The following is a 72,089-nucleotide window of genomic DNA, read 5'->3' as shown; positions in this document are numbered from 1 at the left end:
TAGTGGTAAACCCCCCCCCCCGAGGTAGGTAGGTCCACAATGAAGTCCATGGAGACTTCTGCCCATGGCCGTTCCGGAATGGATAAGGGTTTGAGTAGACCCCAGGATTTGGTGTTTAGGCCCTTATTGCACTGGCAAAGGGAGCAAGAAGAGACATAGTCCTTACAATCCTGTCTCCAACCCGGCCACCAGAAGGATTGAGAGATTAGTTCAGCAGTTTTTTGAGTCCCAAAGTGACCTGCCAATTTGTGGTCATGAAAAGTCTTAAGAGCTAGAGGCCTTACTTCCAGTGGGACAAAAATTTTTCCCCGGGCCCAGAGCAGGTCATCATGTTTTTCCAAAGAATGTGCTTCTGGATCGGTGCAGTGACTGGATGTTGTTTTAATGGAAGTTATTAGGTCAGATTGAGTGACCAAAAAAGAAATTTTGCGGAGGTAGGATAGTACTAGGTTCTGCTACTTGAGGGGTTTCAAGGAACATCCGGGAGAGTGCATCTGCTTTTCCGTTCTTAGAGCCAGGTCTGTAGGATATATGGAAATTGAATCTAGGGAAAAAGAGAGCCCGGTGGGCTTGTCTGGGTTTTAACCGTTTAGCCGTCCTGAGGTATTCTAGATTCTTATGATCAGTGAAGATCATAACAGGGTGAGATGCACCCTCCAGTAGGTACCTCCACTCCTCCAGGGCGAACTTAATGGCCAACAGCTCCCTGTCACCTACATCGTAGTTTCTTTCTGGCAGACTTTCCAGGATGCGAAGGCTACGGGGTGTAGGAGGTCCTCGGGCCCCTGTCTCTGGGAGAGGATGGCCCCAGTGGCGGTTTCCGAAGCATCTACTTCCAGTACAAATCGTAGGGCGGGATCAGGGTGCCGTAAGATTGGTGCAGAGGTAAACAAGGCCTTTAACTTAGTGAAAGCTTCCTGGGCTTCCTGGGACCATTGAAAACAGTTGTGTTGGCGTGTTAGTTGAGTGATGGGTGCCACAATAGATGAGAAGCCAACGATAAATCTCCTATAGAAGTTAGCAAACCCTATAAATCGTTGTACTCCTTTTTTGTCTATCGGAGCCGGCCATTCTTGGATTGCCTTGACCTTTTGTGGGTACATTGCAACCCCGTTGGTGGAGATAATGAATCCTAGGAACTGCACAACAGTTTTTTCAAAGTCGCACTTCTCTGCTTTGAGGTACAACTTATGACTTCTGAGTATTGCAAGAACCTTTTTGACATGAACTTGGTGTAATTCAATGGTGGCAGAGAAAATGAGGATGTTGTCTAGGTAAACAACTAGGAAGTCATCAAGATATTCATGAAAAATGTCATTTACCAGATGTTGGAAAGTGGCCGGGGCATTGCATAGCCCAAACGGCATCACCAGGTACTCGTAATGTCCAAACCTGGACCTGAAGGCGGTCTTCCATTCGTCCCCAGCCCGAATTCTGATGAGGTTGTAGGCACCTTGAAGATCCAGTTTGGAGAAGATTTGGGCGGATCGGAATCGTTGAAACAGCTCCGGGATAAGTGGTAACGGATATCGGTTCTTAATAGTTATTTTATTTAGCTCCCTATAATCGATGCACAGCCTTAGGGACCTGTCCTTTTTTTCCACAAAAAAGATACCGGCTCCAGCCGGTGGGGAGGAAGGACGGATAAAACCCTTCTTCAGATTTTCGTCAATGTAAATCTTCAAAGCTCTTAGCTCAGTTTCTGATAGTGGAAAGATGCGGCCAAAAGGGACTTCAGAGCCGGGCAGGTTAATAAGGCAGTCGTAAAACCGATGAGGTGGTAAGCGGTAAGCCTTTTGTTTGTCAAACACGTCTTGGAACTAGAAATACACTGAGGGAACATGTTGGAGGTTGTCAGGTACAGGTGTGACAGCTGAGCAAGCGATTGGAGCCGGGATGAGGCAGTGTGGGAGCAGTATTGGGAAGAGAAAGAAACTTCTTTAGTGTTCCAATTTATTTGGAGTTCATGTGCCTGCAGCCAGGGGAGCCCTAAGATAATAGGAAATATAGGAGAAGAAATGAGATCGAAGCGCAGGAACTCTTGATGGCCTGAGTCCGTGGTGTGAATGGGTCTGGTTTCCTGAGTGATGAGTCCAGAGCGAGGAAGAGACCCATCAGCCAGATGTACCTGAAGACTTTGTGCTTTGGTCTGATAAGGGATATGCAGTCTTTGAGCCAGGGAGACATCCAAAAAACAGCTACAAGCTCCAGAATCAATTATAGCTGGCAGGCGGGTTTCCTTTCCGCTAGCTGTAGGGAGATAAAGAGAGTGACTGTGACTTGATAGTTCATAACAAATTGCGGATAAGACTTATTAGGTCCCACCGGGCAGTTACGAAGAAAATGACCGGTAGCCCCACAGTATAGGCACAGATTAGCTTGACACCAGCGTTGCCTCTCCTTGGGGGTAAGAGGAGCACGGACCAGTCCGAGTTTCATAGGCTCGACTTCAGGAGCAGAGGTGGTGGAAGGAGCCGGAAAGGACGGATGGATGGGAATTGGCTTGGGAAGCATCCAGCTAGGTCGAGGAACCTGGAAGAGCTCTGAGCGCCGCTCGCGCATGCATCTGTCTAATTTGGTGGTTGATTGGATCAGCTCCTCTAGAGTAGCAGGGGTCTCCACCCTGGCTAGTTCAGACAATCCCTGCCGATATTGATATCTCAAGGCAGGCTCATTCCAGCCAGTATCAGCCGCCCATTTCCGGAACTCCACTGTATAGTCCTCTATTAGCCTTTGCCCTTGAGACAGGTTATGCAAAATTGTTTCAGCCATGGCCGTGCGCTGTGGATCGTCATAAAGTTGTGCCATACTTTCAAAAAAGGAATCTACTGAGTTTAACACAGGGCTCCTCTGTTCCATTAGACTGTGGGCCCAGGCTTGTGGTTCTTCAGCTAGAAGGGAGATAATGAATCCCACCTACCACTTCAGAAGAGAAAGTCCTGGGCTGAAGAGCTAGGTAAAGGGAGCAGGCATTCTTGAAGGCCTTGTATTTCTTGCGATCGCCTGAAAATCGCTCCAGAATAGGAACCCTGGGCTCAGGGAGCGCCATTACCACAGTTGGATTTGAAGAAGCCTGAGAGCAGGATCCACACTGGCGGGTGCAGTAGCTGCGGCTGTGGGTATAGGTGGTCCGGAGAGTTGCTGGAGGCGGCTATCAATTTGGGTATAGCCTTCTTGCAGTTTCTGGACTGCATCAGTGAGTGCTGAAACCTGCTGGCACAGGATCTCAAGAGGTCAGAGCTTCTGACATCGGCTGGTTTGTACTGTCAGGTAAGTACTTACCGAGGCCGAGATGCAGAGAGCGGTTCACCCTTGTGACTAGGCGCACCCCGCCCCCTGGAGGTGATACAGGGAGTGGGTGGCACGAAGAGGCACAGGCCACCAGCAGGCAGGATAGGACTTGTGTAGAGCTCCTTTAGGAGGTGGCAGCTGAGCTGAGATTGATTAAGCAGGAAGTCCAGAACTGGCTGAGGGTCAAACACTGGAGATTCAAGGCAAATCCGGGTCACAGGCAGAGAGTCAAACACTGGAGAAGTCAGGCAAATCCGGGTCACAGGCAGAGGGTCAAACACTGGAGGCAAGGCAGAGTCCGTTAAGCAGGCCGAGGGTCAGGTCCAGGAGAAGAGCAGAGTAGTCAGCAACGGTTCGGGTCACAACGAGTAATCAAATGCAGGAAACAGGAAGCAGACTCAAACGGGAAGCTGAAGACCAACCAGCAACCAGTCTGAGCGCCTGAGCAACTTTAAATAGACCCGCCAGAGCGTCACGTTTGGCATACGCTGATGCGCAGGCACGCGCACCATTCCATCGGGCACGAACATGCGTGCGCCGGAGCGCCATTCCGCCGCGCATGCGTGCAGGGATACGGCTGAACATTTCTCTGACATAATGCAGATTGGTTATCTCTCTCAGATTTTCTTAATCAAGAGAAAGGTCTAAAACAGGGTATTAGTTATCCAAATTCTGGATAAACAGACAAGACTCAGCTGAAAAAGTCCCCAAAGCAATTAAATGACAATTAGAAATGACAGATACATAATATCAATGCACACAGTAATCGACAATAAATGAATGGATTTCTAAGAAGGCTATTAGTTGCTGTCTATAATACTACTGCTAAAGGGGGACCCCAGGCAGGCCTATTATACCTTTCATCCTAATGAAAGATATAGTAATATAAGTACTAGTGGTGTGTCCACTTTAACCACTTCCCACCCAGCCACTGCACATAAACGGCCGGGTGGGTGCTTCCTCCTTCTGAGTGGACGTTCCTGAATGTCCTTCAGAAGGAGCAGGATCGCGCTGCGTGGTCCTGATGCACTCATGTCCCCCCGACACGCCTCATCTCGGATCGGCAGGAGGGCTCTGTGATTTGCCCTACTGTTCACATGATGGTTGTGTCCAATCACAGCCATCATGTGATGTACACACAGGCCAGGGGGACGTCTCAAGAAGCGGGACCGCACAGCCATGTGCCTGCGCAGCCATGTGCCCGTGCAGGGAGGCGATCCCGATGTGCCCGTGTCCCCCAGAGACAGGGCAACATCGCTTGGCAGGAGGGCTCTGTGTTTGGCCCTCATGATCACATGACGGCTGTGTCCAATCACAGCCGTCATGTAATGTAAACAGAGAGCCATTGCCAGGTGATCGGCTCTACTTCTCCTCACACAGAGTAAGTGAGGACTCTGAGGAGAAGGAGAGCGGATCTGCGTGCTGGGGATCAGTGTGTATGAGCTGTTTTTTACAGCTTTTACACACTGATCACCCAGCTAGTGTCCCTAAACAGTGTAAAACACCAACACCTGTCACACATCTGTCCCACTGAACATCTGTCACACTGAACATTTGTCCGTGATCATCTGGCACATCTGTCACATCTGTCCATGATCACCTTGCGCACATCTGTCCAGGATCATCTGCCTCATCTGTTTGTGATCATCTGTGCACATCTGTCTGTGATCATCTGGCGTACATCTGTCCGTGATCATCTGTGCACATCTGTCCCTGATCATCTGTGCACATCTGGAGCATATCTGTCTGTGATCATTTGCCACATCTGTCGCTGAATGTGTAATTTATTCCTTTAGAACGCCTGATGGTGCTACTTGGATGTTGAGCCTCTGTATGTGGCCAGGCTGTGTAAAAGTCTCACACATGTGGTATCGCTAATACTAATGTATTTTGGGGTGTAATTTTTGCTATGTACATGCTATGTGTTAGAAAAATCTTATACTGTAAATTGACAACCTTGTGTAAAAAAAAAATAAGTTCTCACTTTCTTTCCACATTTTCCAAAAACTTGTGGGAAAAAAATGACATGTTCAAAAGACTCATTATGCCTCGTAGAATATACATTGGGGTGTTTTCTTTCCAAAATGGGGTCATTTTGTGGGAAATTCCATTGTTTTGGTGCTCCAGGGCCTTCAAAAATGTGATAGGTAATCAGGAAACTAAATTCATGCTCCTAGAACAACTGAAGGTGCTCCCTGCATGTTGGGCCTCTGTATGTTACCAGGCAGTGGAAAAGTCTCACACATGTGGTATTGCCATACTGTGGAGCAGTAGCAGAATATATTTTGGGGTGTAATTGCAAGTTTATCTATGCCATGTGTGAGAATGAAATTGTTAATATGACAATTTTGTGGAAAAAAACTGACCTGACATTTTAGGGCCTCAAGAAATGAGACAGGCAGTCAGTACATCAGGACTGATCAGTTTTCAATGATACGTAGCATAGCTTGTAGACTCTAACTTTCACTCAAACCTAATATCGTACACTTATCTGGAATTTTTTTTACCAAAGACATGTAGCAGAATACATTCTGGCCTAAATTTATGATGAAATTACTGAGTTTCAGCATTTCTCCTCATCAGCCTACAACTTTTGCATAGTAATATATATATATATATGTATATATATATAAATATATATATATATATATATATATATATATATATATATATATATATATATATATATATTAACATGGGGGATCGTTAGCTCTCGTGGTAAATGCACTTTTCAGTGATTCAAGCCAGTCAGGAACTATATTTTAGGGCATTGCAGCCCATTTCTATTAAAAGGCAAAGAAAAGGTCTTCAACGTAGGGGTTTCCCACGCAGGGGTTCTTCTTTAGCAAATACACGTAAACAAAAAAAATGCTAGCCCACCTGGCTCTATCTCTTTCTAGCAGTACCTCTGCTCTTTCCATGAGTCACATAGACCGCTGGTTCTTCAGTACTGATGTGTACACTCTAATGCACACAGCTCATCAGGCCTTAACCCTCAGGCCATTTACTGCCTCTTGCTGTTACACACGTTCCGGCTACCTCCTGTAGCCCCTCTGACTCCTGGAGAGGAATGGGGTTCTCCTGACTCCCCATGTACAGACCTCCTGTCTGTTGGGTGGAGATGTCTCCAACTGGGAGCCATGAGGTATTCCCATACCTTCATTATAAAGGCTGACCCTGCTGGTCATCTACAAGACCTGGACACAGAGTTGGAGATCCCGTCCCAGCCAAGACACTATGGAAGCTCCAAACTATTACCAAAACCTGGAGAAAGCTGTGAAAGCAGTTGTTTTCTCCAGTCCACATCTATGCTCTGCAGTCTTGCATATTATATATTATATATTTTTTGTGCATCGTTCTTGACAGTTTAGACTTTGTAAAGGCAGCTTAAAGCTGAATAATTCCTCTTTCCAGCATTTACATACGCATTCACTGACTGTGATAAGATCTCACTAATCTTTGTTTCCAGATAACGAAACTATTTAATTTTAAAGAAGAACATTCAAGACGCATATGTAATAAATGATGACATTAATGAAAACATTGTAAGCTAGCAAGAGACACTGTGTCTGGATTTTATGTGATTCTATCCATTATACAAATTGTTAACATGAGTGAATTATCAAACAGTACTGTGTAAATAGGAAGTGAAAAGCAGCAGAAGAAACAGTTATCTTTATTAATGTAGAGGCGCTCAGAAAATTTTCCATCCACCCAGCAGCTTAACCACACCCAAATCGTTATTTCAATTAAAACTGAAAACAAAAGAAAAAACTGCCCTTGCACTTGAACATTCTCCACACTGCAAATATCAAATGTTAATTTTTTTCTAGGGTATCATTAAAAAGCAAATTTACTGAAAGAAGGATTCCAGGTATGACATTTTTTATACAGTTACATTGGTCTAGGTTGGACCAATGTAACTATGAACAGTATCTCCCAAAAGTCAGTACACCCCTCACATTTTTGTAAATATTTTATTATATTTTTTTATGTGACAACACTGAAGAAATAACACTTTGCTACAATGTAAAGTAGTGAGTGTACAGCTTGTATAACAGTGTAAATTTGCTGTCCACTCAAAATAACCCAACACACAGCCATTAATGTCTAAACCACTGGCAACAAAAGTGAGAATACTCCTGCTGCATGACAAAGCAATTGGCAGTTAGCCTGGTCATGAAGGGGGTAAAGTCTTCTGGAAGTCAATTGGTTAAAAATCAATCAAATGTTGATTGAGAGAGTGAAGGTCTGCTTTATTTCCAGCTTGGAAGCAAGATCTGCTTTGTTATCATGGAGTGTTCAGATTGCTGCAGGAAACAGAGAAAGTTCCAAGGCTCTCTTACCAAGAAGATTTGTATATGAAGTGCCTACTTGTAAGTACATGCTACATCTGTTAGCTGCTTTGTTCATAACTAGTATAAGGAGGCGATTTCAGTGCACAGAGGATGTCTTCAATCCTCAAATTGCCAACAGAGCTAGTAAGCATGAACAAATGAAAATGATAAGAGCCACATTTTAAGTGCAATATGAGACAGCAAATATTTAAACATGCATGCTCCAACAAGAAACAGTAGATAAAGTGGCAGAGAGTGCAATATGGAACAGCATTCAATAAATTTCAGATAAACATCCAACACCTAACTGTACATAAGGCTACTTTCACACTGGGGCGTTGGAGGCATCGGCAGTAAAGCGCCAATATTTTTAGCGGTGCTTTACCGTTGTTTTTTCGGCCGCTAGCAGGGTGCTTTTAACCCCCGCTAATGGCCGAAAAAGGGTTAAATGTGCCCGCAAAGTGCCGCAAAGCGACGCTTTTCCGGCACTTTGGCAGCGCTGCCCATTGATTTCAATGGGCAGGGGTGCTTATACACTACTCCTACAGCACCTCAAAGATGCGGCTTGCAAGACTTTTTTTGGCGTCCTGCCAACGCACAGCTCATGTGTGAAAGCCCTTGAGCTTTCACACTGGAGTGAGAGGAGAGGCTCTTTAGAAGCGCTAGGCAAGTGCTATTTTTAGCGCTATAGCACCTGTAAAGCACCTCAGTGTGAAAGCGGCCTAAAAGTAACACTAAATGTGCAAACAAACACGATGCATATATAAATGTCCTTATGACATAAATAAAAAAAGAAATTGTGAAGTGCATAGTGAGAACAAAGACCATTAGCATGTGTTCTTCCAACTCCGGTATAAAGAGATCCACCATCAGCTAGGAATAATCATCACGCCTCTTACCAGAAAAGATGGGCTAAAGGTTATAGTGGCCAGAAGCGCATAAGATGTTAACACAGGTTGGGCGGTCAGCAAGGAACATGATGGTCATCACTCCACAGTCAATCCCAATGGAACACTAGGAAAGAAATACAAATCTCCATCGTGACGTCCATAATAAACATCAAAGTTTATTGAAAGCTTACAGGGTTCAATAAAGGCTGATAGTTTAGAACAGGGAGCACTAGATGGTGCTCGATGGCTAATGCAGACGGATGGCAAGAGTAGCCACGCTCCTACATGTTTCGTCAGCAGGGATGTCTTCTGGGGGGATGGGCCACACAACCAGAAGACGTAATTGCTGACGAAACATGTAGAAGCCTGGCTACTCTTGCCATCCGTCTGCATTAGCCATCGAGCACCATCTAGTGCTCCCTGCTCTACACTACACTCATCCTTCTGAATGTGTATCAATTAAGTAAGCTGAGGATAGGACAGTCCTCTGTGGAACTGATTTACATTGGCAGAGAGCTAAAAATCTGCTATGAGCAAACCCAGGCCACTTGTTATGGGTTCACCCCACATTATCACAGACCTTAGTGGCCACACATTTTATCTCAAACAACACAATCAAATGTATTACACCTGTATACAAAATGTAATTTTCGAAGCTTTTTGTTTCTGAAGGCTTACATAGAATTCATAAACAAAATTCGATAAGACCCCCGCCCTTCCTAAAATATTGCCACTCCATTTCTGGGCCTGCCTTTCCTTTTCTTGCATTGGCTGCAATAACTAACTGATCCCACGATTCACATAGGTAGGGTACTGTCACTGGAAGGATTTGGAAACTGTTGCTGGCATAAACTGTGGAAGATGGTACTTTCTCAGGACACAGATTGTTAAGAAATTGAACACAAACAAGCAACTCAATTGATGTTCAGCAAAGAGCACCAGAAGTGAAAGGGTAAAGTGAATATTTGCAGGACAGAGAAACAGGTTAACAATAATGGAAATTCAACCTGTTAAGCAAGGATCATCCGAATTTCGATCAGTGTGAAGTGGAAGTTTCTCCATTCAACTAATTTGTGTGCATAGAGGAATCTGTTTTTTGTTTTTTGTTTCTTATTCAGCCCACTTGACTGAGGGAAAAAAAATCTAACAGTGAATTTTCAACTTAATGCAGACCTCTACAGACCCATATACTGACCATACAATACATTTCTAACAGTGAATGAGCTTTTTGTTGAGGAAAAACCATTCATTCTAACACTGAAAGTGGTAGTAAATCATATTGATGAAAAAATCCCCTGCAAGGCAATGTCATAATATAGTTACATAGTAGGTGAGGTTTAAAAAAGACACATTGCATACTAGCACATTATGTGAGACGTACCTTAGAATGAAGCCCTTCAGCACTACACTGTCACCGCTCAGAGGGCTGACATCTTCCCCCCGGTCTTCCTTCAGGGTTTGCATCCTCTGGCTACATGAGTGGCCGGGGGTGCTATGACATCACTCCCGCACGTGCAGGCACTGTATGCCAGACCTTCGGCGCACATGTGCCAGTAACGTCCCGGCTGCATGCAATCCTGAATATCTCTTAAACTGTGCAAGTTTAGGTGATATTCTTTTTTTTTTTTTTGTTAAGTTTGTATTGATTATACTGATACCTTTTATTGTAAAACATTCAATTCAACTTCTGCTTACAGAACACAAAGTCCGGCTTGTTCAGTAAGGGAAAGTGCAGTAACCAATGCCGAACAACCAATTAAAATTTCATATTTCATGGATTTGACCAAATTAAATCTGAAATCTACTGGTTGCTACTGCCCTTCAGACATTATATTTGCTCTTTCCACTGCTTTAGTATATAGGCGCAAATAAGCTGGCAGTTGAGGTTTAGGTGATATTCATAGTACCTAAAGGTACAGTAAACCTTACTATAGGCTTGCCTGTAGGTACAAGCAGTGGAACAGACTTTACTACGACTTGAATGTTAAGGAGGAAGTAAACTTCCTCACCTGACTTTTACCTATAGGTAAGCCTATAATAAGGTTTACCTATAGGTAGTGTAAATATCTCCAAAACTGTGTATGTTTAGGAGATATTTACATTACATGCGGCCAGTGACACTTGTGCCATTCCATCCGAGCCCTGTGCCGTGAGCGGCGGCTCTCACGCGCATGTGTGGGAGTGACGTCATCTAGGCTCCGGTCAGTCACAGAGCCGAAGCCCATGACTTGGAAGCAAGATGAGTGAAGATGGAAGTGACTGCAACGCTGACATCACGGCACTGGAACAGCTTCGTTTTAAGGTAAGTTTTACATATTGTGCTAGTATGCGATGCATATTAGCATAATATGACTTTACCTTGCAGGGAAGAAAAAAAACATGCCAGCAGTATACAACCACTTTAAAAGCAAAGACATTTTTTATGGCATTATGTCACTAAAAGTCCTGAGAGTTTTCCTATGAATGTTCGTACAAATATTTGTTCAAAAATACACTAGTACATGGCCAGTTTTACTTTCCGTTTGCCTCTCCGGTGATTCTAAAGGTTCATTTTTTTTTTTTTTACTAACAAACATGTTATACTTTCCTGCTCTGTGCAATGGTTTTGATCCTCCTCTTCTGAGTTCGCCCGCCAGTGATCCTGGTTCCTTCCCCTTGACCAGTGCTCCCAATAGCAATAGCAAGCCACATGGTATGGGGGCAGTGGTGCGTGCTCGCTCCCAATTTCAGTCCTGCCCCTGCGCTCTCCTCATTGGTTTACTGGCTGTGATTGACAGCATTGAGAGCCAATAGCTCCCACTGCTGTGTCTCAGCCAATGAGGAGAGAGAGACCCAGGACAGTCAAGGCTTTAATGCACATTGTTGCATCGAGAGGGGGTTCGGGTGAGTAAAAGGGAGGGGCTGTGGGGGGAGCAGCACATAGAATGCATGAAGGTAAAAAAACTTCAGCCTTTACAACCGCTTTAAAGTGGTTGTAAACCCTTACATATACTCACTGAAGTGACTTGCCTCAGGTGATACACAGAAAAAAAGAAATCCTCCTACATAAGTTGTACCTGTCTATCTGCAGCTCTCTCTTCTCTACATCAAAGGGCCCAGTTTACACATCATTTATAACCTGAATGATGGAAATGGAGACACCCCTCCCCCCTACCCAGTAGCTAGATATACTTTGTTCACTTTTCATTTCAGAGAGTTACAACCACCTTAAAACAATGGGGTTGATATACTAAAACTGCAGAATCTACTGCAGCTGTGCATGGTAGCCAATCAGCTTCTAACTTCTGCTTGTTCAATTAAGCTTTGACAAAAAGCATGGAAGGTGATTGGTTTCTATGCAGAGCTGCGCTAGATCTTGTACTATCCAGTACTGTCCAGTTTTAGTAAATCAATCCCAGTGTGTGTTAATGTACAAAAGTCCGCTAAAGCACTGCAGAGTGAAAATGTGAAAGGGCTCTGAGGCTGGCTTTAGACCAATGCAGTTTATGTAGGAGTGTTACCACATGTGCGTTAACCTATTTTGCAAGATGGGGTAACTTAAAAGGTCTCAGCTAAATTTGCTCCATCCATGGCCAACCTGTTTATGGCCAAATGGGAGGAGGATGTCGTCTATCAGAATCCCAGACCTGAGTTAGTTCTGTGGAGACGATATATAGATGACATCCTCCTCCTATGGGAGGGCGACTTAGAGTCGCTTGATTCCTATATGACCGAACTTAACTGTAATGATAGAGGTATAGTCCTGAAACACGAGACCAGTTAGTCTGAGATTCACTTTTTGGATCTGAATATTAAAATCATGGATAGAAATATCATTATATCCACTTTATTTAAGGAGATTGCAATTCATTCATTAATATCAACGGTTATCACCATGCTGCTTGGCTGAAATCAGTACCTAAAAGTAAATTTTTGAGACTTAAGAGAAACTGTACCAATTGGTAGGACTTTCTCCAGGAGGCTTCAATGCTTAAGATGAAGTTTCTGGAGAAAGGCTATCAACCATTGGAGTTAGAGGATACTATAAGAGCTGCCGATGAGAGAATCCGGGATGACCTTTTGGTTCCTAAGTTAACCACCTACTCCAACCAACATTATTCAGTGAAGCAAATCATGAAAAAACATTGGGGTGTACTTGATAATGACAGGGTGTTAGGACCTCACCTACCAGAGCAGCCTACAAATAGCACCTAATGCTATTGAACCTCCTAAAAAACGATCCTTTTTTCAAAACATGGGAGGTTTTTTCTCTTGTAGGAAGTGCTCTATATGCAAAATTAATGCTAACAAATGTAGAAAGACTGAGTCTTTTGAGTCTGGCTCTACTGGTGAGCAGTTCCCTATAAAGCCCTTTATTACATGCACATCAAAGAATGTTGTATACATTGTTCGGTGTCCATGTGGGCTCCAATATATTGGCTGCACGATTCGCATGCTTCATATAAGGCTGAGAAGAAAGGATTTCCAAAACATAGTTTGTCCAAACATTATGATTTGTGCCACAATCGAGACCCTTAAGGTACTGTGTTCTTTGGGATCGATAAATTTAACAATAATTAGAGAGGTAGTAATACGATCAGAGGAATATCACGCTTAGAGACCAAGTGGATATATCAGGTCAGGTGCTATGCTCCATATGGAATTAATATTGAGTGGGACATTAACTCCTTCATCAATAACAGTCGATTGATGTTGTGAGGTTATTGAGCCCTAGTTCTGTCTCCTCCAAGTTTTTAATTAGGTTTTAATGTTTCTTTTTTATTCTTATAAAAAAATATATATATATATATTTTTAAATGGTTCATTTAATCATGATGTTGTTGTTTATTCAAACAATGTTATTTGATGTGCTAACCATAAGATGGGGCTGTTTCCTGGTGTGGTTGCTATTTTATTTAAATACCTTAGTTTTATACTGCCGTAGCTTGGACTATCACTTAGCGGTTTGTTACCTATGTGTAATGTCCTGGTCTGCGATAGTGTTTATCCTCTTATGTATATTTTGATCTATTCCTAAAATGTTTCCAGTATCCGGAACATTTATACTCCGTTCTGTTCCTTCTGGATCAGTTTCGGTTTATTCCTATGACTGTATATGGTCGTTGGAGCGCCATGGAATTTCATGCTTCCTGTGTTTGGATTGCAGAGACTGATCCGCCCATTGTTAAGCTGTCCCCTATATAAATCAAGCATAACACACGTATGGCCACGCCCCTGACTACGTCAGGGATGACGAAACGCATAGGGAGGAGCCTGCAATGTGTGATGCGACTTGTATGCTGGGACGCAGCGGCCATTTTCTTGGTTTGAAACGCTGGACGTTTCTTCCGTTCGTTTGCCTATTATCAACTACTTAAGTGAGTGTAACAACTTTTAACTTTTCTATAACACAAGATGTTTGGGATGTCTGCACTATGAAGTGTTTTCTTCTCTCTACTGGGTTATTACATTGGTGGATGAGCTGGTATATTCAAACCCATACTGGTGAGGATCTGTCATTGAGGGGCATCTAGGCTTGCTGGCATCTGCGTGAAGAAGCTGCAGTCTTTTATCCCCCATACTGCTGAGGAGCGGTTGTTGGAAAAATACCTATACCTGTGTTATCTACCTGAGGGTAAGGTGTTGGTGGCGGTGTCCTTATAAGTGGATTTCACCGGACTTTTTACTGTTATTCCAGATCTTTGTGGACTTTTAAAATGATGTAATCCAATTTATTCTAAGCATTGAAAGTTCATTACTCAGTTTTACTTTAGCGCTACACTATCTACTATATTAATTACTGTGCAAACCTCGCATATTGTGTTAGCTGCTTTTACATTTCATAATTCATTAATTCATTAATTACATGCTGATTTAAATAATTGTGTCTTTTCTAGTTAAACTAGATATCATAAGAAAAAGGATGTGGTAAATAGCAACTGTACCACAAATGTTAAAGCCTTAGTTTAGTCAAAATAAATAATAATAAAAAAAATAAATTAGCACAAGGGACATTACATATCATTAATCTAATGTGTCCCTTGTGCTGCTGGCTCCTGATTTCCTTAAAAACCTTCCTCCTCTGACACCCACCAACCCTCACCCCACATCAATAACAGGGGTTAATAGAACTTAAGGAGCAGTGACAGGTACACATCAAGAGTGCCCAACTATGCGCACCCTTTCCTTTTTAACTCCTTCAGTCGTAGAAGCTGTACTACAACTTCTATAAATGAAACACAATCTATGAATTGAGGATGGGCATATGATTGAAAGTTCTACCTTCTCCATTCACAGATAATGTTTTAGCCAAAGGAACTGTAGTATGGCTTGTTTGAATGGAGGTGGTAAAGGGATGGGGTGGGCATAGTTGAGCACTCTTGATGAGTTGTCGCTCCTGTTTTCTCAGTTTTATTAAACCCAGTTTCACCAGAAGATTACAGTGAAGAGGGTCAACAGTGCCAGAAATGGCTCTAGGCTTTGTGAGGCCTTAGGTAAAACTTAGATATGAGGGCCCACCCACACTCATAATGGGAGAAATAATTCAAGCAATAAAAATGAACTGTATGAATTGCATATACAGGGGGTCCCCTAGTTACAAACATCCGACTTACAAACAACTCCTACTTACAACAGCAAGTTAGAGGAAATCTACCCCTAGGAAGGGAAATTCACTCCTGTAAGAGCTATTATGGGGAAAAGGTACCTCCACTGATGCTTTTTCACCAAGGCTTGTTTTCACAACAACCCAAAATTTTCAAAATCCAATTGTCATTGGGACAGAAAGTGAGGTGAAATCTTCTGAACAGGGACACACAGCAAAACAAATGTTACAGGGGTGATGATAACCCTTCCCTATGTTATCCAAAAAGCTTAAAAATAGCTTTTTTGGCTGGAGCTACACTTAAAAAATGTACCTGTTCCGACTTACAAACAGATTCAACTTAAGAACAAACCTACAGTCCCTATCTTGTTTGTAACCCGGGGACCCCCTGTATTAAAGGGGTAGTAAAGCCGCTAGGTGATTTTTACCTACAGGTATGCCTATAATAAGGCTTACCTGTAGGTTAAATGAATATATTCTAAACCTGCACTGTTTAGGAGATATTCACCCTGGATGCAGCCAGTTACGTCACTGGCCCATGTGCTCTGAAGGTCCAGCATACCTTGTCGGAGCTTTGTGACGGAACAGAGATCTCCCACCAACCTGGAAGAAAGAAAGAGGGAAGATGTCAGCCCTCTCAGCAGTGTCAGTGCACCACTAGAAGGCTTTGTTCCATGTGCATAATAGCACATTATGCAATTGCCTTACAGGTGTTTTTTTTTTTTTTTTTTAACAGCCGCGGTTTACTAAGAGCCTTAAATCCTAACTATGAATTCACAGTTTCTAGCATTTTCTCTAACCAATTATTCTTTATTCAGATATCATTAAACATAGGATATGTATACATATATTTGTAGTCAGAGTCTTCATATTGAAACGATAACCCCTAACTTACCAAGGCCTGCGGTGTGCCTTGGCCTGGCTGGACAGTATACCTGAAAAGAGGGCATACCCGGAATGTATGAAAAGTGTAAAAACTGAAAATAAAAATGAAAAAGTTATTGTGGGAACCGGGTGGGTGGCAGCCAGGAGAACGAGCCAACGCTGGACCTGGCAGGGGAGGAGGGCTATATAGCCAGCCTTCTAACTTGTAGTTGGAGTCTTCATATTGAAACGATAACCGCTAACTTACCAAGACCTGCAGTGTACCTTGGCCTGGCTGATCAGTATACCTGAAAAGAGGGCAAAAGACACATGAGTAGGTATGAAAGTGAAAAGCTTTAATGTAAATTGGGTAACAATGATCAATCTAGCAAAGAGGCGAATGCCCGGATGACTTCAGTATGGGGTTCCTTTATGTACCTGCTGTAACAGGAGGAACTCCACCGCCTCATATACTTAATGATGAAAGAAGGGATCCCCTGCTTAGAAGTTGCGGATGCTGCTCCGATGCTGAACGAATGTCTGGAAAACTGTTTTGGATTTAAGTTTAATTTTGCGATTAAATTCCTGACATGTGAAATGAACTGTTTTGAGGTAAGAGGATATGTGGGAAAAGGCAACAAAGGGCTGTCCAGCGGGGCTGCTGCAAATAAATTAGAAAGCAAGTCAAGCACCTCAACCGCACACCACTTGCTGTTGGTACTTTAATACTTCACCACGAAATCCTGACCCAGCTGTCTATTCTTATTATTATTATTGAGCTGTAGAGCGTAATGATCAGTGAACCTTGTAAGACTGCCTTTAACCAGGAAAGGAGCATGGCGACTAACCTGAGAAACCTCCCCAGGCCTGAGGAAGCCAAAAAAACTCAAATAAATAGCTGTCTTGAGCACCAAACTGGGACCTATGCCAAAAGGGGAAGATGACAAGATATCTGAAATGTTATGGACCATCTGCCTGGTAACTGGCAACCGTGATACCTGTGCTCGCCCCTGTGACCTTTGAATACCCCTCAACATTGCCTTGAAAGGGTGAGCAGCAAAAATGGATGGACTATCAGGGTTCTGTAGGGCCCTGAAATGGCTGAAGGCCTGATAGATACAATTTAATGGTATTAGCGGACAACGCCAACTGGCTGTGGCAATATGCCACAAAAGCCATCACATAATTAATGTCCCACGGACAACTGCAAGGGTATTGAGTCAAGAACTTGTGAAACGTCTTCCAACCCGTGGTATACGCCTTGAGTGTATTGCTGCATAAAGAATTGTTGGCCAAATGGATGGCCTGTGTCCAGAATCTGATTAGTCCATGATCAACAGGGAATAAGGAGGAACCGACTTTCCCACCCGCTCTGCTTCCAGGTGCTGCAGGAAAAATTGATTGAAATTAAAATGGGATAATGCATTGGCCGCACCATTATAATTCCCACTAATGAATTCTCCCTGAAAATGGAATTTGTATGTCAAACCCAGCCAAGTCAACCTGTGCATAAAGGACATGATGAGCAGTGACCCAGACCTGCCTTTATTAACAATCTTGGTGATGGCCAGATTATCAGTAAAGAAAATAACCGAGTGTCAGGGCTGGCTCAGCCCTTCCTTTTCTGAGCTGGCCGCTCAGCTGTCGGCTAATTGCCAGCTCTCTTCTCTCTCCACAGTTAACCAGCTGTTGTGGATCTGCTCGTCAGTCCCGCCTACTTAAAGACGTCCAGCTCACTTCTTTCCTGCCTTCGCCTTGGTCACATCACAAGAAACCATCTCCTGCGTTCCTGTTTACAGACTGGCTTGCTGACATCCCTTTTGGCTCCTTATCTTGCTTTCTGTTCCTCCACTTGGATCCCTGACTTCTGGCCTGGCTGATTACCCGATCTGGTTACTGAACTCTGGCTTGGCTGACTACCCGATCCAGTTACTGGACTCTGGCTATGCTTTGACTACGCTTACTCCCTTACTTACTTATTTACCTTTTTATTTTTATTAATAAACAAGTGTGATTTAACTGTACTTCTGTCTCGGTCTGGTTCATGGTTTCTGACACTGAGCTCCCTGACCAACTTGGACCCCAAGTGACAGCTGCCAACAATATTGGGTAGATTTCAAACAATGCCAAAGTCTAAGAAAATTTGGGCATGCGGAAAACCTCAGAGGGCCAATGGCTGGCCAGCCATTCTGAACCAAAAATAGCCGCAAACCCCACTGACGCAGCTGCGTCTGAAAATACCCTGGGAGATTCACCCGTTGGTTAAGGAATGAGTAAAGAAATGCCGTTCCAGTCACATAGGAACTGGTCCCACATGACAAGATCGGCTCGTGTGTCAGCTTGTAGGCTAACGACCAAGTCAGCATCCTGATACAGGAGTAACAGGACCAGCAACCTAGAAACAAAATATCTACCCTGCGGAATAATCCTCATAGCATGATTAAGCATGCCCGAAAGTGGCTATAAGCCTCTTCGAGCAGACTTGGGACCAGACGAACAAATGAATCGTCTGACGTATCCTGACCAACTTCTCCCTGGGCAGATTTACAACCATGAGATTTGAATCGAGTGTTATACCCAAAAAATTGTTGATATTGGCCGGACCTTCCACATTGCAAGCAGACAGTGGTACGTTTAACTCCACAAAAGTTCTGTAAGAGACTGCAAATCCTTAGGTGGGGTCCTCCAGGAGCAGGAAATCATTGAGGTAATGCAGGTAATGTCCTGACAACCTTTGCAGTTACCCAAAACCCAATGGAGTGCCTGGGAAAAAATATCAAACAAACAAGGACTGCTCTTTGACCCGAAGGTTAACTTAGTGGCAAATGATACGCCATCACGCTATCTAAGGCCGTGCCATTGCCAAAGAGCAGGACTGATAGGAAGCAGTTTAAATGCATCGGCAATATTTGCTTTAGATAACCAAGTTCCCCTGCCCAATTGTAGAATATGCTGTATGGCTGAATCCACAGATGAATACTTTAATGAAAACTCCTCTGAGCGGATCAGTGAATTGAGACTAGGAATGTGAGATGAATGAGGTGCGGACAAATCATAAATTAATCGATATTTATTTGAAAATGTTCCACAAAATACCCCAAAGGGGCTGACCCTCCACATGCCAAATGGTGGTGAACTAAAAGGACCAATTACAAATCCTTTGGACACTTCCGTCTCCAGTAACCTATCCACAATTGAAGCATGATTGTCTGCAGACAAAAGATTCCTACATTCGAAAGACTCAGTTGGCAGCGTAATTAAGCCTGTGTAAAACCTCCACTGAAAATCCATCCAACAGGAATTGTCTGAAAGCCGAGGATAGGTGACCTTCTAAATAAGCCCCTAGTACAGGTACATTAACTTGGCTTAGTCATGAAGAACTAAAGGGCTTGAGCAGACAGGAGGATTTGGGATGATCCCTGAAACAATTAGAGCAAAAATGCAGGAGCCTGCACTGGTTGTAGCTGCAGCCTGAATGGTTAAAATTGCACACGCGAGCCTTACCCAGATAATGGATGGGCCTGCCCAATTTATCCACCTGCCCAGAAAGTCCTGTGGAGGACACACTGGCCACCTGCTTGCTGATCCCTGACTGACCAGAGGGCACAAATATAGGACACCATGCACAAGTATGTGCTGAGGACTGACAATTAATACACCAGGAACTTTTATTAGCGAAATATCAGTATTACTAGAATATTGCACATTACTACCTGGAACTACGCCCAAGTGACCGCCACCTTAGCTGAGAAAGACCGATGATAAAAAAATGCACCCTCCGTATTTGCGTATGTGCTAGATCCACCACTTTGTGGAAATATAAATCCAATTTCATCCTCCTATCATTACTAACTGCACAGATAATGTCTCAGAAGATGCCTGTGGTTGAGCCTGGGTTCTTTAGTTTGAAGCACAACCGAAACCTCCCCGCAAGCATAAGACTTGTTCTCCGTGACATTCTGAGATGCTATCAGAAGAGAGGCCAGATTTACATCTTTCCTATCCAGTATATCTTTTTTTTATATTGGCAAGTATAAAATGAGTCAGAGATACAGATTGAAACGCCGCTACAGGGGACCGAGCTGCCATGGGCAATGAAACAGCAACATTTCCTGCGGGAGCACTGGGAGGAACCGGAGTTGGGGGTGCTGGTGATAACTGAGCTCTGGCCGAATGGGCTTCAATCACCTGCAGTCTATCTTGCATTTGCGACATGGATGTAGAAAGTGTGTTTAACAGGGCATGAATCTGTGTCAATGAATTATGCACAGACATCTGACCTAAACTCATAGAAGGGAGCGGCTGAGATGGACTGGGAAACAATAACCCAAACAACTCTGCTTTTCTGGCTGTGGCCAGAAACTAAATGCCCCTGCGACGTAGCTCTGCTGTGAGCCTGGGAATAGTCCAACTCCTTAAAGATGGGGTGCTGCCATGCTCTGAACCCCCAGTTGGGGATGGAGGAATAAACGCAAATTCGTTGCTTTCCGAAACATGGGACATGATAGTATCTAAGATGAAAAAATGACAAGAAACCTTTAAGAATCACTCATACAAGAATCACAACACCCCTTTGAGCCAAACTAACACTAAAGACATAGGTGTAGCAATGTGCCAACAACAGCGTGTGAATGAACCTAGTGACCAACCCTATGTGTATGCAATAAGCAACCTGTAGCGCCAAGACAGGCAATTAAACAACGAACACTCAGGGCTGAGATACCCACAGAGCATGGTGGGTAACAAAATTGGAGTAAGAAATGATCGTGCAGCACATGACGTATGATATACAGCCGAGAAATTGTATTGACACTTACAAATTAATCCTGGCCCGTATGGATCTATAGACGTGACAGATCCTGACATGTGAGACCTGACTAGCTGTCCCTGTGATGCCAAGTGACATGCACGCACCTGTTGCTCCTGCGTAAATGCTGGGACAAACATGAACAAATAACCTGCGAGGTGAAGGACCTAAAAAAGGTAAAATATGACAGACAAAGATACAAAACAAAATGAAACACTGTGCAAAGATGGTATCAAAAACCCACATACAGGCTGACATTTGGTAATGAAAAATGCCCATGCGAAATGGATGATCAATCCAACCCACACCCACCCTTAAAACACCAAGCCCTGAAGGTGGAATTACCATCACCCCAAACCAGCACTCACTACATGACAACCGGCTGACTGCCTGTGATACAAGTGACCTGGACGCACCTGTCGCTCCTGCATTAATGCTGGGAACCATGTGAACAAATCGCTTGTATAATAATGAACCTAAACCAACAATATGACAGACAAAGAAACAACCAATGAAAAATGACATGAGCAGAGATAACTTGAAACCCAGACAGGAACGCAAGCATCTACATTCCCAGCTGGAGTTCCCCCCCTACTCCCTCACCCCCTACCTAGACACAAACCCCTGAAGACCAGAACCGCAGCCTACCCAGCCCCAGAACATAGGACCTGAACCCACACATGAAAAAATAACCAACAGCATGACAGACAGCCTGTTAAACCGAGTCCAGCAAGACCATACCCGCAGCAGCCATGCCCCTGTAACCACCCCTGCAAGCCCAGCTGGCCCCCCGCCCCCCCGCCGGGCGCCGATATCGATAGATGAGAAGAACACACACAACCTGGCCTGAGTGAACAAGTTATGGTCCCCCCATCCATAGATCCCCCTCCCGATCGCTACATGGAGCACCGAAAACCATGCCAAGAGAGGTGATGCGGCCCGACCAAAGCTTCCCCCTGACACACGAGAATGTGGACGTGACATCAGCAGGTGCGCCGTAAATGACGCTCGTCGGCTGTAACCACGGGAATGCCAGGAGAACGAATCAATGCTGGACCTGGCAGGGGAGGAGGGCTATATAGCCCCAGACTCCTCCTACAAATTCAGGCTAAATTAATTCTAACATATGAAGCACTGACCCCCGAAGGAGCTGCTGATATTTTTGATTTGGGCCTGTACTCAGCCTTACCACCCCCAATGACTTGACTCAGCCCCTTGACACTACTGTGGTGCAGTGTTAATGTGGAATTAATGATAGGGATAACCTCACAATGTACAGTATAATAACAGTATACTTTTGTTATTACCTGGGTATCCGATATTCCACCTGTTGGGTAAGGAACAACACTTCACACAAGTTGTACTTAACCAAGAAACTTAACTTTTACTGGAATCAATATGAAAGTAGTATTACAATATTGGAACAGTCACACCAACATGGCGCAACAGCCCAATGAATATACACAATAAGTTGTACACACAAATGGTATTAACTGGCCTCGGGAAGTGCGTCTCCAAGTGGGACTAATGCCAGAATGCAAAATACCTTGGTTCTGGGCACCTTCCCACTTCCAGTGCGCGCTTGTAACTGCAAGAAGACAATGTTATATAGCACAAGAACAATCCCTAGGGAGCTCCCCCTGCTTTAGAGTGTAAATTCTCTATTAATCACAACTAGGATGCAAGGCCTTGCAATGGAATAGGAAGTACTCTCTTTGTCTTCTGTCTTCTGCTAGCAATTATGAATTATAATTTGTAATCCAGAGGTCACATACACCAAGATTAAACAAAATAGTTGATGAAGGTATACTCCTGTAGTGTGGTAACCCGTAACTGTTTCTGATGCAGTTAACTTTGTGTAACACAGCGTTAATATTGCGGTGAAGGGTAGGCTTGAGGCCTATTTGAACTCAGTCTCTAGTTCCTTCAATTCCCCTGTGTGGTACTACAGGTCCCAGCACACTGTGTTACAGAATCAGGTATGTGTTAGTGCTTTAGGAAAACTTTGGGCAACAGCCCTCTTACCTGACCAGGTTTGTGTAGCAAGACAGCTCCCTCCGATGTACTGGGTCTTGCTTCTCTCCGGCCGGTGCCGTCGTACCGCTCCACTCCGAATGATAGACCGGAACCTCTGATGACTCCGACTGTCAGCCTGGATCCTTCTCAGTTCTGTCCCAGCGTCTCTCCAGCCTGCTGGTGCAAAACAAAGTCACTGGTCCTGCTGCTCCTGGTAGGTGTAGGCCACGTTCTGTGGAACACCTCCGCACAGGTCCTCACAGGCAGGCCATGCCTCCAAAGAGAGCTAAGATGGCCGCGCATAGCATTTTTATAGCCTACCCAGCATGCAATTCCATACTGAGTCCTGCTGGGTAAATCACACAGCATGCTGGTAGGTAGGTAGTTGTGGAAAGTAAATAAAAGTCACTTCCTCTGATATTCTTCAAAGAGTAAAAATAAAATAAAGTCCATTCACCAATTTGGCCACTAGATGGTGCCATATATCAATATATAACACTGTTCATAAGTTAACATCATACTACATCAATAAGCAAAATTGCTGGTGCTACACATATATATACAGTGGGGCCCAATTTGGACATTGAGGTGTAGTTACTTTTGTTGCAAGCGGTTTCGGTATTAATGGATGTGTATTGAGTTATTTTGAGGGGCAAATTTACACTGTTATACAAGCGGTACACTCACTACTTTACATTGTAGCAAAGTATCCTTTCTTCAGTGTTGTCAAATGAACAGATATAATATAATACATATATTCAGTATCTCACAAAAGTGAGTGCACCCCTCACATTTTTGTAAATATTTTATTATATCTTTTCATGTGACAACACTGAAGAAAGGACACTTTGCTACAATGTAAAGTAGTGAGTGTACTGCTTGTATAACTGTGTAGATTTGTCCCCTTAAAGTAATTCAATATACAGCCATTAATACCGAAAACCGCTTGCAACAAAAGTGAGTACACCCCAATGTCCAAATTGGGCCCAAAGTGGCAACATTTTGTGTGGCCACCATTATTTTCCAGCACTGCCTTAACCCTCTTGGGCATGGAGTTCAACAGAGCTTAACAGGTTGCCACTGGAGTCCTCTTCCACTCCTCCATGACGACATCACAGAGCTGGTGGATGTTAGAGACCTTGCACTCCTCCACTTTCCGTCTGAGGATGCCCCACAGATGCTCAATAGGGTTTAGGTCTGGAGACATGCTTGGCCAGTCCATCGCCTTTTACCCTCAGCTTCTTTAGCAAGGCAGTGGTCGTCTTGGAGGTGTGTTGGGGGTTGTTATCATGTTGGAATACTGCCCTGTGGCCCAGTCTCCAAAGGGAGGGGATCATGTTCTGCTTCAGTATGTCACAGTATATGTTGGCATTTATGGTTCCCTCAATGGACTGTAGCTCCCCAGCACTCATGCAGCCCCAGACCATGACACTCCCACCACCATGCTCGACTGTAGGCAAGACACACTTGTCTTTGTACTCCTCACCTGGTTTTTGGTCTCATCAGACCACAGTTCCAGTAATCCATGTCCTTAGTCTTTTTGTCTTCAGCAAACTGTTTGCAGGCTTTCTTGTGCATCATCTTTAGAAGAGGCTTCCTTCTGGGATTACAGCCATACAGACCAATTTCCCAAAGACAACCCCTGGATATGACGCTGAGCACGTGAACTCAACTTGTTTGGTTGACCATGGCGAGGCCTGTTCTGAGTGGAACCTGTCCTATTAAACCGTTGTATGGTCTTGGTTACCGTGCTGCAGGTTCAGGGTCTTGCCAATCTTCTTATAGCCTAGGCCATCTTGAACTTCCAGTGACCAGGATGAGGGAATGAGAACGATAACACCAAATTTAACACACCTACTCCCCATTTACATCTGAGACCTTGTAACACTAACGAGTCACATGACACTGGGGAGGGAAAATACCTAATTGGGCCCAATTTGGACATTTTCACTTAGGGGTGTACTCACTTTTGGCTGTGCGTTGGGTTATTTTGAGGGGAGCATGTCTCCAGACCTAAACCCCATTGAGCATCTGTGGGGCATCCTCAAACGGAAGGTGGAGGAGCGCAAGGTCTCTAACATCCACCAGCTCCGTGATGTCATCATGGAGGAGTGGAAGAGGGCTCTAGTGACAACCTGTTAAGCCCTTTGAACTCCATGCCCAAGAGGGTTAAGGCAGTGCTGGAAAATAATGGTGGCCACACAAAATGTTGACACTTTGGGCCCAATTTGGACATTGGGGTCTATTCACTTTTGTTGCAAGCGGTTTCGGTATTAATGGCTGTGTATTGAGTTATTTTGAGAGGACAAATTTACACTGTTATACAAGCTGTACACTCACTACTTTACATTGTAGCAAAGTGTAATTTCTTCCCTGTTGTCACATGAAAAGATATAATAAAATATTTACAAAAATGTGAGGGGTGCACTTACTTTTGTGAGATAATATATATATATATATATATATATATATATATATATATATATATTATACGCACATGAATATAAATAAAATTTGTGCGGCTGTCTGTGCGTGGTTGCCTACTCAATGCCTTTGTTGCTATTTCCTAAATGTGAAATAAATTTGTCAACAAAGTATAAACAAAAAAATAATAATTTTACAACATATTCTTGTACATAACCTGTTTAACCACTTCACCCCCCAGAAGGATTTGCCCCCTTAATGACCAGGCCATTTTTTGCGATACGGCAATGCATCGATTTAACTGACCGTTGCACGATCGTGCGAAGTTGTACCCAAACAAAATTGATGTCCTTTTCTGTACACAAATTGAGATTTCTTTTAGTGGTATTTGATCACCTCTGCAGTTTTTTTTTTTGCACTATAAACAAAAAAGTGTGACAATCTGAAAAAATTTTTTTTTTAAATTATTTTCTGCTATAATACATATCTAAAAAAATATATATATTCATCAGTTTAGGACAATACATATTCTTCTACATATTTGTGGTAAAAAAAAAAAATCGCAATCGGCATATATTGATTGGTTTGTGCAAAAGTTATCAAGTCTACAAACTATGAGATAGATTTAGGGACTTTTTTAAAAAATGTTTTTACTTGTAATGTCGGCGATCTGTGATTTTTAGCGGGACTACGACGTTGCGGTGGACAAATCTGACCCCAAATGACACTTTTTGGGGACCAGTGACATTATTACATTGATCAGTGCAATAAAAATGGACTGATCAATGTATAAATGACACTGGCAGGAAAGGGGTTAACACTAGGGGGTGATCAAGGGGTTAAATGTGTTCCCTCAGCATGTTCTAACTGTAGGGGGGGTGGGCTGCCTGGGACATTACAGATAGCTGTTCCCAATCACTGGGAACAGAAGATCTCTGACATGTCCCCTGTCAGAACGGGTATCCGTCTTGTTTGCAATGGCAGATTCCCATTCTGCCTCTGTGTACAGCAATCACGGGAGGCCGGCCGACATGGAGCTCCTACGCTGCCGCCGGGCACGTACGACCGCATTCTCACATTCACGCAGTGGCGGAATTACCGGGGTCATAACAGTTGCAGTTGCGACGGGGCCCGGCATTCCGCCACTGTGGGGGGGCCCAGCGGGGTTGCTCTTCACACACTCTCTGAGCGGAGATCGTGTGTCATATAACAATAGCACAGCGAGACACCGGCGGCAGCATTAATGTTCTATTTGTCGGTCCTCTCTGGCACGGATGAGAGAGGACACACAGCTGATCTCACGGCTCCCCCTTGTCCCCCCCTCCCCTCTCCTGTGTGCTCCGTGGGCAGTCTAGTGTAAATCTAAGGAGCTCACATTTCCCACGGAGCACACAGGAGAGGGGAGGGGGGAGAAGGGGGAGCCGTGAGATCAGCTGTGTGTCCTCTCTCATCCGTGCCACGGAGGACCGACAAATAGAACATTAATGCCGCCGCCAGTGTCTCTCTTTGCTATTGTTATATGACACACGATCTCCACTCAGAGCCGTGCTGTCCAGCACTGATGGGATCTAATAGCATTCACTGTGATGGGCACTGATAGCATTCACTGAGGGGCACTGATAGAAGGCACTGATAGAAGGCACTGATGGGCACTGATGGGCACTGATGGGCACTGATGAGCACTGATAGAAGGCACTGATGGGCACTGATGAGCACTGATAGAAGGCACTGATAGAAGGCACCGATGGGCACTGATAGAAGGCACTGATGGGCACTGATGAGCACTGATAGAAGGCACTGATGAGCACTGATAGAAGGCACTGACTGATGAGCACTGATAGAAGGCACTGATGGGCACTGATGAGCACTGATAGAAGGCACTGATGGGCACTGATAGAAGGCACTGACTGATGAGCACTAATAGAAGGCACTGATGGGCACTGATGAGCACTGATAGAAGGTACTGATGAGCACTGATAGAAGGCACTGATGGGCACTGATAGAAGGCACTGATGAGCACTGATAGAAGGCACTGATGGGCACTGATAGAAGGCACTGATAGAAGGCACCGATGAGCACTGATAGACGGCACTGATGAGCACTGATAGAAGGCACTGATGGAAGGCATTGATGAGCACTGATAGATGGCACTGATGAGCACTATTAGAAGGCACTGATGGGCACTGATGAGCACTGATAGAAGGCACTGATAGAAGGCACTGATGAGCACTGATAGACGGCACTGATGAGCACTGATAGAAGGCACTGATGGGCACTGATAGAAGGCACTGATGAGCACTGATAGACGGCACTGATGAGCACTGATAGAAGGCACTGATGGGCACTGATAGAGGGCACTGGTGAGCACTGATAGACAGCACTGATGAGCACTGATAGATGGCACTGATGGGCACTGATGAGCACTGATAGAAGGCACTGATGGGCACTGATGAGCACTGATAGAAAGCACTGATGGGCACTGATAGAAGGCACTGATGAGCACTAATAGAAGGCACTGATGAGCACTGATAGAAGGCACTGATGGGCACTGATAGGCAGCACTGATGGGCACTGATAGATGGCACTGATGATTGGGGCACTGATTACCAGTGTAAACAATTTACTGACATTCTTGACAGTTAACGGCAGTCCTTTCCTAACACAGACACAGTGTGTGAGGAAAGGGCTGTGGATAACCGGCAAGTCTGTTTACATGTGATCAGCTGATCACATGGTAAAGGGCCGATGTGATTGCGCTGGATGCACGTCCCAGGGGTCAGGCAGGAAGCACGGTTTTTGGAGGATGTCCATGGACACTCTTCCAAAATTGGAAGCCCGGGGCTCGGATGGAAGGGGAGCCCATCATGGTTTCTTGCACCGGGGCCCTGAAGGTTCTAGTTACGCCTCTGCATTCACGGACCAACGGACTGACGTGTGGTGGCTGGTCAGCAAGTGGTTAATGTAACAACAAGCATGAAACAAGCGGTTTTTGTTCTTTTTTTTACAAAAAAGACAAAGCATAAAACAGAAAATATGTAACATATTTTCTCAGTAGTGCATGGAGCACAAGGTACAAAGTGCAATATCAAATAAATGACTCAGTTTCTTGTATTCTTCAACAAAACTTAAATAAAAAATACTTAAATAATGTAAATAACTTAAATACAAAACAGAAAAATGAGTTTCAAAATACCCAATAATACAGGAGGACCCTGGTGCAAGGCTGCCCTACAAATTCCTGTTCAGAATTGCCAGACGGGTGTCTGTTTAGAACAGCCTTGCGCCTGGTCCCTTTGAAAGATGCTGGCGAAAGGATGCCCTAACAAATGCCTGTCCACAGTGTTCCAATATAACACACAAGTTGATTGGGAAAAAAAACATGATGTCCTTTCATCTTATTTGTTATTCTTTACATAGATAATTAGAAAATTAGAAACACATTTTTAAAATGATTGCAGATATTTACAGTATATATATATATATATATATATATATATATATATATATATATATATATGTATATATATATATATGTATATATATATATATATATATATATATATATATATATATATATATATACACACACACGCATACAAACATATATATGTAAACAGTATATATATATATATATATATATATATATATATATATATATATATATATATATATATATACTGTATATATATATATATATATATATATATATATATATATATATATATATATATATATATATACATATGCTATTTTCAATCATTTTTAAATTATATATTATGATATATATCATAAAAAATCCTTTTGAAAATCAACATAAAAAAAAATTAAAAAAATTAAGAAATACCTTTAATTACCATCCTTCTGTCCCTCAGCTATGCAGCAGGCATTTTCAGATTAAGGTCCTTTGTGGGCCCTCCCAGCTTGAGATCCTTGTGCGGTGAATGGGAGGGGTAACGTGCACGGATGCAATGCCACTCCTCATTGGCTGGTGGGCGGAGCTCCAGAAGTCTAAGGCCCCTTTCACACGATTGGACCGTTCAGGTCCGCCTGTCAGTTTTGAAGGCGGACCTGAACGGGCGCTCCATGTTAGTCTATGGAGCGTCGGATGTCAGCGGAGACATGTCCGCTGACATCCAACCCGGTCCGATCCGCTAAAAGCAGACGGATGGCCCTACGTCCAGGTCCGTCGCTGGCGGATCGCGTGAGATCTGATGAAAATGGACATGCTGTCCGTTTTCATCCGATCCCTCCATAGGCAGCAGCTGCGCCTGACAAGCCCCTCCCCGCTGTCATCCGCCGGCTCAGCGGAGATCAACGGACTGATCTCCCGCTGAGCCAGCGGACCGAGGCGGGCTCCGTAGAAATGGAGTCCCCCTCGTGTGAAAGGGGCCTTAGGTTACGCGAGAGGTGAGTGTGACAGGGCTCTTAATGCTGTCTGTGCACAGCAGCGTTATGGTGTCCTGTAACCTCTAAAATAAAGTTACTGCAAAGCAAGAGTTCAGCGGCCGCAAGGGGTAACTGGGGCGGGGGCGGCGTCGACGGTAAAGCGCCGCTATTGTTGGCGGCGCTTTACCGTCGGTATTTGGCCGCTAGCGGGCAGTTTTACCCCCCGCTAGCGGCCGAGAAAGGGTTAAAAACCACCGCAAAGCACCTCTGCAGAGGCGCTTTGCTGGCTGTATAGCCGCGCTGTCCCATTGATTTCAATAGGCAGGAGCGGTATACACTCCGCTGCTTCGCCACTCAAAAGATGCTGCTAGCAGGACTTTTTTCCTGTCCTGCTGGCGCCCCGAGGGCTTTCACACTGGAATCAAAGCAGCGGCACTTTCGGGTCGGTTTGCAGGCGCTATTATTAGCGCAATAGCACCTGCAAACCGCCCCAGTGTGAAAGGGCCCTAAGTGAGACAGGGCTCCTAATGCTGCCTGAGTACAGCAGCGTTAAGGTCACCTGTCCCTTTAAAACTTATTTGCCAAATTAAAGAGCCACCTCTGAACAGGGCTCAAAAGAGGAAGATATCAATGGAAGGAGGAGAGAGCAGCACAAGGGACACATTGGATTAATAGTAAGTAATGTCCCTTGGGCCAGTTTTTGTTTTTTTTAATTTTTGACTAAACTTAGGCTTTAAAGCTGATGTTTAGGTATGGCAATTTTTGCATAGTTACTTTGGTCCAGCTTGGAGCAATGAAAGTATGTATGTTACATTCCTGTGGAATCACAGCTACAGTGATCTCCACTAGTATCCAGGTCCTTTGCCAAAGGACTGTCTTGCTGCTTATTGAACTCAGGAGCTTGCCCATTTGGCTCAGATGTCATTCACAGAAAACTTTTCTTTTTTTTTATTCTTTATTTATAGACACACTTTGCATTCCTTCAATGAATGCAAAGTGTTCTCTGATTGGATGAGGTGAATATCATGATGTTGCACCCTGCTTTTCCACCCCATCCAATCAGAGAATTGGCTTTACATTCATTGGGAAACTTGTTCCCTGAATAGCGCCCATGCTGAGCTAACTACAGTGATTTCCAGCTTCCATGGGATCATACAGATACACACCTGAACTGATCCCAGCTGGACCTGTGTAACTATGTAAAATTGCTGTACCTAAACTTCAGCTTTAAAGTAACCATCATACCTTGCCACAGACACAAGCTCAGTGAAAATATTTTTTGCTACTCTAATTTCTCTATAGTGTTTACTTTATGACTTACTGTTAGAGAAATGAAAAATTCAGATTTTTAGTGAGACAGACAGCAGATGCATCCTGTTTTTTGAGGTTTAACAGCTCTTTGTAGCCAGTATACCAGAGAAATAGGCAGAACTGTTTGAATAATTTCTTATCATGGCATATGTTACAAGAAATTGCGTTAATCTTCTTAGGTGATGGAATGCAATAGTAGTGGGTCTTGCAATGTGGAGGTCCTATGTTACAGACAATTCTGCCATATTTATTAACAAGGGATCTGTAGTAAACGGGCCAACATAAGTATTCTCAGATGAGTTCTTAGAAGGGTAAAATCAGACTGTAAACAGCAAAAGAATAGGACTGACAGGTTTAACATATGTGTACTCTGCATATTGATAAGGCTACCAATACTCCACTCACCAGTTTAAATAACAAAACACCGCCCTAATAAACTTGTGATCTGGCAATACTTTTTTTGTTTACCTGTTTGTAATGCATTTAAGGAATGTCCGTTTTGCAGGCAGACCTTATCGGAAGGTCCATGCATTCCTTTGGACAGGTGGGTGTAAACAGCCTTGTGTCCATTTACACCTGTCTACCTCTAGGTCTGATCTGGTCCACTAGAAAAAAACAGAAGGGGATCTGTCCTCTTCCGTTTAGGAGGGTCAGATCAAAGGGTTGTCAGGTGTAAATGGACAGTGGAGTCTGATTACTCCAAGCTGCCCATAGGGCAGAGCAGGCTCTGTCCATGTCCGCTCTGCAGAAACTGAGCAGACACGGATGTGTCATCCACCCGTTCTGATCCGATCAACAGGGGATCTGTGAGCTGAACCTTAGCTGATCAGAATGGAATCGCCCTATGTGAAAGATGTGTGGAGTGCTGGGGGTGTGCATATAAAAACATCGTAGTCCTTTAAATTAGGGATGCACCAATATATTGGCTGCTGAAAATTATCAGCTGGAAATAGGGTATTGCCGTTTTACCAATAGAAAAAAAGGTGCCAATAATGGGCACTGAAAAACATGTGTGATTTTGCTGCAATTTTACAGACATTTACATGTAACTCAAAAACCGCATCAAAAACACAACACGGGTGCATTTTTGACACGTTTTGCCACGTTTTCAATGCATTCCAATGGGGAGGTGCATCACACTGCAACAAAAGTGCAGCAGACCAGTGTGAAGACATACATAGAATTTAAAGGGATGCATTTTTCTTGAGCTATTCTTGCGCTTTTTTTAATGCAAAACCACTTCAAAAATGTATTAAACAATAAAACATTAATTATACAGATACTCCTCATTTAACGACTTACCTGTTTAATGACCACTCTGACTTACAACCAGCTCTCCACACCCGAACGACGCGCTATACATCATTGTATTGTACAGTACAGTACAGAATTTTCGTTTGTGTTCTGTACTTTTGCAAATTAAAACAACGTTATTGAGCTGGAGTTTTGTGTTTAACTACAGTACTGTAGTTAAGAAGGCTTAAAATATTGATTACTTGTGGCTCCTTGTTTAACAACCAATTTGTTTAATGACCTGGTCATTGGAACGGAACCTGGTCGTTAAGTGAGGAGTACCTGTAATACAATCATATATAAAAAATATTTGAAGTTTCGGTCCAGAATTTTCATTTCGGTGCACCACTACTTTAAATAATGTAAACTGTGGATATATGTGTTTTATTGCAACTTTCCACTACCCAGAATAAATAAATGCAGATATTGAATGTCAAAAATGTGTGCACAAATGCACCTTGGTGCTTCCAAAGTGTAATTAAAACCATATGTGAAAAGGCAAGCATTTTTAAGTGCAGAAGTACGAATGAATCTTAAGAGGGAACCTCTGCTTTTCTCTCTTTAGGCCGGGTTCATATATGTGCGGCCATGGTTCCCAGAATGGAGTCCGGTGCGTCCCTGTTCAGGTGCGAATCAGGTCCAAATTTTTGACTGAATTCACACCTAAACCGGACCCAACAACGCACAGGACCCTTTTGGAATATGGACTGCGGTCATCCCAGACCTGTGTGAACTAGCTCCATTGAGAGCTAGGCACACTCGCATGTCATGCGAATTGGATGCGGAAAAAACCCACATCCAATTTACACATATGTGAACCCAGCCTTAGGAAATTCAAGGAAAGAAAAATAACTCATAACTATAAACTCATAGACTCCTCTCTGAATTCCAACCTTAACAGAAGAAACCGTTCCCACCCGCAATTTGTAGATTAACATTTATTAGCAGGTACAGTGCTCTATGCTGAGATAATCTAAGTTCTATTTTTGGACTAGAAGCATGAAGATGTGTGCACTATTAGGAACCCATCTGCGTGTTTTTGATCATGTGATCATCATAACAGCCAAGCCAACCTGCTGGCTTCAGTTGTCACTGTACTCCATCCAGACAGAGGCATAGTGACAACAGAAGCTGGCAGGCTGTGGCTGTCACAGTTTAATCAAAAATAATAACCCATTTAAAAAGTTTAAATAATTTGAATAAAGGTGTTATATGAAAAAAAAAATAAGTTCCCATTTTTTATCTTATATAAAAAAAAAAAAATTAGGAGTTACCGTACTTTATTAAAATAATGTACCAAATAAAATGTAATGTTCTTTAAACAGTGTTAAAATTATTTAGGTGCAGATATTTATCATAGAATTATTAATGAAGATAACCAAATGTATACTCATGCTGCTAAATTTGGCCTGGGAATCTATGCTTCAATGGTTATGAAAGCGTTAAGCTGTTAAGAGTGTAGACAAATGGTTAGTAAGTTATAGTATGGCACTGGTAACAGACAATTGTAGGGGATTCCCTGTGAACGTGCATAGCATCACATCGCAAAGTGTTTGCAATCTTTTAAACTACATCTAAAAGCAAAATAAAAAAAAACCTCACTTTGGGATAGAAAAAGTTTAACATTTGCCAGTGTTTTATTAATGTATTTGTTTATTTCTGGCTGTCTTTGTCCAGTTGGGGGGATTTCACCTCACTTTTCTCTGAGACACAGAACGAAGGCAAATTAATCCTTCTCTTAGACAGTTGTCACTGGAACAGTTGCCCCCCCTTATAAGTTTTGGGGAACAGTAACATTTTGGATTTCCTATCACTTTCTGTTCAGGTGAAAATGATCACCAGGAAAAACAGGATGCGTTAGCAGCAGCAATAAAAACCTCACAAAAGTTCTAACCTTTACCACTTTATTCATAACTAACATTTTTTTTTTTATTTTTTTTTTGTGATTTACTATTAAGCTGCATTTCTTTTTTTTAAATAATTAAAACAAAATACCACAAACTTAATACGTTTTATTTTCTGGCTTCTAACATTCTGTGGACATGTTACCAAAACAGAGAAGGCTCATAATATTTAGATTGCTATGTATGTGCTTTGGTGGTTGTCATATCACCTGGAGTACTGAATGTAACCCACTGGTAAATATACTCTAACACATGGGGCTTTGCAACAGAAAAAGGTTGTGGCTTCACGTTTCAGTTCTGTACTTCCTTTTTATGTTTTGCTTCTGGTTGTAGCTTGTACATCATCTTTCTGACAAACACGATGCACGATGCAGCTCTGATAGCTCTGCACTGTAAAGGTAAGGTTTACATTCATTTTTTAATTTTCATGGTCAAATACACTGAAAGGGTACATTTTATGGAAGCTTTTATAGCTAGGAACATAAATAGCATCATTATAATTCACACTCACCCTCTGCAAATTATTGTAAATAATTTATTATTTTTATTAAATATATCAACGGTCAAAATGTAAAATCATATATTCATTTTCACATGCATAGCTCCCAATTGTCCCTGATTTGGAGCAATGTCCTTCTGTCCCTCGTTCCTCCTCATTTGTCCCTCATTTTGGTTTGATCCATATAGTTGTATATAAAATGCATTTTTTATCTTTCAAAAAGTGGTTGCCAGTGCAGAGAAGCTGCAAAGCATGCTGGAAATCCAGGAAACTGTGGAAAGAGATGACCATCAGACAGGCAGCATTTACGAAATGTCAGGAGATTTTTCAAGTATATGTATGCTGGACTGTCTAGTATAACTATTGTTTCTATGGCTATATGGCCTATCGCAGAATGACAGCTGGGCGGGGGCTCCATTGTCCTGACTGGACATCATATGATTTCTTTCAGGACCGTGGGCGCGCAGCGTGGCAATCGGTGGTGCGATGTCTCACCCACACACATCGCATCTGTGATCACGATAAAAAGCCTATGACGTAGGCTCTTTACCATGTGATCAGCTGTGTTCTCTATTCACTGCTGACAGTGAAGCGGCTCTTCTGGCAGGGGGGGTCTGCGTTGATAATCAGTGCAGTGATTATTAGTTCAGACCCATCAGCGATGCCTGTCAGTGCCCATCATTGATGCCGGTCAGTGCCTCCTCTTTAGTGCCGCTTATCAGTGCCATCTTTCAGTGCCCATTAGTGCCGCCTATCAGTGCCCACCAGTGCCCATAAAGGCTGCCCATCAGTGCCCATCACTGTCGCCTATTCAGTGCCCATTAGTGCTGCATATCAGTGCCACATATCAGTGCCCATTAGTGCTGCATATTAGTGCCTCTTCATCAATGCCCATCAGTGCAGCCTATCAGTGCATGTTAGTGCAGCCTCATCAGCGCACATTAGTGAAGGAGAAAAATTACTTATTTACAACATTTTGTAACAGAAACTAAACTTTTTTTTTTTTTAATTTCTGATATTTTTTCATTTGTTTAGCAAAAAAAAAAATAAACTCAGTGATGATTAAATACCACCAAAAGAAAGCTCTATCTGTCTCAAAGAAATGCCAAAAAATTTAGTTTGGGTACAGCATTGCATGATCGAGCAATTGTCATTCAAAATGCGACAGCGCTGAAAATTGGCCTGGGCAGGAAGGGGGTGAAAGTTCCCGGTATTGAAGCGGTTAAGAAAGTTTGCAGATAATTTACAACTATCTGACACCTAATGCCGTGTACACACGACCGGACTTTTTGACAGCAAAGGTCCGACAGAACAAATCCGCCGGACAATTCGATCGCGTGTGGGCTTCGTCGGACCTTTGCTGTCGAAAAATCAGACGGACTTTAGAAATAGAACATGTTTCAAATCTTTCTGATGGACTTGAGTCCGGTCGAAAAATCAGTTCGTCTGTATGCTAGTCCGATGGACTAAAAACGACGCAAAGGCAGCTATTGGCTACTGGCTATGAACTTCCTTATTCTAGTCCGGTCGTACGTCATCACGTTCGAACCAGTCGCACTTTTGTGTGATCGTGTGTAGGCAAGTCGGTTTCATCGGAATTCCGTCGAAAGTCCGTCGAAAAAGTCCTTCGGAGTTCAGCCATCGAAAAGTCCGCTCGTGTGTACACGGCATAAGAGGTCTGCAGGGGATTTTACATTCCATACAGATAACCTCTGGAGTCCCAAAACCTAACATGATCTACATATTATGCAGACACTGCCATCAGTTTCTGGTTAGGACTTTAAATCACTTCTTCCTGCACATTGCAATTGGTTATTGAGGCTACCGATCATAGTAAAGGACCACTAACAAGGTTTGGAATGTAAAAGGAGATAGGCCAAAGTCCTGATTTAGGAAACTGCCATCAGTATTTGCACAGCATGTTTGCAAGTTGCAACCCTGTTTAAGGTTGCCTTTGCAGCTTAAGGGGGGGGCGGTCAGGCTACAAGTGTAAATGAGCCCTTAATGTCTACTCTACAGATAACATTTTGCAGGCCAGCTTTCTGGGAGCATGATACAGGAAAGTTGTATTCAGTAGCCATACAGCTTTTGATTTCTGTCCAGAAGGGACAATTGATTAGGCATTAGGCCAATGAGATACATTCAATGAGTTGCCCATACAGGTCTACACCATTCATTGACCTGTTGCATAATAATTTTCCCTTCTGGTCAGAAAGTTTATGTAGCTCACCTATGTAAACGCAGTAGTACAGTCAGCTGGCACAGCAAAAGGAGATGTAAACACAGCTGATGTTCCTCCTTCCTCGCCTCCTGAAGGAACAAGTCTCTGGTCTGTTGTAGGTGTTGGAGAGGGCAAGGGAGAGCTTTAGAGAATTTTCCACCATGATTTCAAAGTGGGGACCTGTTATTAAAATCCACATATTAATAAGACATGTGTCAGCATTACCAGTTCAATTTATATTTTGAGCAAAAGCTACCTTTTTTTTCTGTGAAACTAACTACTACAACAAATATTAACTCAAACAACAATCACTAACCCAAAAAGCTAAGCCTAGGTCAAGATCACTTTAGCTAGTACTTTATGAGTGTTTCAAGCCATTAAAGTCTGCAGTAATGCCTGGTACATGCTGGGTTGAAAAAAAAAAAAAAATGACAGCTCCGGATCGATAATGATCCCACGTTAGTACAGCAATCTCCACCTCTGAGCTGTTGTCTAAGAGCACTGATCGGGAGTCGGTCGATTGCTGGTTTTCCAGCATGCTTGTCCGACAGAAGCCGGCTGTTTGGAAAGGGTGCCATACACACGGGCCGAATGTCGGGCAGTTTTTATTGAACCAGCCGATGCCGCCTGGCATTCGGCCCGTGTGTACAGGGCTTAAGTCTACTGTTTCCAGATAGATCCTGTCTGACTTGTGAGTGTACAGAAAAACTTCATTAGCTTTTTTTACATAGTAGTTACAAACACTGTAGCTGCTGACTTAAAAAAAAAAAAATCAGATACTTACCAGTGCCTAGAGTCCAGACCTGTCTTCCCACAACCAGTTCTTCTTACTTCTATGGGTCCCCAGCAGCACCATCTTGGATATGGGAGCTTCCTGAGGAACCACAGCCGGCTGCCCACTGTGCATGCACAAGCCTGTGCAGCACTTTGTGAACAGTCCTGCAGCCTTCTGAGACATATAATGTGTCCCAGGTAGTTGCAGAAGGGGAGGGGGCAGGGCAAGCAGTGTCATCCTTACCTAGGTAAGAATTGCAGAAAGGGGAGCGGTTAACGATAAAAATCATTAATTACTCCCTTCCTCCCTCCTAAACAAATTCAAACTCAGTTACAGGCTTTGGGGAAGGGAGCGAACGAGCAGTACTTCACTTTTTAAGTAAAGATCTGCTTTAATTACCAACTAGGAAAAATATTAACAAATTATAAGATTATTTACTTTAAGCTGATCTCTTTCACATCCAAAAATAATTAAGAATCTTTAGGTGCTCTTTAAATCCCATGTAAACTAGAAAACAAAAAATGTATATATTATCAGCTCCTAAATGTGATGACTGCATTACTTTTCTTTTTCATGTTTTTTCCCTTTATTTTTACCTGGTGATCCTGCCAGTAACACACTTCCTGTCTATGCACTGTACCTATGGAGGAGCAGGTTGTCACACTAAATAACTTTTCTGATTTGGAATACATCAGCCTAGTGCCTATCAGTGCAGCCTCATCAGTGCAGCCTCATCAGTGCACATCAGTGCAGCCTATCAGTGCCCATCAGTGCAACCTCATCAGCACCCATCAATATTGGAGAAAAATTACCAAACAAAATTTTATAACAAACTATGAAAACAGTTTTTTTTCAAAATTTCTGGGGGTTTTTTTTTGGTTTATTTAGCCAAAAATAAAAACCCCAGCAGTGATTAAATACCACCAAAAGAAAGCTCATACCTCCCAACTGGGTTCTTAACAAAGTCCCAGCGTCCCGGAGATCCCAGCCGCATCTTACACTCCCACTGCCTGACACATTCAGGTCCAGGCAGAAGAGACACTGACTGCTTCCGTCACCATGCTGCAGAGAGTGTATGTGGTGTGGGAGCCTAATCTGCTGTTAATGCATCTCTGCTCCGGACCCAGCCTGGTTTGCTGCAGTTCTGACTTTGTCGTGCAGGTGGAGAGGCTGGACGGGATGCTGGAGAACAGAGTTCCGACTGAGAGCTTTTGTAGCCATGAGGAGGGGGGTCTGGAGAGCTCTGTAGTAGTGAAGGGCCCGGCAGCAAACTAATAGCTGCTATAAGTTGCTTAGTTTACTGACAGCACTGTATCTCCCCTCTCCCAGCCCTGCAGAATATCTCTCCTGTCATGTGATTTTCTGCAGGGCTGAGAGAAGGGAAACAGGTGTGATGATCTGCATGGCTGGGAGAGAGGAGACCGGTCACAATGCCTCCCTCCTATCACCCTTAACCCCTCATGTATGCAGTGGGGCAATGTGTATGAGGTAATGTTTACACAGGGGTTGATTTACTAAAGGCAAATCCACTTTGCACTACAAGTGCACTTGGAAGTGCAGTCTCTGTAGATCTGAGGGGAAGATCTGAAATGAGGGGAAGCTCTGCTGATTTTACCATCCAAGTATGTACAAGCAAAAATGCTGTTTTTTATTTTCCTTGCATGTCCCCCTCAGATCTACGGCGACTGTACTTCCAATGCACTTGTAGTGCAGAGTGGATTTGCCTTTAGTAAATAAACCCCACAGAGCGGGTCATGTGTACCAGTGAGTGGTAGGGAGCAGTGTGTACATGGAACAGGGGTGGGGAGATTTGTACAGAGGAGAGTAGTGTGTGTGTGTGGGACAGGGGTGGGGAGATTTGTACAGAGGGGAGCAGTGTGTGCATGGGACAGGGGTGGGGAGATTTGTACAGAGGGAAGCAGTGTGTGCGTGGGACAGGGGTGGGGAGATTTGTACAGAGGGGAGCAGTGTGTGCGTGGGACAGGGGTGGGGAGATTTGTACAGAGGGGAGCAGTGTGTGCGTGGGACAGGGGTGGGGAGATTTGTACAGAGGGGGGCAGTGTGTGTGTGGGACAGGGGTGGGGAGATTTGTACAGAGGGGGGCAGTGTGTGTGTGGGACAGGGGTGGGGAGATTTGTACAGAGGGGAGCAGTGTGTGTGGGACAGGGGTGGGGAGATTTGTACAGAGGGGAGCAGTGTGTGCGTGGGACAGGGGTGGGGAGATTTGTACAGAGGGAAGCAGTGTGTGCGTGGGACAGGGGTGGGGAGATTTGTACAGAGGGGAGCAGTGTGTGCATGGGACAGGGGTGGGGAGATTTGTACAGAGGGAAGCAGTGTGTGCGTGGGACAGGGGTGGGGAGATTTGTACAGAGGGGAGCAGTGTGTGCGTGGGACAGGGGTGGGGAGATTTGTACAGAGGGGAGCAGTGTGTGCGTGGGACAGGGGTGGGGAGATTTGTACAGAGGGGGGCAGTGTGTGTGTGGGACAGGGGTGGGGAGATTTGTACAGAGGGGGGCAGTGTGTGTGTGGGACAGGGGTGGGGAGATTTGTACAGAGGGGAGCAGTGTGTGTGTGGGACAGGGGTGGGGAGATTTGTACAGAGGGGAGCAGTGTGTGTGTGGGACAGGGGTGGGGAGATTTGTACAGAGGGGAGCAGTGTGTGCGTGGGACAGGGGTGGGGAGATTTGTACAGAGGGGAACAGTGTGTGTGCGTGGGACAGGGGTGAGGAGATTTGTACAGAGGGGAGCAGTGTGTGCATGGGACAGGGGTGGGGAGATTTGTACAGAGAGGAGTAATGTGTCTGTGTGGGACAGGGGTGGGGAGATTTGTACAGAGGGAGGCAGTGTGTGTGTGGGACAGGGGTGGAGAGATTTGTACAGAGGGGGGCAGTGTGTGTGTGGGACAGGGGTAGGGAGATTTGTACAGAGGGGGGCAGTGTGTGCGTGGGACAGGGGTGGGGAGATTTGTACAGAGGGGAGCAGTGTGTGCATGGGACAGGGGTGGGGAGATTTGTACAGAGGGGGGCAGTGTGTGTGTGGGACAGGGGTGGAGAGATTTGTACAGAGGGGGGCAGTGTGTGTGTGGGACAGGGGTGAGGAGATTTGTACAGAGGGGGGCAGTGTGTGTGTGGTACAGGGGTGGGGAGATTTGTACAGAGGGGAGCAGTGTGTGCATGGGACAGGGGTGAGGAGATTTGTACAGAGGGGGGCAGTGTGTGTGTGGTACAGGGGTGGGGAGATTTGTACAGAGGGGAGCAGTGTGTGCATGGGACAGGGGTGAGGAGATTTGTACAGAGGGGAGCAGTGTGTGCGTGGGACAGGGGTGAGGAGATTTGTACAGAGGGGGGCAGTGTGTGTGTGGGACAGGGGTGAGGAGATTTGTACAGAGGGGGGCAGTGTGTGCGTGGGACAGGGGTGGGGAGATTTGTACAGAGGGGGGCAGTGTGTGTGTGGGACAGGGGTGAGGAGATTTGTACAGAGGGGGGCAGTGTGTGTGGGACAGGGGTGAGGAGATTTGTACAGAGGGGGGCAGTGTGTGCGTGGGACAGGGGTGGGGAGATTTGTACAGAGGGGAGCAGTGTGTGCATGGGACAGGGGTGAGGAGATTTGTACAGAGGGGGGCAGTGTGTGTGTGGGACAGGGGTGAGGAGATTTATACAGAGGGGGGCAGTGTGAACGGAGGACAATGTCTGCAGAGGAAAAGGGAGCAATGTGTACAGCTGTTAAGCAGTGTGTGTGCACAGGGGAAAAGTGGGGCAGTGTGTACAGTTGGTGAATTTAATTTGCACTAAATCTGAGGTTTCTTCATTGTTTCTAATCAGAATCTACGTTGTATTAAGCCACACACAATATTCAATTAATTCCAACCATGCCGGCTGTTCCCCATTACTTGACCACTATATTCTTCCTTGATTTTGATCCTGGCCCATAGATAGTACAATCCAGTGAATTTGGCACCTGAGCACGATCAGGGGAATTCATATAGAGTGTCTATGAATTTCATCAAATTTTGTTATGTCTCCACATAACACGTGCTGGTGTGGGCTACAGATTCCTGTATCTGTTGGAATATTAATTTTGGGCAAGCAAAACATGCAAAAGCACACTAATGCCACGTACACACGACCGAACTTTACGGCATACTTGGTCCGGCGAACCGGAGTCCGTCGGACAATTTGATCGTGTGTGGGATCCAGTGGACTTTTTTTTCTCAAAAGTTTGACGGACCTAGAAATGAAACATGTTTCAAATCTGTCCGACGGACTCGAGTCCAGTTGAAAAGTCCTCTCGTCTGTATGCTAGTCCGACGGACAAAAGCCGACTCTAGGGCAGCTATTGGCTACTGGCTATGAACTTCCTTGTTTTAGTCCGGTTGTACGTCATCACGTATGAATCCGTGGGACTTTGGTTGATTGTGTGTAGGCAAGTCCGTTCATTTGGAAAGTAAAGTCCGTCGTAAAATCCGTCGTAAAGTCCGTCGAAAAGTACGCCGGACAAAGTCTTCCGTAAAGTCCGCTCGTGTGTATGCGGCGTAAGACCCACAATGTATTCTCAGTGCAGCAGAGCTCCTGCTCAACCGATGCAGTTTTATCTCTGAGTGGGTGGAACCTGATAGAGCTTTATGGACACTAATGCCGTGTACACACGGGCGGACTTTTCTACCGGACTGGTCCGACGGAACGAATCCGTCGGACAATCCGACCGCGTGTGGGCTTCATTGGACCTTCAGTGGACTTTTTTGGTCGAAAATCAGACAGACTTTAGATTTGTTTCAAATCTTTCTGCCGGAACTCCGCCGACCCAGTTCCTATCAAGAAATCCCCTCGTCTGTATGCTAGTCCGACAGACGAAAACCAACGCTAGGACAGCTAATGGCTATTGGCTATGAACTTCCTTATTTTAGTCCGGTCGTACGTCATTACATACAAATCTGTCGGACTTTGGTGTGATCGTGTGTAGGCAAATCCGTTCATTAGAGAGTGCGTCGAAAGTCCATCGTAACTCAGTCGAAAGTCCGTTGGAAAGACCGTCGGACCTTTGATGCCGAAAAGTCTGCCTGTGTGTACACGGCATAAGGGGTTGATTTACTAACACTGCAGAGTGCAAAATCTGGTGCAGCTCGGCATGGTACTCAATCAGCTTCTAACTTCAGCTTTTTCATTTAAGCTTTGACAAAAAACCTGGAAGCTGATTGGTTTCTGTGCAGAGCTGCACTCTCCAGTTTTCGAAAATGAACCCATAAGTTCCCATCAGGTACCCTCCTCTTGTGATTGACAGCAGGCAGGTGGGGTCAGTAGCCAATAGACAGTTTGCTATTGGCTATGGAATCTGCCTACTGTCATTGTCACTGCTGTGAAGCTGACAGCATCCTTGACAAGCAGTAAAACGAGGAGAGGGAGTAGTGGTGGCAAACATGCCACTCTGCTGCACAGTGTACAGAGATAGGCTTAGAGCTGGTCTTATCCACTTCAGCCCCGAAAGATTTGGCTGCTGACCGGGCCATTTTTTGCAATTCGGCACTGCGTCGCTTTAACTGACAATTCTTGCAGCGCTGCACCCAAACAAAGTTGACATCATTTTTTTTCCCACAAATAGAGCTTTCTTTTGGTTGTATTTGTTTGCCTCTGCGGTTTTTATTCTTTGCACTATAAACAAAAAAAGAGCGACAATTTTGAAAAAAAAAACACAGTATTTTTTACTTTTTTGCTATAATAAATATCCCCATTTTTTTTTTTAAAAAAAGCAAATTTTTTCTCAGTTTAGGCCGATATGTATTTTTCTACATATTTTTGTTAAGAAAAAATCGCAATAACATATATTGATTGGTTTGCGCAAAAGTTATAGCATCTACAAAATAGGGGATAGATTTATAGCATTTTTATTATTTTTTATTTTTTTACCAGTAATGGCGGCGATCTGCGATTTTTATCTGGACTGCGACATTATGGCGGACACATCGGACACTTTTGACACGTTTTTGGGACCATTGGCATTTATACAGCGATCGGTGCTATAAAAATGCACTGATTACTGTAAAAATGTCACTGGCAGGGAAGGGGTTAACACTAGGGGGTGATCAAGGGGTTTACTGTTTTCCCTGCTACGTGTTTCTAACAGAAGTGGGAGGGGACTGGCTTTAGGAAATGACAGATCGTGGTTCCTAGCTATTAGAAACGCACGATCTGTCTCTCCTCACAGAACAGGGATTTGTGTGTTTACACACACACTTCCGTGTTCTGCCTCTCATGCCCATCGGCCAAGAGCATCGGCACCCCCGCAGTGCAGCGGCGCGCGCGCCTGCTATCCTGATCCCACGAGCCGACGTATAGTGGGATGGCTCACGAGATCGTGGCGACCTGCCGCAGTAAAATGACGGCGGCTGGTCGGCAAGGGGTTAATTACCTCCAGTTTTTTTTTTTTCATAGCACCACTTTGTAAAAGCTGCATTTTAATTTGTTCATTATAGTAACCATTAGAAGTTGTTTCTATTAACAAAAATATAAAAACTAACATCTCAGTTGGTGTACAGAATAACATTTTGTTCCTTCTTTCATTTTATATAATCTGTTATCCATACTGTACATAGATTTTTGGCACCAGGCTAAGTTAAGCATAAAACTTCTTCTATATTGATCCTACCTTATCACACAATTGTTGGTGGACAGTTAGTACACATGAACCACATCTACATTAACACTTGAGAGTCAGAAAACGTATGATGGGCAACTGACAACACAGAGTGAACTTCGCCTTTATGTTACTAATAGTCAACAAGATAGCTTTTGAGGTTAAGACGTTTTTATTATAACCACAAGCATAGTCTGATGACGAAGTTACAAAAATGTTTTGACTTGACTACAAAATTAGGCTGAGAAAATGTGTTATTTCTCAGAAAAATTAGCAGATATTTATATTGTATGCATTTAGAAGCAATCTGCTAAGACAGCTGGAACCAGTTCCAGTTAAAGACTACTGAATATTTTTACAGATTTTGCTTTTTCATATTAAATCATTAAAACCTTTTTCTTCCAGTTGCAAAATCTCCCCTTGTGTAGTGCACATAGACAAACCTGTGCGTAGCCCATGCAGGGCAAAGTACAGGTTTGTTTAATAGCCTGTCCCTTTGCTGCTAATTTCCTTCCCATAACTCCCATGTGGCCTCATCTGCACATTAGAACCTCATGAAATACACAGTATTTTTGAGTATGGTGAGCATATAGGTTTCTTCACTCTATTCCACAATGCATCCTTGCCTTGCAGAATAACAAGGCCATTAGTCAACTGTGAATGTGGGGGTCGTTAGCTTTTGATAGGCATCACATTATGGTATTAATTCTATGATTTACCAGGATTACCAAATTCTTCTCCCACAGGCTTCAATAGATTCAAGGCTAAGATTTGGACAGGCTTAAATATACCATAGGCTACTCACGGGTTTTTGGGGTTCAGCACCAAGGATCATCATTTACAAAATGTTATTATTTTTTCTCTGTTTTGTTATAATTTTGTGTGTATGTATTTGTGTATGTATACCCTTAAAAAAAAAACAGTAAGAGGAAGCAATGGCAGGGGTTGTTGACAGAAGCAAACATTTCTTAAAGAGTAACTTCAGTAATATTTTTCATCTTTCCATCTATTAAATCTTCTGCCCTTGTTGTTTTAACTTTGGATAGTAAAACATTTTTTTTTTCTGCCAGTAAATACCTTATACGGCCCACTTCCTGTTTCTTGTCTGGTCATTAGCCTAGGTTTATAACATCATGCACAGCTCTCTCTCTTACACTGGGGGGGGGGGGGGGTGGAGTCATAAGAGGGCCAATGAGAGCTGCAGAGCTGGAGGTGTACCTCTGTGTATCTGTGTAAATCCAGGAAGTGCACAGGCAGCAGCTTCAGCTGCCCACAGTTAAAATGGTTGCAGCCAGACTCAGTGGAGGGAGATTTCTGCAGCATATTTGGCAAGTACAAAATCACAGTATATATAAAATAATATGCAAAGTGGTTGGAGGGAAGCTTCAGAATGGCAAAAATTATGTGAGCAGACTGCAGTTCCTCTTTAAAAGAGAAGTATGTTGTTGTTTTTTTGGCCCATTTATACTTACCTAGGTGGATGCGGCATTGATCCGATGCTGCATTTGTCCCTTAGCGCTTCTGCACTGAGAACCGTGCGATCGAACACGACCGATGGCTCGGTCCTCACAGATCCCTGAGTGGAGAGCTGCTGACTGTCAATCAGAAGCTCTCCTCTCTGCTCCTCAACTCTCACTGAAGCGCTGGGCTGTGGAGGGGCAGGGAGTGGCCGTCTCAGTGGCTCGCTGAGAGGCTGAGAATAGGCATCAGTCTAGGCAACTGGTGGATCCAGACTTTATTGTCGGGATGACGTGGTGCCTGGACTGATTCCAGTGACATCAGCAGAGAGGACTTCAGACCACTCTCTGCTGAAAATGGGTCAAAGGAGTGCAAAACGAATTGCACTCCTGTGACCCATAGTAGAAGCCCAGCCAAACGAGCTCAGGCTGGACTTCTCCTTTAATGTTTAGTTCAGGTTACTTAAAACCTTTACCTTTTTAAGTTTTATCTACTGTTTTGTACATATAGCAAATAGTATTTTCCCTTCAATTGGTACATTCTTGCTTCAGTTTTTGCAAAAAGCCTGCGAAAGAAGGGGGAACTTCAAATGTAATTTGCCTAATATGTTTATTTCCTAGGAGCATCAGCGCCATCTAGTTGCCCAGTCATGTAGTCCCCCCCCATCAAACTTTGTTTTCTGTGGGACTTGCTTTGTTTTTTGGAACTGTTTGAAAGCCAGAAAGGCCTTGTGTAATGTGTAAAATCTCTTTGGTTCACAGAATATTGAAAGTTACAAGAGTTTAGAATGGAAACCACCAACCACAAAAGGCTAAGCTTGTGAAAAGGTAAAATATTTTTTGTCATGCAACTTTTATTTTCTTTACCAAAGATGTACCAAGCATTTCTGGCAGCCAGAGCATAGCATTTTTAACTCCCACCCATATACATCAAAATTATTTCCAGTAATAATTATGAAATTAATCTGAATGCATGCTGTATGGAAGTATGGATGCAACTTTATTCAAAGATACTGAACTTAGCAAATCAATCTGCCCGATGTTCAGGAGCACAGTGATCCTTCTGCATAGTTACCAACTTAAAATAGTTAAATAGTTAGGAGGGAGACATTGAAGACACAAGAAGAAAAACATTGCAAGCACCTGTGGCCAATAAAGTGGGTGTCACTTTACGGTGGGTGGCTTGAAGTGTGGGAATAAAATAAGTCCCAGCACTGGTGCCATTGGCAGCAATAGCAACTTCCAGCATTGATGTTTTTGGTAGTAGTAGTAACCATCAGTGATGGTGTAAGCACCTCCACCTTAGTTTCAGGCTGTAAAAGTAACCAACCCAGCACTGGTGGTCAGTGGCTGCCTGTAAACTTAACCCTCCCAAGCATTGATGGTCAGTGACTGGCTATAACAACAATAACCCCCCCAGTATTGGTGGTCAGCAGCTGGGTATAAACACATCCCCCCAGCATTGGTATCATCATTGACAGCAATAATAACCTTCAGCATTGGTGTAAGCACCTCCATTGATGGTCAGTGTCAGGCTGTAAAAGTAACCAATCCAGCATTGGTGGTCAGTGGCTGGCAGTAAACATAACCACCCAAACATGGGTGAACAGTGACTGGCTATAACAATAACCCGACCCCCCAGCATTGGTATTCAGTGGCTGTCTGTAAAGATAATCACCCTGCATTGGTGGTCAGGGCCGCTGATAGGGGGGGCACCAGTCGTCTTGTAGGGGGCGCGCCGAGCACACAGGGAGGCCCACACAGGGAGGGCGATTAGTGATGGATGACATTTGCAGAACTCTTCCTCCAGCATCTGAAAGCTGGTCTCTCTCCCCCTCTCTCTGCTGCCAGTTTTTATCTGCTGAGAAAAAAGACAGTCGTCCCTCACTAATCCCCCTCACTGTGCGGGACCCCCCTCCCAGCTGGCTCTAATATTAGCTCTGCCCTGAGTTTGTTATCTTTGTAACTTTGTTTCTCTCCCTCTGTTTCTCTGATCCTGGAGCTCCAACTGCCCAGCCTGTATATTTTTTTTCATCTCATCTTCATTTTTATTTATTAACTTCAATTTTAGATTTAGCAGGAATTCTGTAAGTTATGTTGTATTTGTGTCTGCTAATAATAATTGTATTGTATTTTTAGTGAAATATAGCTTTGACATTTTCTTGGGAGGGGGGTGGTCTGTACAGGGCCCTGCGATTTCTATCAGCAGCCCTATTGGTGGTCAATGGCTGGTTGTAAGATAAACTCCCACAGTGTTGGTGGTCAATAGCTGGCTGGAATGATAATAATAATAATACCCAGTCGTCCGCCCCCTCCACACTCCCCAGGATTGGTGTCCATTATTTAGTTACCCAAATACTATTTCCTATGCAGAACACTTTCTCCCAGTTGGGCCCCAATTATAGTTCTACTGTTGGGCAGAGATCTCTCCAGCTGGCAGTTCTGGCCTCCTTCAGTGCTGGGTGCTGGAATGCAGAGAGCATTCTGGCACGGCACACCACTGTCATTCTGCATGTAGCTGTTGGGTGCACCCAGCACTCTCTAAGTGGTGGTACCTGGTGCAGATTACCCCATTTCTCCAGGATCACCCCCTGCCCCATTTTTACAATATCTGCTACTATAATAGAATAACTATGAGATAGTATAACCAGACCGGCTGTTTGCATGTAAAACAAAAAGATCATGGCAAAACCAAAATATCCATTAGATTGTTGTGCTCAACCAAAACACAGAAAAGACAATTAAGTTAGATGTAAACCTTTTTTAAAAGATTTTGTTACATATTAGCACAGCTGATCTCCTGCATCCTCTTCCTGTCTACATGCATGTACACTTGCAACTGCTGCATGCCATTTTCAGCATTGGTTTCCTGAGAATGACAACAGCAGACAGCAGCGAGTTGTTCGCTATATTTCTTGATGTTTTTTGGCCTCTGGTGGATCGCTTGTCGCTCCCCAGTACACTGTTCTGTTGAGTTATTAGCTCTCTTTATTATATGTTAGTAATATCTGCTTGACGAGAGTCAATTCCTTTCATTTTCTTCCAGCCTTTCCTTTTTTCTATCCCTTATACTGAATTGTATGCGGTCCATCTGTCAGATCTTAATGCTTATTATGCAACTCCCTATATTACCAATATGGCCCCCTTAAACATTTTGACCCTAAATGGCCAAGGTCCTAACCACAAAAATGCACTAAAGCATTCCGTTAATTTGCTGCAGCTAAAATCCACATTCTTTGCTTACAGGAGACCTCTCTTATCTACAGGTATATAAAGCCACGGCAGCTACTAAACAGTGAAGTGTTCTTATAGCTATTCTCTGTACAACCCCAATTGTACTTTCATCTGAAATTAAAGATCCTGAAGGCCGCTACCTCATTCTTCTTGGGCACATTTCAGATGTTGCTGTAACCATTGGATCATATTATGCTCTTAATAAACATCCATTATCATTTCTTTCCCACCTTTTTCATGTAATTGATTCACACAGGTTAGGTACAGGGATATTATGTGGAGACTCCAACCAAGTTCTTTTTCCCTTTTTGGATAAATCTCCCCCTCCTCCCTCCTCCTGTTCTCCTAAGCTTTCATTTCAGCAACTTATCTCCTGGCTTGAGCTCAATCCAGATCGTAAACGCTTTACATATTACTCCCACACAAATCGTTCTCTAGGATTGATTATATCTTCCTAAGTGTTGGCATGGCTCCGAAATCCTATCATCAGTTATTACGCCCTTTACTTGGTCCGATCATAGTGCAGTTTGTACTACCATCTCCTCCCCTATCCCAAGATCCCAGGATTCGTCTTGGTGCGTTAATTAATTATATAGTTACATAGTAGGCAAGGTTGAAAAAAGACAAAAGTCCATCAAGTCCAACCTATGTGTGTGATTTTATGTCAGTATGACATTGTATATCCCTGTATGTTGTGGTCGTTCAGGTGCTTATCTAATAGTTTTTTTAAATTATCGATGCTTCCCGCTGAAACCACTGCCTGTGGAAGAGAATTCCACATCCTAACCGCGCTTACAGTAAAGAACCCTCTACACAGTTTAAGGTTAAACCGCTTTTCTTTTCATGTCTAAATTTCCTTTTCGCTGAAAAGTTTTAGCCCTATTGTGGGGTCACCAGTAAGGTATTTTTACATTGAAATGTTTTCCTCTCTCAAGCGTCACCTCTCCAGAGAGAACAAGTTCGGTGCTCGTAACCCTTTTCTCATAACTAAGGTCCTCCAGTCCCTTTTATTAGTTTTGTTGCCCTTCTTTGGACTCTCTTCAGTTCCAGCACATCCTTCCCGAGGACTGGTGCCCAGAACTGGACAGCATACTCCAGGTGCGGCTGGACCAGAGTCTTGTAAAGTGGGAGAATTATCGCTTTATCTTTTGAGTTCATCCCCGTTTTAATGCATGCCAATATTCTGTTTGCTTTGCTCGCAGCAGCTTGGCATTGCATGCCATTGCTGAGCCTATCATCTACTAGGACCCCCAGGTCTTTTTCAGTCCTAGATTCCCCAAGAGGTTCTCCCCATAGTGATTAGATTGCATTCATATTTTTGCCACCCAAATGAATTATTTTACATTTTTCTACATTAAACCTCGTTTGCCATGTAGTTGCCCACCCCATTAATTTGTTTAAATCTTCTTGCAAGGTTTCCACATCCTGTGGAGAAGTTATTGCCCTGATTAGCGTAGTATAGTCAGCAAATACAGAGATTGAGCTGTTTATTCCATCCAGGTCATTTATGAAAAAAAATTTGTCCCAGGGCAGAACCCTGGGGGACCCAAATTTCCACCCGGACCATTCTGAGTACTCCCTATTTATCACTACCCTCTGAACTCGCCTCTGTAGCCACTCTCAAACCATGTACTCACACTATGATCCATGCCAACGGACCTTACTTTGTACAGTAAATGTTTATGGGGAACTGTATCAAATGCTTTTGCAAAATCCAGATACACCATGTCTACAGGCCTTCCTTTATCTAGATGGCAGCTCACCTCCTCATAAAAGGTTAATAGATAGGTTTGTCAAAAACGATTCCTTATGAATTCATGGTGATTACTGCTAATGATACTGTTGTCATTACTAAAATCTTGTATATAGTCCCTTATCACCCCCTCCAAGAGCTTGCATACAATTGATGTTAGGTTAACTGGTCTGTAATTCCCAGGGATGTATCTTGGCCCTTTTTTAAATATTGGTTTTACATTGGCTTTTCTCCAATCAGCTGGTATCATTCCAGTCAGTAGACTGTTTGTAAAAATTAGGAACAATGGTCTGGCAATTACTTGACTGAGTTCCTTAAGGACTCTCGGGTGCAAGCCATCTGGTCCCCGTGATTTATTAGTGTTTTAAGTTTTTCAAGTCTATTTCTAATTCTGTCCTCTGTTAGCCATGAGGGCGCTTCCTGTGACGTGTCATGAGGATAAACATTGCAGTTTTTGGTTACTGAAGCCCCCCATTTCCCTCGTGAAGACTGAGGAGAAGAATAAATTCAATACCTTCGCCATCTCTCCATCCTTAGTAACCAGATTCCCTTCATCATTATTTATGGGACGAATATGATCTGACCTCCCTTTCTTACTATTTATGTACTTAAAGAATTTCTTGGGATTTTTTTTACTCTCCTCCGCTATGTGTCTTTCATGTTCTATCTTAGCCGCCCTGATTGCACCCTTACATTTCTTGTTGCATTCTTTGTAAAGTTGTAATGCTGATGATGATCCCTCTGCCTTGTATTTTTTTGAAGGCCTTCTCCTTTGCTTTTATATGCATTTTTCCTCCGTGTTTTTTGTTCCTAAGATTTTATCCCAATTATTATCTTCTAGCAAGGATTGTAGTTTAGGGAAGTTGGCTCCTTTGAAATTCAGTGTCTTTGTATTCCCCTTATGTTTCCTATTTGTGTGATTTATACTAAAACGAATTTACCTGTGATTGCTGTTTCTCAAATTGTCCCTTATTTCCATATCCGTGATCAGGTCTGTATTGTTGGTAATCAGTAGGTCTAGTAACACTTTGTTTCTAGTTGGTGCATTTACCATCTAACCCATGAAATTGTCCTGCAAGATATTTAGGAACTGGCGAGCCTTAGATGAATGCGTGGTTCCTTCCACCCAATCTATGTCTGGATAATTAAAATTCCTCATTATAATGACATTTCCCATTCTTGCTGCTAATCCAAATTGAAATAGGAGGTCCGCCTCTGCCTCCTCCCCCTGCTTAGGGGCCTATAGCATACTCCCAGTATTACGTTCACCTTAGTTTCCTTCCTTCGTAGCTCTACCCAAGAGGGTTCCACCTCCTCCCTTGCTCCCTTAGTGATGTCATCTCTCACTTGTACATCATTTTTGATCTACAGGCATACCCCTCCCCCTTTTTACCCTCTCTATCCCTGCGATATAGGGAATACCCTTGAATGGTTGCCAGCCAATCATGAGAGCTGTCGAACCAAGTTTCTGTAATTCCTACAAAATCGAAATCCTCCTCGTACAACAGTAGCTCTAGTTCTCCCATCTTGTCCGCCAGACTCCTGGCATTGGTGAACATGCCACATAATTTAGACCGGTAGCATACTATCTCCTTCTTGGTGCTCTGGGGTTGCAAATAGGACTTGTTACTATACTTACCTCGGGTTTAGGTGCTTTAGTCAACCTACCACTAATGCCCCCAATACTACCCTCTGGAATATGTTCCGCTCTGACTATCTCTACCTCTAGACCCCCCCCCCCATTGCCTAGTGTAAAAGCCACTCAAAATTTTCAGCCATCTTCACTCCCAGCAGATCTGCACGTTCCCCATTTAGCTGCAGTCCATCCCTTCTATAGAGCTGGTAACCGACTGAGAAGTCGCCCCAGTTCTCCAGGAACCCAAATCCCTCCTTTCTACACCAGCTCCTCAGCCACTTGTATACTTCCCTAATCTCCCTCTGCCTTTCTGGCTCGAGGTACCGGTAGTATTTCTGTAATTAAGATGGCTAAATTGCCCAAGTTTTTATATCTTTTTAGAGTCTTGCCCATCCTAGTTCCATCTCATTTTTTACAGCTTATACAGCGCAAAATTATCTCCTTTATCTGGGGTAAAACGAAACCTCAAACCTCTAAATCCACTCTCTGTCTCCCACAATGCTGCGGAGGTTTAGGTCTCCCAAATATTTGTGCTTATATTTTGTGGAGCACCATGGAAACTCCTAGCTTACGTTCCACCACCACACACAGGGTTCCTGTTTCCGGAGTGGCGTTGACGTCATCCCACGTGCCCTGCTCCAGTGGCTATGCTCGGCTTCCCTGGCTCCATCCTCCAGCAGCGGCTGACACATTACACTCCACACAGCTTGGCATAGCATTGTCTGATCCTTGCGGTCAGTTCCAGCATTCACTGCAGCCAGCTAGTGTCTCCCTGCTCATGCTACATCCCTCTGGATCCTCATATTACCGGATCACCCATCAGAGGCAAGAGGCAGTCCATCACTCCATTTTCTGCCACCGAGCTATTACCATTCCCCACACGGTTTGGGATGACTTCTCTCCACATGTGACCGGCAAGCCTTATGGAAAACGTTAACCCCTTCTCAACCAGAAATCATTGTGGTACCTTTTGTTTTTATACAATGTATTTATTTAGTTGCATGCTTTTTACCATTTGCTGCAGTCTGTGCCAGCACTAACAGCCTTTTGTAGTTGCTGGTTAATTGACTACAATGCAATAAACTAACTTTGAATTAGTCCATGGTTCACATATTTTTTGGCTCCTACTCATAGAGCGCTGCTTTTTGTTTTTTTGATTGTTTATCTCCAGACTTTGATGACACACTGTTATAGCCTTGGTACTTTTACTCTATTTGACTATACTTTCTATTCATTTGGGATCGCATCACCACTTGTAACACCCCCCCCCCCCCCCATTCCCTCCCCCCGTTTTTTATACCCTCTTCTCTCTATGGACTCCTATTTTTTGTTTTCTACCTTTCTTTTAATATTGTGTGGTACTTATAAACACATTATCTCTTCTGTTTTTAATATAAACCTATTCGATTGATCTCTGTATTATTGTTCTTGCAAAATGAACCAATAGTCACTAGCTTACTTTTTTCCTTCTGATGGAATTTTCTAATGCTTTTGATGTAATACTTTATTGGTTTATTCATTGCTGTACTTGTTAAATTTTTACATTGTTATGTACTCATCCTGTTTATAAATCGATATGTTTAGCTTTAATGCTATTTGAATATTGTACCACCATCCTTGTATGTACTCAATTTGTCAATCTTTGTTATGTCTAAAAAATAATAAACAAATTTGACAAGAATGTTATAGCAGACTATTTCTTCAAAATCTAAATGATTGGGGATGAAACATGATAAAAAAGAGAAGTCACTGATGTGAATCCGCTCTTTGGTGGTCCTCCTATTTTGTTGCTAGTTATCCATCTATTACATTACTGAACTACACATTACTATTATACCTGTCACACCGCTGTTATACATTCATTTACTAAGGGCATGCCATTGCACCAACTCTTCCCAATCTCTCCACATGCATTTTATCAGATTTTCCTATGATTTCACCACAAAGGCTTCCAATTCACTGTCACTGTGGCAACTCTGTGCCACTGCCATTGATAGTGACAGGGCTAGCTTACCGGAAAGCTCTCTTATTGTCCCTTCCAAGTCTGTTGGGCATAGTTCAAAGTCTACGCAGTGCATTATGTTTTTAAAAATTTCTCCCTAGCAAACCTGAACATAAATTTGCCAGGACTGTAAATCTTAAACCCTTAGGATTTGCTTTGAACCTGAACCTCATCCGTGAACCTCATGCAGCAAGGTTTAAAACAATCTTGATTTTTTCCATAAGAAATGTCATTTTGTGCAGGGACTGATGTAAACACGGGAAACATGTGCCACTTTACAGGCATACTATAGACACCCCCAGGTACGAAATTTAAAGGAATATTTCACTTTTATTGTTCCACTTTAAGCATTATTAAAATCACTGCTCCCGAAAAAACAGCCATTTTTAAAACTTATTTTTGCATTGATACATGTCCCCTGGGGCAGGACCTGGGTCCTCAAACACTTTTTATGACAATACCATGCATATTAGCCTTTAAAATTAGCACTTTTGATTTCTCCCATAGACTTTTAAAGGGTGTTCCGCGGCTTTCGAATTTGCCGCAAACACTCCAAATTGTTTGCTATTCGGCGAACACCTGATGTTCGCGTCGAACTTATGTTCGACTTGAACATCGGGCTTATCCCTACTGATTACTACTAATGATACTATTTTTATCCGCAAATTATTGGACATAATCCCTTATTATCCCCTTTAATAGTTTACAAACTATTGATGTTAGGCTGACTGGCCTGTAGTTTCCAGTAATATATCGTGGCCCGTTTTGTGTATTGGAAATATGTTAGCTTTCCGCCAATCGGCTGTTACTGTTAGTAAACTATCCTTAAAGGTTCGGAATAACGGTCTAGCAATGACCTTGCTAAGTTCTTTGAGGACTCTTGGGTGTAAGCCATCTTGTCCTGGTGATTTGTTTGCATTAAGTTTTTTGAGTCTTTTTAGAACACTAGCTTCTTTTAGCCACAAGGGTACATTCTGTGTTGGCTCCATTCAAAAAACTATATCTTCCTCGTTGAAATGTGAGGTAATATAGCTCATAGCGTTTTTAAAAAAATGTTTTGCAATTCACAAAAAAAAAAAAAAAACGATACAATCTCGCAAGCGGTATTTCTTCTAAAATTGCAATGTTATCTCATGAAATCATGCAATATTTTATCTCATGCAATATCAAGTGGGAATGATACAGTGGAGAAGAATTAGAACCCCTGTCAGTTTTTATTGCTAATAAAGAGGTAAAATGGTCTAAACCGTAGAAATATGCCAACTCACTAAGACCCTTTTCACACTGAGGCAGTTTTCAGGCATTTTTAAGCGCTAGCAATACCACCGGTAAAGCGCCTGCAAACTGCCTCCGATTCATTTCAATTTGATTTTTTACACTGGGAGGGGCGCGTGCAGAACGTTAGGAAAAGTACTGCAAGCAGCATCTTTGGGGTGGTTTGGGAGCACTTTATACAGCGCTCCCAAAATGCCCTGCCCATTGAATTGGTAGCGATTTGGAAGCGGCGCAACACGGGTGTTTATAAACACCCCTTCTTTGAGTGGTTAAAAGCACCCCACTAGCGGCTGAAAAGCACTGCTTAAACAGCTAAAATAAGCGGCACTTTAGAGCTTAGGCGGCCCCAGTGTGAAAGGGGTCTTAGTCAGTGCGGTCCCTGCAGCATATGTATTAATACAAAATAAAAAAGGTGAGTCAAAGGTAAGCTGCTTTCACAGGACACACGTGGTGTATCAAAAACTAAGTTCAATTGAAGGGGTTGTATAGGTTCTCTTTTAAAAAAAAAATAACAAACATGTCATACTTCCCTCCACTGTGCAGTTCGTTTTGCACAGAGTGGCCCTGATCCTCATCTTCTGGGGTCCCTCAACGGCTGTCTCGGCTCCTCCCCGCAAGAGCTAACCCCCCCTCTGGGAAGCGCTCTCCCAAGGGGGTTAGCTTGCGGGTGCGCTCCCTTGTGATACATTCGGCCCCGCCCCCGACACGCCGCGTCATTGATTTGATTGACAGCAGCATTATTTTTTACATTTTGCTATAATAAATATCCCAAAAAAATATATAAAAAAAAAACATTTTTTTTCCTCAGTTTAGGCCGATGCGTATTCTTCTACATTTTTTTGGTAAAAAAAAAATCGCAATAAGCGTTTATTGATTTGTTTGCGCAAAAGTTATAACGTTTACAAAATAGGGGATAGTTTTATGGCATTTTTATTAATAATTTTTTTTTTTTACTAGTAATGGCGGCGATCAGCGATTTTTATTGTGACTGCGACGTTATGGCGGACATGTCGGACATTTTTTACACATTTTTGGGACCATTGTCATTTATACAGCAATCAGTGCTATAAAAATGCATTGATTCCTGTATAAATGACACTGGCAGTGAAGGGGTTAACCACTAGGGGCGGGGAGGTGTTAAATCAGTACTGGGAGTGATTACTAATTCTAGGGGGGATGGGCTGTGTATGTGACGTCACTGATCTCTGCTCCGATGACAGGGAGCAGAGATCGAGTGACACTGTCACTAGGCAGAACGGGGAGATGCTGTTTACATCAGCATCTCCCCGTTCGTCCTCTCCATGAGGCGATCGCGTCCGCGGGACCGGCGACCCGACTCACGGAGCTTGCGGCAGGTGCACAGGGCAGCAAATTCAAAGTAACGTTACTTCGCGCAGCCATGCCATTCTGCCAACGTAAATGTACAGGAGCCGGTCGGGAACCAGTTAAGTAAAAACAAAAGATCTTTAAAAATGTCAAATAGTGAATGAAAATAGTATCAACAAATACACACATATATAAATACCCTTCTTCCACCAATAAAAAGTGCAATGTTGTCTTTTTTATTGGTGGAAGAAGGGTATTTATATATATATATATATATATATATATATATATATATATATATATATATATATATATATATATATATATATATATATATATATATATATATATATATATGTGTGTGTGTGTAATTTTTGATACTATTTTCCCCTGGTAATCTCTGGAGGAACCTTAGTTTTCCATGGAACCCTGGTTGAGAAACCTGGCTTTAAAGTTATTTTTGCTGTGATATTTGGAAAAGTCATCGCTATATCTTTGGGCAGGTATGTTTTTTTTCTTGTTGTCATTTTCTGATTTTCTTGAAAGTGTCACTCTGGTATGACACCCCTCTCCTAACAGCTCAAGCTCCACACCTTTGTAAGAATACTTGTCTATTTCTAATCCCATTCTGTCTTGGGAATATTTGAGCTAAACATGTCTCTACAAATAATTGTGAATAAGTAAAGTATCCCAACTACATATGACACGTATGGCATACGTATGTTCTAGCAAAGGATTAGACCATTGTGATATGTATGTACATTGTATTATGTTTGGAGTAATTGGGAGGTTTGCAGTAAATGGTACATATATTTGTATATACACAAAAAGTCTCAAAAAAGCTGACAAAATGACCAGAGAAAAAAAATATACTTCACTACATCTAATGGGGTGGAGTTACTGAATGTAATGGGGCGGATTTACTAAAAGCACATAGACTGAGGACTTTGCAAGTGCAGTTACTCCAGAGCTTAGTAAATGAGGGGGGTCTCTGCTGACTTCCATCATCCAATCATGTGCAAGCAAAATTGCTTTTTTTTTTTTTCCTTGCATGTGATTGGATATTCTTTCTAAAGCGAAGCTTTACCTCATGTACTAAGCTCTGGAGCAACTTGCAAATTGCACAGTCTAGAACTATAGTCACAACATTTTTTTTTTAAATTTTGGAGGGGGTTATAACCTCTCTGTTTTTTTTTTTTTTTTTTTTTTGCCATCTGTGTCCCTTTGGAAGATTCCCCCTCTATTACTTTTCTCGGGACACCCCAACATTTGGGATTTTATTTTACTTTTATTTTCAATGATAATGGTAAACATGACAAATATAGAGAGGGTGAATCTCCCTAATGGGGGCACAGACAGCAATAAAAACCTGACAGGTGTTCTAATCCACCTCCACTCTATCCAAAACAAAATAAAAGTTTTTCTTTTAGTTATACTTTAAAGTGGAACTTCAGTCATTTTTTTCAACTTTCCATCTATTAAATCTTCTGCCCTTGTTGTTTTAACTTTGGATAGTACAACATTTTTTTTCTGACAGTAAATACCTTATACAGCCCACTTCCTGTTTCTTGTCTTGTAAAAAGCCTAGGCTTATGCCATTGTGCGCAGCTCTCTCTCTCACTCTCGTGAGAGTTTGCCAGAAAGGTAGGGGGAATGAGTCATAAGAGGGCAAACAAGAGCTGTAGAGCTGGAGGTGTGCTTTTGTGTGTCTGGGTAAATCCAGGAAGTGAACAGGCAGCAGCTTCAGCTGCCAACAGTTAAAATGGATGTAGCCAGACTCAGTGGATACCGCATGCCTAAACTACTACTTAATTACTGCATGCATTTAATTATTTATTTCCTTCTGTGCATTGACTTTAACCCCTTTCCTTGCTGTATTTACTGACAGCTTTGAGCATTTTGCAGTTAATAATGCAAAATGGCATTGTGAATTGACAGTTGCAGGATCGTATGCGATATTTAGGGAGAATGTCTCCGAACACCTAACATCCCCCAGGTGATCTAGTTCTATGAATGGAACCCACTATCTTGTCTATTATACCTCTCTTCTTCCTTAGTAAAACTGAGGAGAAGGATGTATTTACCACAGTTGCTTTATCCTGGTCACTAGTACCAATCTACCCCTGATTATCCTTTAATAGGCCAATATGCTCTGACTTTGCCTTTTTACTATTATTATATTTTTTAAAATGTTGGGATTCTTTTTACTCTCCTCCACTATGCATCTCTCGTCTCTTTTCGCTGCCCTGATGACGCTCTTACATTTCTTATTGCATTCCTTTTAAAGGACAGTTTTTTCTTTATAATAATACAAAAAAGATGCGGCGCTAAGAACAAATATAGTGAATATGATACAATAATCAAAATATTAGTGCAAATAGAAAATTACATGATACAATGTCCCAAAACTAATGGGATAGACAGATAGAATCCAAGGCAAACAAAGAGTCCGTGATAAATCAAGAAAGAGTGCAAAAAGGGGCCATAGCAGAGATGGGGGTGCAGTGGAGAGAATCTTCCGTAGTTCCTCACACCCGAGGTGAAATATCAAATATGCTCACCAGATCCCGTTGACCGCCATTACAGCGGTCAAAAACAGCACAGGGAATTTCGGGGCTCCCCACAACCTCAGCTCAATATTCCCGAAGGGCGACAGATGGTATCTCAGGATTCAAGGAGAGAAAGGAAAACCATCGCATAATATAGTCTGCACAGTCGTTTTATTAAAAGAATTGCACTTACAAAATCTCGTGGTAAAAACAGCATATCGCGTACAGCTGACAATCTGCACCTCCGTCTGCTGCCTCCGCCTTCCTGGTTCGTGTAAGCCCTACACAGAGTACGGACGTGGTGACGTCATAGGCTCCTCCCTACGCGTTTCGTCACTAGCGGACGTCGTCTGGGGATTGGCCAAGCTCGAGCGTCACCGCGTGTGGGCATTAAATACACTATGGGCGCCATCTTAACTACTGGTAAGGTAATTTTGGCATTAGGAAACGGCTAGGCCGTGTTACATGCCGGCCAATAGTGATTAGGGAAGCGGAGGAAACACTTAAGGAAAAACGAAAAACGAAAGAAAAACGCCATCTTGTGGCCAAAAAGAATAACAGAGGAAAAACAAATTAAAAAGAGAAAATGAATTCTCAAATGGCAGTAACAAACTCAGAAGGGGTGCAGCAGACAGGAGGCTAGATGAAACATTAAAAAACATATAAATTGCAATACATACTATAATCCAAAACCTCAATACATCAAATACTAGATATATAAAAGAGGCCGCATTGACAATATGAGAAATTATTCTCATAGAAATGAAACAGTAAAGACAATGTTTTTATTTAAAATAATCAAGAGTTGTTTAAAAAACAATTAATGTCCCAGTCAACGTTTAACCCATGTGGTACAAAAGATCTCATATGGAAGATCCACCTGGTCTCAAGCCTAGATAATGATCTGACCTTGTTAGTCCCTCTCCAGTGTGGATTTAATTTATCAATTGCCATAAAAAGGGTCCCATCCGGTTTCTTATCATGATATTTGGCATAATGCCTAGATAGGTTGTGTTTTGGGTAACCCCGTTTAATGTTGGCAATATGCTCCGATAGTCGCACATGTAACTCACGTTTGGTTCGACCAATGTACTGCTTAGAGCATGGGCACTGAATAAGATAGACAACGAATTTGGTGGTGCATGTAATAAAAGATTGGATATCATATATCCTATTCGTGACAGAGGATAGAAAAGTCTCACGTTTTCTACCAGTAAAGGAATTTATCTGACAGGTGTTACACTTATGACAGGGATAGAAACCCTTCATAGTGTGGAAAAAGGAGATAGTCCTCGGGGGATCTATCACATTTCTAGCGATACAGTGTCGCAAAGAGGGCGCACCCCTATATATCACTACAGGTTTATCTGGAATGACAGGTCCTAGAACCTTGTCATTCCTGAGTATATTCCAATGTTTTTGAAAAATTCTTTTAACAGAAAAATGTTGGTTGGAATAACCTGTAATCATAGCCCAACCAAACCTATTATCATCTACGGGGCCATGGCCGACGTCCCTGTGCAACATGAGTGCCCTATCCATGCTGGCAACCTGAGAAATGGTGGCCTCAACTTCGCCCTTAGAATAACCCTTTTCCAAAAATCGTTGTTTAAGCACCTGAGCTTGTTGGTAATAATCCATAACCTCAGTGCAATTACGCCTAATCCGCTGGAATTGTCCCCGAGGGACAGCTCTCAACCAAGCTGGATGATGGCAGCTAGAAAGCGGAATATAGGCGTTTCTATCCGTCGTTTTGAAATAAGTATTAGTGACAAGGCGACCGTTCCTGATCAAGATGTTAAGGTCAAGGAAATGGATTCCTATATCACTAATTTCAAACTGGAGTGAAATACCTCTATCATTCTGATTTAATGATGTAAAGAATTCTTCAAGTGAGGGCTGATCACCATCCCACACCAGCAAGACATCGTCTATGTACCTTTTCCATAAACGCAGTTGTGCCGGGGGATTCCTGTCAATAACCTCACTCTCCCACCTGGCCATAAATAAATTGGCCAGGCTGGGCGCAAATTTGGCGCCCATGGCCACACCACAAATCTGCAAATAAAAAACACCACCAAACCAAAAATAATTGTGACCTGCCGCAAATTTCAAAAGGGACAAAATGAAAAGTTTTTGAGACTGAGGCAGAGAAGATTCTTGGTTAAGGTAATAACTGACAGCTTCTAATCCATGTTTGTGTGAGATATTGGTATACAGAGAAGCTACATCCGCCGTAGCCAGGATGTAGCTCTCCTTCCATTCTAGGTTTTCCAAAAGGTTAATAACCTGAGTAGTGTCTCTCAAATATGCCGGGGTAGCTGTCACTAGAGGTTGCAAAAAATTGTCCACGTATCTTCCTATCCTGGCCGTAACCGAATCAATGCCGCTGATGATCGGGCGGCCGGGAGGATTGGAAAGGTTTTTATGTATTTTAGGTAGAAAATACATGACTGGAATCCTTGGAGCTGAGGGAACCAGGTATGCCCTTTCTTTTTTATTTAGAATACCCCTTTCAAAACCTCCATCTATCAGGGTCTGGAGTTCCCTTTTGAATTTAGTAGTAGGGTTAGCGGCCAAAGGCAAGTACGTGGCTCGATCAGAGAGGAGCCTATTCATTTCCTCTAAATACTGAACTTTATTGAGAATGACAACACCTCCCCCTTTGTCCGCTGGACGTATGACGATGTCATTTCTTTCACAGATTTTAGATAGATGGTGTTGAAAATCCCCTTGTTGGTTAGGGGGGCAATTGAATGCTAACAAATCCTTAATTACCATTTCTTTAAAAACCTGTATAGAGGGAGCAATGGGACCTGGGGGGTTGAATAGTGAAGCATTTGATAAGTTGGTGTGTCTAATAGGAGTCTCATTCATCTGATTAAGTGAGCTGGACAGTGGGTCAGTTGTTCTATTCATAACGATGGAAGGTCTATTAACAAAAGATGAACCCTGGTTGTTAATCGGATTCAAAGCGAAATGTCTCTTGATGTTCAGTTTTCTTATGAACTTGTGAACATCAATGAACGTTTCAAATTTGTTCAATCTGTGGGGGGGGGCAAATTTTAGGCCCTGACTTAAAACTCTTTGTTCACCCACGGAGAGTTGAACAGTACTTAAATTAAAAACCCCACTAACATTTATTGTCTTCTTCTCTTTGGCCCTGATCCTCCTCCCCCCTCTAAGGCCTCTCTTTCCTCGTGTCCTCTTTTTCCTCTGTAGTTGTTCCTGGGAAGGGACCGTTGATGGTTTTGACCTTCTCCTAAAAAATCTTTATATTATACCTTTTTATGCTGAAATTTAGCCACCCAGGTTTAACCTTAGTTCTTTTATATTTGTTTGCCCATTGGAATACACTTGCTAATGCCATTATTTAGGATTTTCTTAAAGCACTCCCAATTTTCCTCTCTGTTTTTTGATTCTAGAATATCCTCCATTTAATGTCACATGCCAGCCAGGATGTGCACCACAACATTTCATGAGGGATTCAAGGCAAAAGGTAGATTTTTTTTAAGGTACTGCTTAAAGGAGTTGTAAGGGCAGAAAGTTTTTTTTTATCTTAATGCATTCAATGCATTAAGATAAAAAGCCTTCTGTGTGCAGCAGCCCCCCTAATACTTACCTGAGCCCATCTAGATCCAGCGATGTTGCAGAAGTGTCTTGGCTGCCTGGGACTCCCTTGATTGGCTAAGACAGCAGCACGGTGTCATTGGCTCCCGCTGCTGTCAATCAAAGTCAGTCAGCCAATGAGGAGCGAAAGGGGGCGGGTCAGGCCACGGCTCCTTGTCTGAATGGACACAGGGAGCGTGGCTCGGCTCAGGTGCCCCCATAGCAAGCTGCTTGCTGTGGGGGCACTCAACAGGAGGGAGGGGCCTAGAAGCACCAAAGAGGGACCCGATAAGAGGAGGATCTGGGCTGCTCTGTGCAAAACCACTGCACAGGGCAGGTAAGTATAACATGCTTGTTATGTTTAACTAAAAAAAAAAAATGAGACTTTACAATCACTTTAACCACAGTAATTCTTACTATAGACTTCCAATAAGACAGAAGATCTTTGAATATATGTTATTTTTAAAATCAGACTTTATAAGTAAAAACCACAGCTGTTGATACTGAACCTAACAGATTAATCTTGTTCATTCACACAGAACATTGGGATATCAGAAGATCTGGAACAAGAAAAGAAAATGCCCAGTGGAAACTTTTCAAACTGCCGCAGGCCCCCAGATTTCCAGCATACCCTATATGCTGTCACTTATATAGCCATCTTCATACCTGGCCTGCTCGCTAATAGTGTTGCTCTATGGGTTCTCCGAAGCTTTATCAAGAAGAGGAACAAGGCCATTATCTTTATGATCAATTTGGCAACTGCTGACCTTGCCCATGTCTTGTCGTTGCCTCTACGGATTTATTACTACATAAATCACTCATGGCCATTTAAACAATTTGCCTGCTTGTTGTGCTTTTATCTTAAATACCTGAACATGTACGCAAGTATCATCTTTTTAACACTTATCAGCGTCCAGAGGTATGTCTTCACCGCAAATCCTTTCAAAGCCAAAGACTGGAAAAGAAGGTACGATGTTGGAATCAGCATATGCGTATGGATAGTGGTTGGTACTGCATGCCTGGCATTTCCTATCTACAGAAGCTCTGGAGGAAATAACTCAACCACCAGTTGTTTTGCTGACCTAGGTAATAATCAAATTAACATGGTCACCATGTCTGGCATGCTGATTTTTGCAGAACTCTTAGGATTTATAATTCCTATGACTGTCATTACTTACAGCTCTCTAAAAACAAGGACACAACTAAAACTGAATTCCCTACAGTGTGTGAACAAGAAAGAAAAGAGCAAAGCTCTTCGACTGGTAATAACATGTGCTTGTGTGTTTTTTATTTGTTTTGCACCATACCACATCAGTTTCTTCTTCTATGTAATGGTCAGTTCAAATGCTATCCAAAACTGCACAGCGCAAAAAATCATCCTGACTTTTCATCCCATTTCTATTAGCCTAGCAAGTATCAATTGTTGCCTGAACCCAATCATGTATTACTTTACAGCATCAGAATTCCAGAGTGAGATGGCTAGACGTGGGTCCTCCATGATCCGTGTCCGTTCCACGAGTGGTTCTTCTTTCTGACGCTGCCGATATGGGGTTAATACTTTTTATTTATTGTAACTTTTACTTCAAGGATGTCCTTGATTGTATTGTTTTATTATTTCTCAAGATGCTTCCAAGTCTTTAAAGGCCCATTCAACCTTTAACGCTTGTGTTGCAGACTATTGCACATTGCGTTAAGACAGCCTATTCAATTTGAATGTGCTGCCAATGCACCACAAACATAGTCAAAAATGGACATGAAATGGACATAAATCACCTTGTAAAACAACCCATTCAGTTTGAAATATAAATGAAAGGCAAAACATTTTGGGTATAGGTATAAAAAACCTTTATACATACCTTTTTAGCTCTTTTTTTTATAGGTGATCACCTTCCCTCTGTTCTCAGCTGCAAAATAGCTGGGGAGAGGAGAAGCAGCAGCACACTGAGCTTCCCAGTGAATGGCTTTGCAGGGGGGGGCTTTTCAGGACAAGTCTGATCAATGGAGGAGAGCAGGCTGAGTTCCTAGCATAGTTATAGAATTAACCACGGTGTATTCCCCTGCTTAGTGTGGTCAGTTTTTAATAGGAAAGCAGAGGGACTGGCAGGAACACCAGGGATTTCACACAAAGGAAGCAAAACAAAGAGAACATGATACTTTTTCATACAAGTACATGGTACAGCAGACACATATCAGGAATATGAAGTGTTAGGGTAACAAACGCTTTAAGTCACCTATAATTAATCCATTCTTTAAGACCCCAAAGGGTGTTTTAAAAAATTCAATTTTTGAACTGCTTTCTTTACAGCTTTTTTCACTTCTTGATTTCTCAAGGTGTAAATAATGGGATTCAGCAAAGGGGTCACTACAGAGGGAATGATAGAAACAGATTTGTTCAAGTGTAAAGTATCAGCAGCAGTAGGTCGTACAAACATGAGAATATTGGTGACATAAAACAGACAAACCACAATTAGATGAGAAGCACATGTTGAAAATGCCCTACGTCTACCAGTTGATGTAGAAAATGATAGTGTCGTACGGATGATCTGAATGTAAGACATAACAATTAGCAGAAAACAGCCCAAAATTACAAAACAAGCAGATATGAAAAATAACATTTCTACGCTAGAAGTTTTACTGCACGATAATTTGATTAGGGCTGCAAAGTCACAGTAATAGTGGTCAAGCTCATTCCCATCACAATATGAAAGATTTGAGACCTGTAAACATAGAACAACAATAACAATGAACCCTCCAGCCCAGCAACTAATAAATAGCTTCTTACAAGTCCTTGGACTCATGATCACAAAATAATGTAAAGGATTGCAGATGGCTACATATCGATCATAGGACATTATTGTCAGAAGGAAACTCTCTGTCGTACCTAATGAAAAGTGAAAATAGAACTGAGACATGCAACCAGCAAGAGAAATGTGTTTTTTTCTCATTAGCAAGGCCCAAAACAGTGTAGGAACTGTGACAGTAGGGTACCAGATCTCTATAAATGAAAGTCCACCAATAAAGAAGTACATGGGCTTGTGAAGATGTCGTTCACTAACAATGACAAAGATGATGAAGATATTAGCTGTGATTGTCACAAGGTAAACAATGGACACCATGACAAAGAAACACAATCCTACTTCAGTTAACAATGAAAAACCTGAAAGCTGGAATTCTGTAATGAAAGTTGTATTCTTCAATTGCATTGCCAATGTTGTACCTGTAAGAAAAGTTATCAAAGATAATAAAAGACCATCATGTTTAATGTTTAGAAGTACTCATAGTAATATTTATCCCATGAAAGTTGGTAAGAGATTAATTAAAGGCTGGATCTCCAACTTTTCTGAGCCTTCCACTTCATCTTATGACTGACCATTCTTTCTTTAGAAAATAACTTCTAGTAACATCACATAGAAGGATTTTTCTGAACTTAAAGCAGAGCTCCACCCACATTTGAGAGGTGGTCTTAATTGAAAGACCACCTCTCCACCCCTCGTTTTTGGATATAAAAAAAAAAAAATGAAGTACAAAGTGTACTTTTGATCCATCTGGTCCGCGGCGCAGGACGTCATATCCTTTCTGTGCTGCGAGTCACCCCCCGCTGTCTTCTGGGACATGTGTTTGTCCCAGAAGACAGCTGGCCATTCACAAAGTGCATGCGCAGTAGGAAACGGGCAGCGAAGCCACAAGGCTCCACTGCCAGTTTCCCTTAGTTAGAATGGCGGCGCCTGCACCCGATCTGATGGACGGATCGGCTTTGGGGGGCGACATGGCGGGCTCCCTGGACAGGTAAGTGTCCTTATTAAAGGTCAGCAGCTACAGTGTTTGTAGCTGCTGATTTTTTTTTTTTTTTTTTTTTTTAATTTGTAGGTGGAACACCGCTTTAAGCCTATGTTTTTAGTTCAACTAGGGCAAAATGCAACTACAGTAAAACCTTGGATTGCAAGCATAATTTGTTCTGGAAACATGCTTGTAATCCAAAGCACTTGTATATCAAAGCGAATTTCCCCATAAGAAATAATGGAAACTCAGATGATTCGTTCCACAACCATTTATTCATAAATCCATCAGTTTATAGTCCATATAAAAAGATTATAGCAATGTGACCAGGTTGTGTAACCATAAAACGTCCATCCTCAAATGTCAGCCTCCACAAGGGGATTAGAAGCAAAATCCAGCAGGAGCTACAGATTATAAAAGAGAAGAGAGGCGCCTCTAAGTGTAGTAATATGGTTACATTTAATAAAGGTACAACATTTAGCAACTCACATAGTTGATGATTAAAAGAGGTACATCTAAGTATGCAGGCATCCCGGGTAAAGCTGTCCTCATAGACCATCCTCCGCAACGCCGCCTTTCACCGCTGTCAGTCTACAATCATGACCGGGAAGACTACCCTGCAGTAGAGCGATCTGAAAGCCAGGCTTGATGCGCTCATGGAGGATGGTCTATGTGGACAGCTTTACCCAGGAATGCCAGCATACTTAGAGTCTGTTTTAATCATCAACCATGTGAGTTGCTAAATGTTGGGCCTTCATTAAATGTAAACATTATGCTACGTTTACAGGCGCCTCTCTTCTCTTGTATACTCAGTTGTGAAATGACGCTATTCGTATATCAAGACATTGCTTGTATATCATAATTAAGTCACAATTTATAATTAATTAATTAAGTAAGTCACAATTTATTAAAAAATGTAGCTTGTCTTGCAAAACACTCTCAAACCAAGTTACTCTCAAACCAAAGTTTTACCATAGTGCAATATAATCATTGCAGTTTGAAGGTAACCCTTTTTTATTTACAAAAATCTTTATTGAAAAAAGGTTGTCTTGCATGAAACAATTGAAGCAACAGTATTAAGCAATGAAGATGTATATGGCTAAAATAAGTATGAATGTGTATATTTGTATGCGTACATTGCATTAACACATTTTCTAAACTGGTGTTACTTCACAATAACTAATGTTAAGAGAAAAAAGAAGAAAACATATATATATATAGGTACGTCAATAAAGAGTACATTTTTGCATGACTGAGGGGCCTGCAGAATGCAGAGGCTCCGATTATCTATAAAACATTAAACATTTGACACATCACCCCTTCCAAAATGACCAGAAGACACATTTTATTTGAAGTCGAATGGCCATAGCAGCCTTTTTATTACAAACCATCAAATACAACATTCACAAGAAAAGTTTAACAAATAAATCAGCCTCGGCTTATGTCCGGTCTAAGGTCTTTGAAGGCCTATATACTCACGATTAACCGGTTGTATCTGCCACCCAATCAAAGGCCCCCAGCCGCAACTACATCAGCTCAGGGACAATTAACCACTTACGTACTACCAGATACAACCTACTTAATACCCTGATGTTACCACCGTATTATTAGGAAGGGACACCCATACCTCAGATGGGCCCAACCCACAATTTTCCATAATTAATTAATCAGCACTGCCTAATACTACCACTAATACTCTGCCTCTTCTGCAGGCACCAATAATGCTGACCCTCCTCCCAGTTTCACTCAGCTCCAGGCTATATACTTTCTATGCATCGGTTAATGTTTTATAGATAAACCACAGATCCCATTTTAGATCAAAGAATCTTTTGGTAGTATTGATAGAATGATGGATATTTTACATAATTTTAATTTCTTTGATTCTTAATAATATTTGTGGAAATGGTACAACCAATTCCTTCCAATTGAGAGCTATCATCCAATGTGTAGCCACACGTATTGTATGAATCAATTGTATAAGGTAGGGGTGAATATCAGGAATGTTTTGGAAAAGTAGACAAGTAAGATACGTTAATTTGATGTCTTTACCAGCCAATTTATTAATAAAAGTAAACACTTCTTTCCATGTAAGGGAGCGCCTATCACAAATCCAAAAAATGTGTAGGAAGGTCCCAGGAAGGGAGCACCCTCTAAAACAATTAGAGGAGGCATCTGAAAAGATTGTATTTTGATGAGAGGGTATGTAATACCACATGGTGAAAAGTTTCACAGCTGTCTCCCTTATTGTCAGAGATTTAGTGCACTTACATTTTATCCACAGGGAGGACCAATCTGATGGAAAACTGGATGTTTATTTCTGATTCCCACTTCTGCATATATGAGAGTTTTGAAGGTATCTCTTTTACTGAAGGCTAGATAAACAGCAAACCTGCAAACCATCCTGCCCCTACAAATTGAATGGGATTTTTTTCATATCCCAAAATTCTCAAATTGCTAACCATATTGCGAAATAATTAGGGCATGAAATGCAGTACAAAACAAGCCATCCAATATTGTTACCAGATCTGTTTTGTTATTAATATTAATTATAAAAACGCCAGTAAAAGGATAGAGAATATACTGGGGGGAGAGTACCTAAAACTGGAGCCCACAGAATGTAGAGCATCTGTGCATAGTAACCAATCAGCTTCCAGGTTTTATTGTCAAAGCTTAAATTAACAAGCAGAAGTTAGAAGCTGATTGGTTACTATGCACAGCTGCACCAAATTCTGAGTGCACCAGTTTTAGTAAATCTCCCCCACTGTATTTTGTTTCTTCTCTAAATGGCGGTCATTGGTGCAGAACAGGATAACAGGCTTGGGCACAACACAAGACAACTGTTGGGACAGTTGGAGAGCAGAAAGCACTACGAAATTGCCGTGAATGGTAAATGCAGTATAAAGAATAGACCATTTTTGACACATTTTTTATTAGGTGGCTGTTGGGGTATTAGAAATGATAATCTACTTACCACAACAATTGAGAAAAGTGCAATGTTGTTGAAGCAGAGAAAACAATACATCAAATTATTTACAAGGTTCCTTTATAAATACCTGCGGAATACACTACCTCCTTCTCTAGCGTTACAGCCAACTCAAGAGCATTAAATTCCCCTAACAAAATACAATTAAACCAATTACATCAATGCCCCTATTATAAAGGAAGAAACTAATTTCAGTAGGGGAATAAATAAATAATACATAAATATATATATATTTTTAAATGGTAATTAGGTAAATAACCTATATGTTTTAAGTTGTGTAACCTCAGCATTGCACCCTAAAGGAAATGTACAGTAATCTCAATGTATTTTTAGAGGAACATACAAAAGATCAGCTTACTGTAAATAATCTAATCAATATTCAAGTCCATTCACACCTTGCGGTCTGTTGCCTTCACATGCGCTTCATTAGGACAATGTACTAGAACACTAGGGATGAGCCACCCCCCCCCCCCCCCCAGTTCGGTTTGCACGAGAATATGTGAGCAGGCAAAAAATTGGTGCGAACATGCGTACCCTATTAAAGTCTATAGGACTAAGTGCCATAAAAAGTGTATCAGGACCGGGTATTGCCATAGGGGACATGTATCAATGCAAAAAAAAAGTTTTTAAAATGACCATTTTTTTCAGGAGTAGTGATTTTAATAATGCTTACAGTGAAACAATAAAAATAAAATATTCCTTTAAATATCGTTCCTGGGGGTCTGCCTCTAAAGTGGCGCATCTGTGTGATGTGTATTACAGTGCCACAGAAAAATTACATTTCTAAATAAAAAGATGTATTTTAAAAATTGCTTGCGACTGTAATGTATTGCTGGCTCCCGGCAATATAGATAAAAATATTTTATTTTTTATATTTTAAAATATCCCCCCCCAGTTCATATAAGGCTCTTTGGGTCTGGTATGGATTTTAAGGGGAACTCCACACCAAAATGTAAAAAAAAACGGCGTGGGGTCCCCCCAAAATCCATACCAGGCCCTTTGGGTATGGATTTTAAGGGGAACTCCCCCCCAAAGTTCATATCAAACCCTTATCTGAGCATGCAGCCTGGTGGACAGGATAGGGGGTGCCAGCAAGCGCCCCCCTCCTGAACCATACCAGGCCACATGCCCTCAACATGGGGAGAGTGCTTTGGGGTTGCCCCCAAAGCACCTTGTTCCCATGTTGATAAGGACAAGGACCTCGTCCCCATAACCCTGGCCATTGGTTGTGGGGGCTTGCAGGTGGGGGCTTATCGGAATCTGGAAGCCCCCTTTAACAAGGGGGCCCACAGTTCCTGGCCCCCCTATGTGAATGGGTAGGGGTACATTGTACCCCTACCCATTCACCAAAAAAGTGTCAAAAAGTAAAAACCACAAAAGACAGTTTTTGACAATTCCTTTATTAAAATAGAAAAAAAAAAAACAAGTGATGTACATCCATCGTCAGTCATATCCCCCGACGGACACAAAAAATAGAAAAATAGAACAAAAATACACCGCCTCCATGGGAGGCCTCCCACCGACTGCTGTTATATAGGCAAGGGTGGGGGTGACCCGCTGATGTAGCTGGATGACCCCGCCCCCCTGATGGCACATGACTTCAGAAAGGGTGAGGTCACTCGGTTACATCGCCACGTGGCCCTGCCCTTGCCTATATAACAGCTGTCACAGCCAAGAGACAGCAGTCGGCGGGACGCCTCCCATCGAGGCGGAGCTTTTTTTCTTCTATTTTTGGGGTCCATGTAAAAAGGGGCTTCCAGATTCCTATAAGCCCCCCACCCGCAGACCCCCACAACCACCGGGCAAGGGTTGTGGGGATAAGGCCCTTGCCCCATCAACATGGGGACAAGGTGCCTTGGGGGGGACCCTAAAGTACTTTCTCCATTTTGAGGGCAAGTGGCTTGGTATGGTTCAGGAGGGAGGGGGCGCTCACTTGTCCCCCCTATCCTGGCCTGCCAGGCTGCATGCTCGGATAAGGGTCTGGTATGGATTTTGAAGGGACCCCATGCCAATTTTTTTTTACATTTTGGCGTGGAGTTTCCCTTAAAATCTATGCCAGACCCAAAGAGCCTGGTATGGATTTTGGGGGGAATCCATGCCGTTTTTTTTCTTAATTCTGTTATAGGGTTCCCCTTAACCACTTCAATACACTATATTATATACTGTACACTGACTGCACTGTGTGTATATATATATATATATATACACACACTAGACTGCCTGCACTGTATATATAGTCTACACTGAATGCAGCGTATAT

At 42.8% G+C, this 72,089-nt stretch overlaps 2 protein-coding genes and 1 long non-coding RNA gene across 4 annotated transcripts; 1 reads left to right on the top strand and 2 right to left on the bottom strand.

Moving 5' to 3' along the window:
• Positions 1-33,403: 33,403 nt before the first annotated feature.
• LOC141107982 (uncharacterized) lies at positions 33,404-37,805 on the bottom strand. The gene is made up of 4 exons (XR_012235992.1): positions 37,611-37,805; positions 36,836-37,006; positions 34,618-34,876; positions 33,404-34,496 (listed from the first exon to the last, which is right to left on the bottom strand). It is a non-coding gene; the product is annotated as an uncharacterized lncRNA (long non-coding RNA).
• P2RY10 (P2Y receptor family member 10) lies at positions 34,402-66,331 on the top strand. 2 transcript variants are annotated; one of them, XM_073599106.1, is made up of 4 exons: positions 34,402-34,504; positions 46,448-46,513; positions 62,886-62,959; positions 63,609-66,331. In XM_073599106.1, exons 3-4 carry the CDS (start codon positions 62,939-62,941, stop codon positions 64,602-64,604), a joined length of 1,017 nt encoding a protein of 338 aa, XP_073455207.1. In that variant the 5' UTR covers positions 34,402-34,504; positions 46,448-46,513; positions 62,886-62,938; the 3' UTR covers positions 64,605-66,331. The 2 variants fall into 2 exon arrangements, with proteins under 2 accessions (XP_073455207.1, XP_073455208.1); XM_073599107.1 differs by lacking the exon at positions 62,886-62,959.
• LOC141108977 (olfactory receptor 6C4-like) lies at positions 65,319-66,334 on the bottom strand. The gene has a single exon (XM_073600933.1). The coding sequence runs from the start codon at positions 66,270-66,272 to the stop codon at positions 65,319-65,321; it is 954 nt and encodes a 317-aa protein (XP_073457034.1). The 5' UTR covers positions 66,273-66,334.
• Between the last annotated feature and the right edge of the window lie 5,755 nt (positions 66,335-72,089).

The sequence above is a fragment of the Aquarana catesbeiana genome, linkage group LG09 (assembly GCF_042186555.1).
Source record: "Aquarana catesbeiana isolate 2022-GZ linkage group LG09, ASM4218655v1, whole genome shotgun sequence".
Classification (NCBI taxonomy): Eukaryota; Metazoa; Chordata; class Amphibia; order Anura; family Ranidae; genus Aquarana; species Aquarana catesbeiana.
The sequence above is the reverse complement of the archived record's forward strand: the minus strand, read 5'-3'. Positions and strand labels throughout refer to the sequence as shown.

Excerpts from the sequence above, each read along its gene's own strand:
- LOC141108977 (XM_073600933.1), bottom strand. The coding sequence starts at position 66,272 with ATGCAATTGAAGAATACAACTTTCATTACAGAATTCCAGCTTTCAGGT.
- P2RY10 (XM_073599106.1), top strand. The coding sequence starts at position 62,939 with ATGAGGGATTCAAGGCAAAAG. Across the intron at positions 62,960-63,608 it reads TGAGGGATTCAAGGCAAAAG|AACATTGGGATATCAGAAGA; the intron begins GTAGATTTTTTT and ends TCATTCACACAG.